This window comes from Eubalaena glacialis, chromosome X (genome assembly GCF_028564815.1).
Source record: "Eubalaena glacialis isolate mEubGla1 chromosome X, mEubGla1.1.hap2.+ XY, whole genome shotgun sequence".
NCBI lineage: Eukaryota > Metazoa > Chordata > Mammalia > Artiodactyla > Balaenidae > Eubalaena > Eubalaena glacialis.
The window spans coordinates 92233049-92305137 of record NC_083736.1 but is presented as its reverse complement, the minus strand read 5'-3'; positions in this window follow the sequence as shown (position 1 = coordinate 92305137).

Here is a 72089-nt window from a genome sequence, read left to right as displayed (position 1 = left end):
GTGTATGTTGGTATACTTTTTGGTATCCCAGATGTCTCTTAGGTTCTGGTCACTTTTCTTCATTTTTTTTACCTCTCACTCCTTAGACAAGATAATATCAATTGTTCTCTCTTCATTCTTCTGCCTGATAAATCTGCTGTTGAATCCCTCTATTTTTTTTTTTACTTCAGCTATTGTATTTTTCTGTCCCAGAATTTCTACTTTATTCTTTCTTATAATTTCTATTTCCATATTGAGATTTTCTATTTTTTCATAAAACAATCTCTTTGTTTCTTTTAGTATTTCTCCATAGTTTCCTTTAACTATTTTAGCATATTTAAGACAGTTTATTTAGAGTCTTTATTTAGTAAATCCAACCTCTGGGACTCCTGAAGGACGGTTTATGTCATTTTGAAACTTTCCTGTAAATGAGTCAAATTTCTTTCTACTCCTTGTAATTTTGTGTTGTGAGCTGGATAAAATAAATATTAGAAATCAGATTCTGTTCCCTCCCCAGGGTTTGCTATCATTTTTCAGGACTGTAGTCATCCATTTTTTAGTAACTTTTACCAACCACTTTTGCAAAAATTGTATTCTTTGTCATGTGTGGTCACACACATGTCTCTTTTTTGTTATCTTAGTGGTCAGCCAGGGATATGGCAGAGATTTTCTTAAACTCCTGTAGCAAAAATAAGAATAAATACTCTCTCAGTCTTTTCAAATTGACTCTTAACCAGGCACTCCTTCAACACTAAGTCAAGCCACATACAACTTTGCCTTAACCTTCACCTCTTTATAGTATGGGCCCCAATGATCAGCCCAATGTGCAAGTTTAAGGTCCTCTAATATAATTTCTGAACATGTGTCTGTCCCTAGGCATAAGCTTTGCACACCAGATTCCTTAGGATAGGCGGTGGCCTTCAAAGCCTTATTACTCCAAGAATCTTCTCTGTCAGCCTCCAACTTTTCAGACTTATCAGTCTGACTGATGCTTATCTTTGCTTAGGTCTTTTGCCCCAGGCATCTAGGGGCAGTGTATGTCTTTAAAAGTTTTCATAAGACACTGACCAGAAGGCACTTCAGTCTGAGAGGGATGAAACAAAAATCAGCTTCTGCACCCATCCTTGAGAGAATTACCAGACAAGTCAAAATGCACAACCACAATATTTTGAGAAAAAAATTTCCATATTACCCCACTGGCACCAGAAAATCATACCAGGAATGTGGTCTGCTGTCTACACAGCCACTGCTGAGCTGGGGAATGGGGATTGGTAGGTGGATAGACAAAAATACTACAAAAATGTTGTATTGAAATATAGCTGTATCTTTCTTCCTTAAGCAAACCCCTGGTTAATTCAAATATTTGTTTAGATTGGACAATTCTGAAAAAGTTGATTCTGTGTTTTGTGAGGTTAATGGTTTCTTCTGTGGAATGAGCAATTCTTTTTATTTCCTACTCTGCCATTTCCATGATGTCACTTTTCTGTATCTTTTTTTAATGTACATTAATTATTAATAAGTTGTATTTGAATCAATTCTCATTAGTAAATATTAGAGGATTACAAATAAAACTAAAATACCTTGGCTGCCAACACTAATCTTTGTCTCTTTCACTACCATATTACCCTGCTCTCAAAGAAAGCCATCTTTCTTATTTTGAGTTATAAGACCTTTGAAAACTATATAAATATGTGTGTTTATGTTTGTGTGTTTGTATGTATTTTACATAACTTGTATCACATTATGTGTAATATTCTGCATGTTGTTTTCTTTATTCAATTTTATGATTTGGAAAGTTACCTACAGTGTTTCATATAGATTATGCCTATCTTTAATTTTAACTACTCATTGTTAAACAAGTTCACTCTCATACTCTGCACTACAAGTTTTTGAAATCCTAAAGGGAGGAAAGATCATGAGAGCTGGGAATAGCAACTAGTATTCAAGAAACTGACTCTAGTGAGAGAAAGCTGAAAAGATTCAGCATGACATGTTCTCAAGGTGATCCACTTTCCCATTTGGAAAAGGAGTTGCACCCACTAATCCTCTTGATCAACTCTTCTTTGGTTCTAATTTATTGTTCTAAATGCTCTCTTAGCTTGAAGCAATCTCTTTCTTTTTCTGAATCACTAGAGCACTATGTTCCTTCCTCACTTATAATAATGCATATATCTGATGGAATGTATAGAAGAACATTTACAGAATATATAAAAATTTTCTACACACAAAAATGCAAAAAGACAAATCACAAAAGTAAAAAATGACACAAGAGATTAACAGGCACTTTATAAAATAAAATATCCAAATTGCCAATGAGCACAGGAAAAGATGAACCACATCACTAGTTGCCAGGTAAAAAACAATTAAAATTAGTACAATGTGATAGTATAACCCACTGAATAAAATAAGAATTCAAGGCTCTATAGCGACAATAAATAGATATATAGAAAAATAAGGAAATAAATCCTAAATAAAGGTGTAGGGAGACTTATTCTTTATAGTAAAATACTAAGTAATAAATATATATTTAGTTTTACTGCAGTCATTTTATGTAGGTATACCACCTCTACTTAAAACTATAAGCTTTGAATTGAAGCTTATAAAGATGATTTTCTCACACAGTATTTTGAATTCTCTATTTAAAGCAGTGTTTGGCAGATGTTTTAACTTGTTGGGGGGAAGCCTTTCACAAAATATTTGTATATCAAATAATTGTGTTGTACATTTTAAGTATCTTATAATTTTGTCAATTATACCTCAATAAAGCTGAAAACATAAAGCAGTGGTCAGCTACTCTGTTATGAATGTATAAAGGAGATCAACAGACAATGTTAGTAAGAATGAATGAAAACAAAAAATATGTACATTTTTTATGCTGTTCTCTTAGATGTAATGATTTATCATCTTCAGGATCCAATTAGGCTTGACCATTCTTTCTGTTAAAGATTTTTTTGTTTATAGGAAAATAATTATTATTCTCTTGATTGTAAATATAATAATATGAGAATCACTATTTAGCTAAAACATTTTTTAAATTGCACATTTATATTTATGCATCCCATTCCTATATAACTGTGAGCTTGTTGATACTTTCTTTCTTACTGTCTTTGTTACTGGATTTTGATTTTTTTTTTGCCTCACTTGTCTATCTTATTCCTATACCTCACTAAATAGACTTTTCACATTCTACTTTTCCCCCTAAATCTTAATAATTGGACTAAAATATTTATAAATTACAATTATTGCCTACCTTTCTTTTAAAATTTCTAAAAGTTTTATCGAGGTATAATTGACATACAATAAACAACACATATTTAAATTATACACTTAGATAAGTTTTGACACGTGTGAAAGAACAACCAGAGTCAAAATAATGAACATATGCATCATCCCCCAAATTTTTTTTGTGTCGTTTTCAAGTCCCTTCTCCAACACCTACCCTTCCCACCACCTCTGTCCCCAAGCAATCATTGGTCTGCTTTTTGTCACTATTAATTAGCTTTGATTTTCTAGAATTTTACATAAGTGGAATCATATAGTATGTGCTCTATTTTGTCTGGCTTCTTTCACTCAGCATAATCATTTTGAGATTCATTCATGTTGTGGCAAGTGGTATTCATTATTTTTCATTGCTGGTTCGTGTTCCATTGTGCAAAAATTTGTTTAACCATTCACTTGTTGATGTACATTTGAGTTGGTTACAGGTTTGGACTATTATCAATAAAGCTGCTAAAACATTTGTGTCCAAGTCTTCGTATAAACATATGCTTTCAAATTGCTTGGCTAAATACCTGGGTGTGTAATGGATGGATCATATGGTAGGTTCATGTTTAACATTTTAAGAAATAGCTGAAATATTTTCCAAAATTTCTGTGTCATTTTAATTCCCACAAACAATGAATGAGTGTTCCAGATTTTTTACATCATCACTAATACTTAGTATGGTCAAGCTTTTTTATTTTAGCCATTCTGATATGTGAAAAGTAGTCTCTCATTGTGATTTTGATTGTGTTTCTCTAATGGCAGAAAATGTTGAGTATCTTTTCATGTATTTATAAGATATTTGTCTACCGTCTTTTTTTTTTTAAACATCTTTATTGGAGTATAATTGCTTTACAATAGTGTGTTAGTTTCTGCTTTATAACAAAGTGAATCAGCTATGTCTACCTTCTTTGTCCTGGAAGCCTGGTAACTTTTATTGGATTCCAGATATTGTGAGTTTTTACTTTGTTGGTTGCTGACTATGTTTATATGTCTATAAATATCTTTCAGAATAGTTCTAAGATGCAGTTAAGTTACTTGGAAATAGATTTTTTTCTGTTCCTGCTTTTTAAAGTTGGGAAGCTAGATTGGAGCAGTACAATGTCTAGGGCTAGTCTCCACATCTGATGCAAGACACTTCTGATACTCTATCCAATGTTATATGAATCATGAGATTTTCCAGACGGTGATGGGAGTAGACACTATTCTTGTCCCTGTGTGAACACCAGACAGTATAACTTCTCATTTCCCAACCTCAGCCTTGAATTATTTCCGTACATGCATGTCCTGGTGAATATTCAGATGAAGACTTGAGTGAACTTTCTGCAATTCTTTGGGGTTCTCTCTCTTTACCTATCTCTTCTCTGGTACTCTGCCTCAAGAACTCATAGATGCCTTGGTCTCTCTAGAACACCAGTTCTGTCTCCTTAACTTAGGGAATCCATTGGGCTCTGCCTGAATTTCCCCTTCTTGAGACAAGGCCTAGAATCTAGCTCTAAGCAAGGGCTATTATAGGGCTCATTTCATTTCTCATTTCTCAGAGATCACTGTCTTTTCATGCCTGATATCTACTGTCTTGAAAAACATTGTTTTATATATTTTGTCCATTTTATAGTTGTTTCAGGCTGGTAGGCAAATCTAGTCCCTGTTGTTTCATCTTGGTACAAAGTGAAGTTACTCTTATCTTCCTCTGTATGCTGTTTATCAAACAACTTTTGTTTTGTCTGTGTCATACAGTCTAGTAATTACCCTATTTAATCTCTCACATCTCATCTCACAAAATGCAGCTGGTTTATCATATTTAATTTAATATCTAGGTATTTTATTTGCATATTTGGAGAACAAAGAAAAATAGCAATAATTAGTATCTAGTCTTGTTTAAAATATTCATTCTCTCAATAATATTTATTTAAAGTTAATATCACTGCTCATTCTAAGGATTGTCACCATAACTGATCATTACGGTGATCTGAATAACTGAATATCTGGCTAGTAGCTGAAATTTCCGAAGGTACCACTCACTACCCAGTGTGGTAACCAGATACTTCTGAAAAGGAATTTTTCACTTGGGAACTCTCTGGAGAGATATCTATTGGATCTGGAGAATTCTGTGATTAGATTTTATTTTGGGCTTAGACATAAATGCAGCCTACTAGATCATTACATTTTTCTTACATATTTTCTTTAAGAAGTATTATTGTGGCTCTGGTCTTTAATTATTATAAGGTTTTGTTTTTTGTTTTTTTTAAATCAGACTAGCATCTATTCTATTGGTAGACCTGTTCCTGGTTTCCTAAGCCTCCTTCCTCTTCACCACTCTTTACTCTGTCTGTTTTTTCCTCCTCAGTCTAGGTTTTTATAAGAAACTGCTTACAAATTGTTTGAATCTATTTTAAAATTGCCAAATAGAAATTGAATTTGAAAGGTTTTCTATACATGGCATTTCAGATACGTTATTAATACCTTTAATAAGTCTTTCTTTTATGTTTCCTGACAGCAATTTTACAACTAATTATTGTGGACTCATGGAATTATAAGGAAGGCACAGTCTTCTGCTCCTGTCAGACATCGCCAATCTGTTTCATTTGAGCCACTATCAAAGACTGTAGGCTGCTGTACCAGAATATTTGTGTTACTTGCTAAATATGCATATTTTATGGCCTCAAACCAGAAATAATGACGAGAATCTCTGAGATTAAGGCCCTATGACCTCAGGTGACTCGTATAGACACTAATATTTGAAACATTAATATTTGAAACGTTACTATAAACTGCTATAAGTAATTATCTTTAGAAAACAATAGCAATAGTCATCTTGAATGTCAAAAAGAAATAATTTGGGAGGAGCTTCAAGATGGCGGAAGAGCAAGACATGGAGATCACCTTCCTCCTCACAAATAGATCAGAAATACATCTACATGTAGAACAACTCCTACAGAACACCTACTGAACGCTGGCAGGAGACCTCAGACCTCCCAAAAGGCAAGAAACTCCCCACGTACCTAGGTAGGGCAAAAGAAAAAAGAAAAAAAAAACAGAGACAAAAGAATAAGGATGAGACCTGCACCACTGAGAGGGAGCTGTGAAGGAGGAAAGGGTTTCCGCACACTAGGAAACCCCTTCACGGGTGGAGACTGCGGGTGGCAGAGGGGGGAAGCTTCGGAGCCACGGTGGAGAGTGCAGCAACAGCGGTGCAGAGGGCAAAGCAGAGAGATTGCCGCACAGAGGATCGGTGCTGAACAGCACTCACCAGCCCGAGAGGCTTGTCTGCTCACCCTCCGGGACGGGTGGGGGCTGGGAGCTGAGGCTCCAGCTTCAGTCAGATCACAGGGAGAGAACTGGGGTTGGCTGCATGAACACAGCCTGAACAGGGCTAGTGCACCACGGCTAGCCGGGAGGGAGTCCGGGGAAAGGTCTGGACCTGCCGAAGAGACAAGAGACTTTTCTTGCCTCTTTGTTTCCTGGTGTAAGAGGAGAGGGGATTAAGAGCGCTCCTTAAAGGAGCTCCAGAGCCGGGCGTGAGCCGCTGCTATCAGTGTGGACTCCAGAGACAGGCATGGGACGCTAAGGCTGCTGCTGCAGGCACCAAGAAGCTTGTGCGCAAACACATGTCACTATCCACACCTGCCCTCTGGGAGCCTGTGCAGCCCGCCACTGCCAGGGTCAAGTGATCCAGGGACAGCTTCCCCAGGAGAACGCACAACGTGCCTCAGGTTGGTGCAATGTCACACCAGCCTCTGCCGCCGGAGGCTCTCCCCGCACTCCGTACCCCTACCTCTCCCCTGCCTGAGTGAGCAATAGCCCGCTAATTAGCTGCTCCTTTAACCCCAACATGTCTGAGCGAAGAACAGATGCCCTCAGGTGACCTACACAGAGAGGCAGGGTCAAATCCAAAGCTGAATCCCAAGAGCTGTGCGAACAAAGAAAAAGGGAAATCACTCTCAGCAGCCTCAGGAGCAGTGGATTAAACCTTCATAGTCAACTTGATGTACCCTGCATCTGTGGAATACCTGAATAGACAAAGAATCATCCCGAATTGAGGAGCTGGACTTTGGGAGAAACGACATATACATTTTTTTCCCTTTTTCTCTTTTTGTGAGTGTGTATGCATATGCTTCTGTGTGTGATTTGTCTGTATAACTTTGCTTTTACCATTTGTCCTAGGGTTCTGTCTGTGCTTTTTTTTTTTTTTTTTTTTTTTTAACTATAGCTTTCCGAGCTTGTTATCATTGGTGGATTTGTTTTTTGGTTTGGTTGTTTTTTCTTTCTTTTTAATTACTTTAAAAAATTTTCAATAATAATTTTTTGTTTTTTACTTTAATAACTTTATTTTATTTTTCTTTATTTCTTCCTTTTTTTCTCCCTTTAATTCTGAGCCGTGTGGATGAAAGGCTCTTGGTGCTCCAGCCAGACGTCAGGGCTGTGCCACTGAGGTGGGAGAGCCAAGTTCAGGATATTGGTATACCAGAGACCTCCCAGCTCCATGTAATATTAAATGGTGATAATCTCCGAGATATCTCCATCTCAACACCAAGGGCCAGCTCCACTCAACGACCAGAAAGCTACAGTGCTGGACACCCTATGCAAAACAACAAGCAAGACAGGAAAACAAACCCACCCACTCGCAGAGAGGCTACCTAATCATAATAAGGACACAGTCACCCCAAAACACACCACCAGATGTGGACCTGCCCACCAGAAAGACAAGATCCAGCCTCATCCACCAGAGAACAGTAACTAGTCCCCTCCACCAGAAAGCCTACACAACCCACTGAACCAAACTTAGCCACTTGGGGCAGACACAAAAACAACGGGAACTATGAACCTGCAGCCTGTGGAAAGGAGACCCCAAACACAATTAGTTAAGCAAAATGAGAAGACAAAGAAACACACAGCAGATGAAGGAGCAAGGTAAAAATCCACAAGAGCTAACAAATGAAGAGGAAATAGGCAGTCTACCTGAAAAAGAATTCAGAATAATGACAGGAAAGATGATCCAAAATCTTGGAAATAGAATGGAGAAAATAAAAGAAACGTTTAACAAGGACCTAGAAGAACAAAAGAGCAAGCAAAAAATCATGAAAAACACAAAAAATGAAATTAAAAATACTCTAGAAGGGATCAATAGCAGAATAACTGAGGCAGAAGAACAGATAAGTGACCTGGAAGATAAAATAGTAGAAAAAATTATTGCAGAGCAGAAAAAAGGAAAAAGAATGAATAGAATTGAGGACAGTCTCAGAGACCTCTCGGACAAAATTAAATGCTTCAGCATTCGAATTATAGGGGTCCCAGAAGAAGAAGAGAAAAAGAAAGGGACTGAGAAAATATTTGAAGAGATTATAGTTGTAAACTTCCCTAATATGAGAAAGGAAATAGTTAATCAAGTCCAGGAAGCACAGAGTCCCATACAAGATAAATCCAAGGAGAAACGCGCCAAGACACATATGAATCAAACTATCAAAAATTAAATACAAAGAAAAAATATTAAAAGCAGCAAGGGAAAAACAACAAATAACAAACAAGGGAATCCCCATGAGGTTAATAACTGAACTTTCAGCAGAAACTCTGCAAGCTAGAAGGGAGTGGCAGGACATATTTAAAGTGATGAAAGGGAAATAGCTACAACCAAGATTACTCTACCCACCAAGGATCTCATTCAGATTTGACAGAGAAATTAAAACCTTTACAGACAAGCAAATGTTAAGAGAATCCAGCACCACCAAACCAGCTTTACAACAAATGCTGAAGGAACTTGTCTAGGTAGGAAACACAAGGGAAGGAAAAGACCTACAATGACAAACCCAAAACAATTAACAATGGTAATAGGAACATGCATATCGATAATTACCTTAAATGTAAATGGATTAAGTGCTCCAACCAAAAGACACAGAATGGCTGACTGGATACAAAAACAAGACTCATAGATATGCTGTCTAAAAGAGACCCAATTCAGACCTAGGGAAACATACAGACTGATAGTGAGGGGATGGAAAAAGATATTCCATGCAAATGGAAATCAACAGAAAACTAGAATAGTATTTCTCATATCAGACAAAATAGACTTTAAAACAAAGACTATTACAAGAGACAAAGAAGGACGCTACATAATGATCAAGGGATCAATTAAAGTAGAAGATATAACAATTGTAACTATTTATGCACCCAACATAGGAGCACCTCAATACATAAGGTAAATATTAAGAGCTATAAACGGGGAAATCCACAATAACACAAACATAGTAGGGGACTTTATCACCCCACTTTCACCAATGGACACATCACCCAAAATGAAAATAAGTAAGGAAACACAAGCTTTAAATGATACATTAAATAAGATGGACTTAATTGATATTTATAGGACATTCCATCCAAAAACAACAGAATACACTTTCTTCTCAAGTGCTCATGGAACATTCTCCAGAATAGGTCATATCTTGGGTCACAAATCAAGCCTTGGTAAATTTAAGAAAATTGAAATCGTATCAAGTATCTTTTCTGATGACAACAATATGAGACTAGATACCAATTACAGGAAAAATCTGTAAAAAATACAAACACATGGAGGCTAAACAATACACTACTCAATAACCAAGTGATCAGTGAAGAAATCAAAGAGGAAATCAAAAAATACCTAGAAACAAATGACAATGGAGACACAATGACCCAATACCTATGGGATGCAGCAAAAGCAGTTCTAAGAGGGAAGTTTATAGCAATACAATCCTACCTTAAGAAACAGGAAACATCTCAAATAAGCAACATAATCTTGCACCTAAAGCAATTAGAGAAAGATGAACAAAAACCCCCAAAGTTAGCAGAAGGAAAGAAATCATAAAGATCAGATCAGAAATAAATGAAAAAGAAATGAAGGAAACGATAGCAAAGATCAATAAAACTAAAATCTGGTTCTTTGAGAAGATAAACAAAATTGATAAACCATTAGCCAGACTCATCAAGAGAAAAAGGGAGAAGACTCAAATCAATAGAATTAGAAATGAAAAACGAGAAGTAACAACTGACACTGCAGAAATACAAAGGATCATGAGAGATTACAACAAGCAACTATATGCCAATAAAATGGACAACCTGGAAGAAAAGGACAAATTCTTAGAAATGCACAACCTTCCAAGACTGAACCAGGAAGAAGTAGAAAATAAGAACAGACCAATCACAAGCACTGAAATTGAAACTGTGATTAAAAATCTTCAAACAAACAGAAGTCCAGGGTCAGGTGGCTTCACAGGTGAATTCTATCAAATATTTAGAGAAGAGCTAACACCTATCCTTCTCAAACTCTTCCAAAATATAGCAGAGGGAGGAACATTCCAAAACTCATTCTACGAGACCACCATCACCTTGATACCAAACCAGACAAACATGCCACAAAAAAGGAAAACTACAGACCAATATCATTGGTGAACATAGATGCGAAAATCCTCAACAAAATACTAGCAAACAGAATCCAACAGCACATTAAAAGGGTCATACACCATGATCCAGTGGGGTTTATCCCAGGAATGCAAGGATTCTTCAATATATGCAAATCAATCAATGTGATATGCCATATTAAAAAACTGAAGGAGAAAAAGCATATGTTCATCTCAATAGATTCAGAGAAAGCTTTCAACAAAATTCAACACTGATTTATGTGTTTATGTTGTTAAATGCTCAACATCTTTAATCATTAGAGAAATGCAAATCTAAACTACAATTCAATATCACCTCACACTGGTCAGAATGACCATCATCAAAAAATCTAGAAACAATAAATGCTGGAGAAGGTGTGGAGAAAAGGAAACCCTCATACATTGTTGGTGGGAATGTAAATTGATACAGCCAGTATGGAGAACAGTATGGAGGTTCCTTAAAAAACTAAAAATATAACTTCCATACGACCCAGCAATCCCACTACTGGGCATATACCCTGAGAAAAACATAATTCAAAAACAGTCATGTACCACAATGTTCATTGCAGCTCTATTTACAATAGCCCGATCATGGAAGCAACCTACGTGCCCATTGACAGATGTATGGATAAAGAAGATGTGGCACATATATACCATGGAACATTACTCAGCCATAAAGAGAAACGAAATTGAGTTACTTGTCGTTAGATGGATGGACCTAGAGTCTGTCATACAGAGTGAAGTAAGTCAGAAAGAGAAAAACAAATACTGTATGCTAACACATATATATGGAATCTAAAAAAAAAAAAAGAAAAAAAAATGGTCATGAAGAACCTTGGGGCAAGTCAGGAATAAGGACGCAGACCTACTAGAGAATAGACTTGAGGTCACGGGGAGTGGGAAGGGTAAGCTGGGACAAAATGAGAGAGTGGTAGTGTATATATGGACATATATAGACTACCAAATGTAAAATAGATAGCCAGTGAGAAGCAGCCATATAGCACAGGGAGATCAGCTCGGTGTTTTTTGACCAGCTAGAAGGGTGGGAAGGAGGGAGACGCAAGAGGGAAGAGATATGGGGATATATGTATATGTATAACTGATTCACTTTGTTATAAAGCATAAACTAACACACCATTGTAAAGCAATTATACTCCAATAAAATGTTAAAAAAATTAAAATAAAATGGAATGCCACATTAAAAAAATAACAAAATAAAAACCCAGGCAATCTGGCTCCAGAACCTGCACTCTTAATCAAGGGGACTCAATAAGAGTTAGCTACAGTTAGTCCTTAAAGGTACACTACACAAAAACTAGACATCGTCTAACCAGATGATCCAGCATTCATGCTCCTTGGTATTTATCCAAAGGAGTCGAAAACTTATGCCCACACAGAAATCTGCACACAGCTGTTTATAGCAGCTTTACTCATAATTGACAAAACCTGCAAGCAACCAAGATGTCCTTCAGTAGGTGAATGGATAAACTGTGGTATATCCAGACAATGGAATATTATTCAGTTTTAGAAGGAAATAAGCTTTCAAGCCATGAAAATACATTAAGGAAACTTCAATGCATATTCCTAAGTGAAAAAAGCCAATCTGAAGAGGGTACATGCTGTGTGATTCCAAATATATGAGATTCTGGAAAAGGCAAAACTATGGAGACAGCAAAAAGATCAGTGGTCGCCGGGAGTTAGGAGGGGAGGGATGAATAGGTGGAGCACAGATGATTTTTAGGGTCGGAAGACTGTTCTATATGATACTACAATGGTAGATACATATTATATATTTGTCAAAATCTATAGAATGTACAACACCAAGAATGAACCCTAATGTAAACTATCAACTTTGTGTGATAATGATGTGTCAATGTAGGTTCATCAATTGTAACAAATGTCCTTCTCTGCTGGGTGATGTTGATAGTGGGGGAGGCTGTCTGTGGTGGGGGGCAGCAGTATGTATGGGAAATTTCTGTACCTTCTGATCAATTTTGCTGTGAACGTAAAACTGCTCTAAAAAGTAAAGTCAGTTTTTAAAAAGAAAATTAAAAAAGAAAGAAAGAATTTGAACAGTGCCCCAACTTCAATGCTTCTCTTAACTATTTTGGATAACTCACCTTTAGTGACGCCAAAAAGATAGTGATGTTTTACTCTTTACTTATACATACAATTTATAAATTCCCTGTATATTCTCTAGTGTATAAATTCAATTATTTGTATTATTTTCTGACTGTTTTTCAAGTGTTACAAGAAGTATCAAGGAAAGAGCACTGGATTGAGAGTCAGAAGACTGGGGATAAGAAGATAGTCAAATTTGGACTTGTGCATAAGTTTCTGACTTGAGGTCCAGGACATTCACCACATTTTAATTCTATATATTCATATATTCTTTATCTTATTCATACCCTTGGTAATAACTCCAAATATTAGAGACTTTGTGATATAAATATATATACATACTCACAAATCCTAAAATTTAAATAAAAGTTGATGTAGTTTTTATGTCTTTCATACCACTTATAATCTTATGTCCCAAGATCTTAACTTTGATTTTTTTTTAAGTTCTAAACTTTCTAAAGTTAGGATCCTACCTAGTACTAAACAAATTTGCTATATTTACAAACTTTAAAATTTTTTTATGTGTGCCCATTGGGATAGAATCAGACATTCTAAAAATCAAGAAACACAACATATATGGCTTCCTTCCATTAAGTCATCATTCTTTGCCTAACTGCTTGCATAAGAATGGTGTGAGGTGTGTATTCTGGCTGTTTTGCTACTTCAGGGTAGTGGTTCTCTACTTTGGACAACTTTTCCCCTCAAGAACATTTGGAAATTTGTCGTTATTTGATTGTAATGCCTCGTGGAAGTGCTACTGGCGTTTAGTGAGTAGAGGCCAAGGATACTGCTAAACATCCTAAAATGCACAGGGCAGCTTCCACTTCCCCAAACATAGAATTTCCTACTCCAAAATGGCAATTGTATAAAGGTTGTAAAACCCTACTTCAAAGTAATGGGGTAAGATTTTAGATGGATATACCCTTGTAGATATGTCCTGCATCATTCTAGAACTCTTCTGAGCATACAAAAAATTATGATCTTGCATGATAAAAGTTTTTTTTTTTCTTTCACACCATACTTTTGGGTTTTTCTCTAGCAAAGGACTAGTATGGGAGAGAAAAAGAGTATAGCTGCAGAAAAGATAAATTGAGAAATGGTAATTGTTAAAACTGATTCATAAGAAGAGGTTTAGACTTATCCCCCCAAACATTTATAGTTAGCTTAATAAATTCATTCATTTATAGGGGAAAATGGCAATGTAGGAAAACCCAGCTTCCCCATTCCACCACAAAGATCAATGATTGCACAGCTACCTATGAACAAAAAAACAGCTCTGGGAGACCTCTAGAGTGCACTTAGGAAGTTTTAGCAATACTCTGGAACATCGACAGTAACAACAAGAACAGAATAATCACACAAGAAGAGGAGGAAGATGACTTCATTTTGCCTGCATCATCTTATCCTGCAAGCTGGCATTGTTCAGTGCCAAGAAGGAACTTCCTTTCTAGAAATTGTTCCTCTCTGCAAGAAAGGAAGAACAGGGTGAGCAATCAGCTTCTCCAGCCTGGTGGGGTAGTGCCCAGGGGTCCCACTTTGGTTTCACCCCACCCAGACTGGCAAAGCTGAGATGTTTTGAGCTCGTTACGAACGAGGAAGAAAAGCAGAGGCTATTATTAGCAGACATACAGCAGAAGCAGTCAGGTTTACAGACACCTGATCTGCAGACAAACTCAGAAAATTTTGCTACTGAGGAAGCCAATGACCAGCACAGCCACCATGTACCCTTTGCAGATATCACCAGCTTTTGTTCCACAGGTATTTCGTTGGCTGACTCCATCTACCTGAGTCCTTACCCCTGCCCCTGCCAGAGGCTGGAACCCACACCAGCAGCCATTTAAGGTTTCTGTGGATGTACAAGTATAAGAGGGGAAAGCACTGAGTCTCTCCCCACCCCGACTGTAGCTCATGGACCACCCTTGCAGCCAACATGGGCTTCTGCAGCTATGCAATTGGAAGACACCAGCCTAACCCCCTCCTGCCTCTGACTGACCCCCACCACTGTGCCCGTGCTTGGGGATAGCATCTTCAGCAGTGTACCTGCATGCCACCATCCTGACACCCATCATCAGCCTCTACTGCAGTGTGCAGAAATGGGGGTAAAGTGTGTGGCCACAGGTAATGTACTTATAGCCAGGCCCCCCTGCAGCTGCTTGCTGGCCTGATCAGGTCCTACCTTCTATCACTGGCTGGCACCACTGTGCTCACTTGTAACCAACCCCTCCTGCTGTGTGCCTGCATGCCCCCTGCTTGATCCCCGTCACTAGCCTCCATTGCAGTGTGAACACTGAGGGGGTAGAAAATACAGCCACAGGAAGCACAGCAACTTCTAGGGTCCTGACAGGTACTTATAGGCTTAGATCAAACCCTGACATTTGTCACTGGTTGGCGCCACTGAGCTCACTTGTATCTAGTTTCTCCAGCTGTCTACATGCATAACCCTAGCCTGACGTCCATCACCAGCCTCCATTACAGTGTGCATGCCTGGGAGAGTGTGAAGCCACAGAAAAGTACACCAATAGCCAGGGTTTTGCAGCTGCTTATGAGCCCAGGTCAGGACCTTCCTTCTGTTACTGGCCAGCACCACCATACCCACGTGTAGATAGTACCTCTGGCTGTGTACCTGCATACTCCCAGCTCTACCCCTGTCACTAGTGTCCACTGTAGTGTGCACACCTGAGGGGAGAATGTGCAGCTATAGGACAGCACACTGACAGCCAGGGCTGGCCTCCACAGATGCCAGTAAGCCCATAGTTTTACCACCTGCCCTAGCTTTCAATCATTATGAGTGTGTCATCAACTGACCCCTGTCACTACACAGGCACCTTCAGCTGGCTCGCACAGACAACTTCATGCACATCACTGGCTTTAGCCACCACTGCTGCATTCCCTGGTTTCTAACAGCTATACCTGGAGGTGTCATAGGATCTCTACAGCCCTTAAAGACCCTGTGGACTCCGCACAGTGTTTGCCAAGGACCACACAGTTGTTGATGGACTGAGCCAGAGACACCAAGCTTCTCCCACATCCAGTGCCACCATACTCCCCTGCAGATGTTGCCCTGGACCACTAGACCCTGGGTTGAAGCATGCTTTATGTAAGCTTCATGGGAACCACAAAACAAAAATCTACAATACGTACACAAAGATAAAGAGAAGGGAATCAAAGCATGCAACTATGGAAAATCATAAATTTACAAAGGAGGAAAACAAGAAAGGAAAAAAAAAAGAAAAATGAAGCTACAAGACAGACAGAAAAAAAGTAATAGGATGACATTAGTAAGTCTTTACCTGTCAATAATTATTCTAAATGTTAATGGATTGAATTCTCCAATCAAAAGGCATAGAGTGCCTGGATGGATGAAAAAACAAGACCCAATTATATGCTGCCTACAAGAGACTCACATCAGTTTTAAGGACACACATAGGATCAATGTGAAGGGATGGAAAAAGATATTCCATGTAAGTGGAAACCGAAAAAAAGATCAGTAGTAGCTATACTTAGACCAAATGACTGTAAGCTAAAAATGGTAAAAAGAGACAAAGACGGTCATTATATGATGATAAGGGGTCAATTCATCAAGAAGATATAACAACCATAAATGTATATGCACCCAACATTGGAGCACTTAAGTATATTAAGCAAATACTATCAGACTGAAGGCAGAAATAGACAACAATACAATAATAATAGGGGACATCAATACTCCACTTTCAACAATGCTTAAGTCATTCAGGCAGAAAATCAACAAGGAAATGTTGGACTTGAACCATACTTTAGACCAAATGGAGTCAACAGATATATACAAAACATTTCATCCAATATATATTCTTCTAAGTGCAGATAGAACCTTATACAGGATAGATCACATGATAGGTCACAAAAAAAGTCTTAGCAATTTTAAGAAGATTGAGATCATACCAAGTATTTTTTCTGACCACAAAAATATGAAACTAGAAATCAATAACAGGAGAAAAGCTGGAAAATTCACAAATATGTGGAGATTAAAGAACATGATCCTGAACAATTAATGGGTCAAGGAAGAAATCAAAATATATATCAAAGAAATATCTTGAAACAAATGAAAATGGAAGCACAACATATCAAAACTTATGGAATGCTGCAAAAACGGTTTTAAGTGGAAAATTTGTAGTGATAAACACTTACATTAGGAAATTTAAAAATCTCAAATAAACAACCTCACTTTACATCTCAAGGAAGTAGAAAAAAGAATAAAGCGAGCCCAAAGTTAGCAGAAGGAAGGAAATAACAAAGGTCAGAGCAGAAACAAATAAAATAGAGACTGGAAAAACAATAAAAATGATCAATGAAGCTAAGAGCTGGTTCTTTGGAAAGATAAACAAAATTGACAAACATTAACTATCTCAGAATAAAAGAGAGATGACTCAAATGTATAAAATCGGAAATGAAAGATGAGACATTACAACAGACCACAGAAACAGAGAGGATCATGAGAGACTACTATGAACAATTATGTGCCAGCAAACTGGATAACCTTAAAGAAATGGATAAATTCCTATCAACATGCAACTTACCAAGACTGATCTGAAGAAAATCAGATCAATAATGAGTAAGAAGATTGAATCAGTAATCAAAAAACTCCCAGCACAGAAAAGTCTATGACCAGATGGTTTCATTGCTTAATTCTACCAGATATTTTAAAAAGAAGTCATGCTAATCCTTCTCAAACTCTGAAAAAATTAAAGAGGAGGGAACACTTCTAAACTTATTTTACTCAGCCAGCATTACTCTGTGCCCAAAACCAGATAAGGAAACTAAAAAAAAATTAAAGATCAATATCCCTGATGAATATAGATGCCAACATTGTCAACAAAATGGTAGTAGAACAAATTTAGCATACAATAAAAGGATCATTCACCATGATAATGTGAGATTTATCCCTTGGATGCAAGGATGTTTCAACAGATGCAAATGTGAGTCACTACATTAATAGGATGAAAGATAAAAATCATATGATTATCTCAATAGATTCAGAAAAAGCATTTGACAATATACAATGTATTTTCATGATAAAAATGCTCAACAAGTTGGGTATAGAAGAAATATACCTCAGCCCAATGAAGGCCATATATGGCAAACACACAGCTAACATCATAGTCAGTAGTTAAAGGTTGAAAACTTTCCTCTAAAATCAGGAACAACAGAAGAATGCTCACTCTCACCATTTCTATTCAGAATAGTACTGAAAGTCCTAACCAGAGCAACCAGGCAAGATAAGGAAGCAAAAAGCACTCAATGATGAAAAAAGAAGTAAAATTGTATTTGTTTGCAGATGACATGATCTTATATATAGAAAATCTTAAAGACTCCATCAAAACCTGCTATAATTAATCAACAAATTAAGTAATGGTGCAGGATACATAATCAACATAGAGAAAGTAGCTGCCTTTTTATATGATAACAACAAAACATTTGAAAAATAAATAAATAATGATAATCTTATTCACAACAACATCAGAAAGAATAAAATATTTAGGAATAAATTTAACCAAGGAGGTGAAATATTTGTGAACTGTAAACTACATGCCTTAGATAAAAGACATTGAAGAAAACACAGGACCCACGTTCATGAATCAGAAGAATTAATAATGTTAAAATGCCCACACTACCTAAATCCATCTATAGATTCAACACAATCCCCATCAAAATTCCAAAGACATTTTTCATAGAAAGAGAAAATAATCCTAAAATTTGCATGGAGCCACAAGAAAACCTAGAATAAAAAAAGTGATCCTGAGAAAGAATAAAGCCAGAGACATCACACTTTCTGATTTCAAAATATAATACAAAGATAAAGTCATCAAAACAGTATGGTACTGGCTGAAATGGAGACACATCGACCAATGGAACAGAGTTGACAGCCCAGAAATAAACTCCCACACATTCGGTCAACCAATATTTGACAAGGGAGCCAAGAATTCTCAATTGGGGAAAAGATAGTCTCTTCAATAAATTTTGTTGAGAAAACTGGATAACCACATGCAAAAAATGAAATTGGACCCCTATCTTACACCAATCATGGAGATTAACTCAAAATGGATTAAAGACTTAAACATAAAATCTGAAACCATCAAACTTTTAGAAGGAAACAGGGAACAAACATCTTGAGATTGATTGTTTTTGCCAGCAATTTCCTGGATATGACACCAAAAGCACAAGTAAAATAATGCAAAAATAAACAAGTGGGACTACATCAAATTAAAAATTTATGCACAGCAAAAGAAACCATCAACAAAAATTAAAAGCCAACCTATGGAATGGGAGAAAATATTTGTAACCTACTTATCTGATAATGGGTTAATATAAATGATATAAAGGGAACTGATACAACTCAGTAACAACAACAAAACAACAATTCAATTAAAAATGTGCAGATGTACTCAGTAGACAGTTTTTCAAAGATATCCAAACGGCCAACAGGTACATGAAAAGTTGCTCCACATCACTAATCATCAGGGAAATTCCAATAAAAATGATAGTGAGATATCACATCACACCTGTTCGAATGACTATCATCAAAAAGACAACAATAAGAAGAATTGGCAAAACTGCGGAGAAAAGGGGACACTTTGGCACTGTTGGTGGGAATTCAAATTGGCAACAGAATCTATGGAAGACAGAATTGAGTTTCCTCAAAAAATTAAAAATAGAATTACCCTATGATCCAGCAATCCCACTTCTGGGTGTATATCCAAAGGAATTGAAATCAGGATCTCATAGAGATATCTGCACTCCATGTTCATTGCAGCATTACCCACAATAGTCAACATAAGTGACCATTGACAGATGAATAAATAAAGAAGAGGTGGTATATATATATATATATATATATATATATATATATATATATATATATACACACACACACACACACAATGGGATGCTATTCAGCCATGAGAAAGAAAGAAGTCCTTCCATTTGTGACAACTTTGATGAACCTTTATGGCATTATGCAAAGTGAAATAAATCAGACAGAGAAAGACAAATACTATATGACATCACTTATATGTGGAATCTAAAAACTCCCTAATTCAGAGAAACAGTAGATTATAGTTAATACTACTGTATTATATACTTGAATCTTGCTAAGAGTAGATCTTAAATCTTCTCACCACAAGAAAAGAAATGGTAATTATGTGATGGGATGGAGGTGTTAACTAATGCTATAGTGGTAATTATTTTTGCATTATATAAATGTATCAAATAAACATGCTGTACACCTTAAACTTACATAATGTTAAATGTCAATTATATTTTAATAAAGATGAGGGAAAAGAAATTCATTCATTTATAAAATGAATACCTATTGCATGCACACTATGTGTGAGTCACTACTTAAGCTGCTAGGACACATGGATGAAATAAGTCAAGTAAAGGCAGTGTCATATGTTGTGCTACTCATATTACCTTTTCTTTATTTTACTTCCCTCTTTTGATTTGGTAGCTATGAACTATTGAAATATTGCTAGTTGATTGAACTACTGCAAGTGGTTCCCTTGAATTTAAAAAAAATAAAATATACTTGGTGTGATGTTTGTCTAAGTGCATATGTCAAAGTCACTGTATACAGTGTTAATTGGAAACCTAATATTGGCTAGCCCTTAAGTACCGGGGAAACAGTGTCAAACAAGGCAACTCTCATGAAACTTACAGGTAATATAAATACTAAGTAATAATTAAAACTGAAATACTCAATGAAAGAGAATCACAGAATGATCTGGTATCAAATAAAATTAACAGACATCAGAGGACCAAGGTTTCATGCCTTTGAAGACAAACTAATAATATGGAGAAAGCTCATGATAAGTTCAATGGGATTTTAAACCTGTATATATAGTGTGATACAAATTTTGTTATATATTTCTCTTATGATATGATCCAAAATCAGAATCAATATATGCACAAAAACATATGTGCCTATGTTTATATATACATATATATGCAAATTATGAGGGGAGAGAGAGAGAGAAAGAGAGAAAGAAAGGGAAAGGGAGAAGGAGAAGGAGGGGAGAGAGAGAATAAAATGAATGGAAATTCACCAAAATGCTAATAGTCATCTCTGGATGTGGATAATTACAAAATAATAATTATTTTGTAATTATTATTACAAAATAATTTTCTTTTATTCTTTTCTTCATAATGTATATTCTACTATTCTCAAAATTTCCAAGAAAGAAGATATATTGCAGTCATTTTGAGAAACAATTTGGCAGCTTCCTATAAAGTAACATAAATTTGCCATATGATTCAATAATTCCACTTCCAGGTATTTACCTAAGAGAAATAAAAACATGCTGTCCACACAGAGACATATACATGAGTGTTAATAGCAACATTATTGGTAATCACCACAAACTGGAAATAATCCAAATGTACATTAGCAGTGAATGTATAAACATATTATAGTAAATCCATACAATCAAATTCTTGTATGCTTTATTCTCAGCAGTTGAAAATGCAGAACTGTTACATACAACATGGACGAATCTTACAGACATTGTTAAGACAAGAAATCTTACACAAAAAGTACATATTGTCTGATTCCATTTGTATTGAGTCAAAGAACTTGTAAAACATGTACAGTATTAGAAATCAGTACCATGGATGCCTGTGTCCAGAGATATAAGAAAAAGTGACTGGGAAGGCACATGATGGAACATTTTTACTGTAAGGGAAATGTTACTTATCATGATTGTGGTGGTGGTTAGATGAGTGTAAAATAGGAGGAAAGCTGGAAAATTCACAAATATGTGGAAATTAAACAACATATTCCTGATCAACCAATGGGTCAAAGAAGAAATCAAGATGGAAATCAGTTATAAAAACTCATCTATCTACACATTTAAAATCTGTGCATTTTGTTGTTGGTATATTCTACCTGAATTATATTGATTAAAAAAAATTCTACCAGCCCCTAGAATAATGATTGGCTCATAATATGTGTTTAATGCAAAATTCATAAATAAATACACTAATACAGTTTCTATGAGCGTCATTTTTGCCACATTCCACAGCTTTTGGTATGACTATCCTAGTTGTTGATGTACAAAGAAAATGTGAGTTCAGGTTTGTTTTCCCTTTTACTGAAATAATTATCTAGAAGAATTATTTTTGTCCTTAACTTTCTATTGGATTATGTTGGGATATTCTCATTTTGTTTTTATTTATAGTTTTATTGCACTGCTATAAATGGGTGTGTGCTCTATATTTTGTACCTTAGAAATTATTGAGGTTTTTTGGTATCATGATAGAGAATTATTAAAATTTATTTCAATAATGTTTGAAAATAAGCATTTTCTGTTTCTTGTATTTTGAACAGTTTACACTTTATATACTTCAAAGCTGTGCTTCTGGGTACATAAAGATTCATTTTCATCATATATTCCTGGTGGAATCTGTTTTTCATCTATATAAAATATTCATATTTGTACTCTTTAAAAATTTTCACCTTGAATCTTATTGTTTCTGATATTAATTTATCCATACTTTCATTTTGGTTTGCCTATCCTTGCTATTCAATTTATTCTTATTATTCTAAATATGAAATGTTTCTTAAATTTGCTTGCAGCCTTTGGTATGAGACAGGATAATTATTCTCTGTATAGTTCCAGTTTTAGAATATTTTATTCCAATGTGATGTGAGCACTTCCTAATTGTGTTTTTAGCCTTCGTATGTATTTTTTTTTTTAAACATCTTTATTGAAGTATAATTGCTTTACAATGGTGTGCTAGCTTCTGCTTTACAACAAAGTGAATCAGTTACACATATACATATGTTGCCATATCTCTTCCCTCTTGCATCTCCCTCCCTCCCACCCTCCCTATCCCACCCCTCTAGGTGGTCACAAAGCACCGAGCTGATCTCCCTGTTCTATGCGGTTGCTTCCCACTAGTTATCTATTTTACATTTGGTAGTGTATATATGTCCATGACACTCTCTCACCCTGTCACATCTCACCCTTCCCCCTCCCCATATCCTTAAGTCCATTCTCTAGTAGGTCTGTGTCTTTATTCCCATCTTGCCACTAGGTTCTTCATGACCTCTTTTTTTTGCTTTTAATTTGTCATATATATATATATGAAATATAGCATATATTATATATATATGATTTGTAGACTGTTTTAAATTATATTTATAATTTGTAGATGCTTTCTAACCGAAATTTAGCTGCCTTTTTCTTCATTAAGCAGCTCCCTAGTTGCTGTAAATTTTGGATTAGATTTCAGAGTTCTGAAAAAAATTGATTCTTTTAATATTTGCCATCTTAAAGTTGTTTCAGTGAAGGGGCCAATTATTCCAATGCTTAATACCAACATTTTCTGTGACATCACTTCTTCTCTGTGACTCTTAAAATATGCTCTATTTATCCTTTGAATTCTGAATTCCACCATAACTAAATAGAGATGCATACCATTTTTATTGAATTGTATTGAACCCTTATTGTACCCTTCCAAATGAATTCATTTGTTCACTGATTTAACAAATATATTGAGTACTTATCTTGTGCTAGGCTACTTACCGTGCTAAATGCTGGTTATAAAATGGAGAACCAGACAGAGAAAGCCCCTATTCTCCTGGAAATTGTATTTCACTCTGTTGGACAGCAATTATGTAAAAATTTTAACCTACAGATCCTGGTAGCATTATAAAGGAAATACACAGCAAGTTATGATAAAGAATAGTAAAAGACAAATAGTCATTTTGTTGAGGGTAAGCTTTCCTAAGGAGAATGGTACAAAATACTAGTGTGAAGAAGAAATAGGAAGCATATTAGTGAAATGCTTGGGTATGAATTGGGGAGCTTAGTCCAGGCAAGAGGAACAGAAAGCCCAAAGGCCAAGAGACAGGAAATATCTTGATGTTTTCTGGGAACTAATAGAAGGTCACTATAATGGTGTATAATGAGGAAAGGAAAGTAGAATGATGGGAGTTTTGAGAGGTAGTCATGGGGCTAAATCAAATAAAGGAATTAGATTTTGTTTTTCTATAAACAATGGAAGGCAGTGGATGACTTAATCAAAGACCAAAGGTTCCATTTTATATTTAAAAAATTCATTCTGGTAGCTAGGTGGAAACTGGATAAGGGACTCATTAAGAACTGGGTTGAGAAATGAAAAAAAGTGAAAGATTTATACATGTCTATTGTAATGGCAAAATTTTTGCTGTTATTTTTAAAGTTGTCTCCCTTTTATTCTTTCTTTACAGAAGTCCTAATTATATGGGTGTTGGAATAAAAGTTTTCTTCTCTCACTATTTCTTTGTCCTTTTGTAGTGTATTTTGGGAGAACTCTTCTATTTTATCCTCTAGATAACTTTATACATCTTTGACTAAATCTATTTTGTTAGTCATCTATACTATTGTAATTAATTTTTTTTCAATTATCACATTTATAATTTATAAAATTAATTTTTATAAATTACTTCATAGCAGCCTTTTTGAATGGGTATATTACACTTTTGGATTTTTCAATGGATATAAATTGTACTTATGTTTTCTGACATTTCCTCTATTAACTCTATTGCCTGGAGGTTAATTCTTTAGTTGTCTATTAAAATTAGTACCTCTCTTTTATGTTGTTGATTTTCATCAACTGTTGGCTGATTTCTTGTATTTTGTTCATATTTGTTAACTCCTGTAAACCTCTCAGTGAATGTTTATACTGAAAACTGGAGACTTCCTCTGATGGCTGGAAAGAAATGGGATAAAGGTCAAGTGAGCTGTGGGCAGGAGTAAGTTACCTGGTGCACTGATTTTATTTTCTGGTATTAGCACACATTCTGGGACTCTTATATGTCAGAAGTTCCAGTTGACAGAGTACTACTTTAGGCACAGTAACAAACTACTAAAAAAGGAGAGTTAGGGATCTAACTGGCCTATATACTACAAATGTGTTTAATTATATTATTAGTAAAATGATAATTTTCACTGGCATACTACTGCTTACTATTGTACATTGCATTTGTTTATTTGAACTAGGAATATTAAGGAGCTTTCTTGGAAAGAATAGATATTAATTTCTCATTTATTTATGTCTGAAGTTTTATATAGTACACATTTATTATAGATCTTTATTAGAGTATAACTGCTGCACAGTACTGTGTTAGTTTCTGTTGTACAACACAGGGAATCAGCTATATGCATACATATATCTCCATATCCCCTCCTTCTTGAGCCTCCCTCCCACCCTCCCTATCCCACCCCTCTAGGTGGTCACAAAGCACCTAGCTGATTTCCCTGTGCTATGATGCTGCTTCCACTAGCTATCCGTTTTACATTTGGTAGTGTATATATGTCAATGATACTCTCTCACTTCGTCTCAGCTTACCCTTCCCCCTCCCCTTGTCCTCAAGTCCATTCTCTACGACTGCGTCTTTATTCCTGTTCTGCCCCTAGGTTCAACAGAACCATTTTTTTTCTAGATTCCATATATATGCGTTAGCTTATGGTATTTGTTTTTCTCTTTCTGACATACTTCACTCTGTATGACAGACTCAAGGTCCATCCACTTCACTACAAAGAACTCAATTTCATTTCTTTTTATGGCTGAGTAATATTCCATTGTATATATGTGCCATATCTTCTTTATCCATTCACCTGTCGATGGACATTTAGGTTGCTTCCATGTCCTGGCTATTTTAAATAGTGCTGCAATAAATATTGGGGTGCATGTGTCTTTTTGAATTACTGTTTTCTCTGGGTATATGCTCAGTAGTGGGATTGCTGTGTCATATGATGGTTCTATTTTTATTTCTTAAGGAACCTCCATACTGTTCTCCATAGTGACTGTATCAATTTATGTTCCCACCAACAGTGCAACAGGGTTCCCTTTTCACCACACCCTTTCCAGCATATATTGTTTCTAGATTTTTTGATAATGGCTATTCTGACTGGTGTGAGGTAATAACTCATTGTAGTTTTGACTTGCATTTCTCTAATAATTAGTGTTGTTGAGCATCTTTTCATGTGCCTCTTGGCCATCTGTATGTCTTCTTTTGTGAAATGTCTATTTAGGTGTTGTGTCCATTTGTTAATTGGATGGTTTGTTTTTTGATATTGAGCTCTATGAACTGTTTGTATAGTTTGGAGATTAATCCTTTGTCCGTTGTTTCATTTGCAAATATTTTCTCCCATTCAGAGGGTTGTCTTTCCACCTTGCTTATGCTTTCCTTTGTTGTGCAAAAGATTTTAAGTTTAATTAGGTCCCATTTGATTTTTTTTGTTTTTATTTTCATTCCTCTAGGAGGTAGGTCAAAAAAAACATCTTGCTGCATTTTATGTCAAAGAGTGTTTTTACTATGTTTTCCTCTAAGACTTTTATAGTGTCTGGTCTTACAATTAGGTCTTTAATCCATTTGGAGTACCAAACATTTAGAGAAGAGCTAACACCAATCCTTCTCCAACTCTTCCAAAAATTTGCAGAGGGAGGAATACTCCAAAATTCATTCTACGAAGCCACCATCACCCTGATACCAAAACCAGAAAAAGATATCACAAAGAAGGTTATAGACCAATATCACTGATGAACATAGATGCAAAAATCCTGAACAAAATACTAGCAAACCAAATCCAACAACATATTAAAAGGATTATACAACATGATCAAGTGGGATTTATCCCAGGGATGCAAAGATTCTTCAATATATGCAAATCAATCAATGTGATGCACCATATTAACAAATTGAAGAATAAAAACCATATGATCATCTCAATAGACATAAGAAAAGTTTTTGACAAAATTCAACACCCATTTATGATAAAAACTCTCCAGAAAATGGGCATAGAGGGAACCGACCTCAACATAATAAAGTCCATATATGACAAACCAACAGCAAACATCATACTCAATGGTGAAAGACTGAAAGCATTTCCACTAAGGTCAGGAACAAGACAAGGATGTCCACTCTCACCATTCTTGTTCAACATAGTTTTGGAAGTCCAAGCCACCACAATCAGAGAAGAAAAAGAAATAAAAAGAATACAAATTGGAAAAGAAGAATTAAAACTGTCACTGCTTGCAGATGACATGATACTATACATAGAAAATTCTAAAGATGCCACCAGAAAACTACTAGAATTAATCAATGAATTTGGTAAGGTTTCAGGATACAAAATTAATGCACAGAAATCTCTGGCATTCCTATACACTAACAATGAAAAATTCGAAAGAGAAATTAAGGAAACAATCCCATTTACCATCACAACAAAAAGAATAAAATACCTAGGAATAAACCTACCTAAAGAGACAAAAGACCTGTATGCAGAAAACAATAAGACACTGATTAAAGAAATTAAAGATGATACAAACAGATGGAGAGATATACCATGTTGTTGGATTGGAAGAATCAACATCGTGAAAATGACTATACTACCCAAAGCAATCTACAGATTCAATGCAATCCCTATCAAACTACCAGTGGCATTCTTCACAGAATTACAACAAAAAATTTTTTCCATTTATATGGAAACACAAAAGACCCCGAATAGCCAAAGCAATCTTGAAAAAGAAAAGCACAGTTGGAAGAATCAGGCTCCCCGACTTCAAACTATACTACAAAGCTACATTAATCAAGACAGTATGGTACTGGCAGAAAAATAGAAATATAGATCAATGGTACAGGATAGAAAACCCAGAGATAGACCCACGTGCCTATGGTTACCTAATTTATGACAAAAGAGGCAAGAACATACAATGGAGAAAAGACACCCTCTTAAATAAGTGGTGCTGGGAAAACTGGACAGCTACATACAAAAGAATGAAATTAGAACCCTACCTAGCACCATACACAAAAATAAACTCCAAATGGATTAAAGACCTAAATATATAGTACACATTTTAAATCTCAGTCATATCCCAACTTCTCCTTTAGTTCTGGTAACCTCTAAACTTCATATTTACTACTGGACCCCTCTCTGGATTTCCAGTATTTTTATCATTTGGCTAATTGAAAAAAATCTGCTTTTTCCTTCATGCTCTTTCCTTACTTATGATTTCTACATCTTCTTCTTTTGTCTTTAATCATTTTAAACATACTCATTTTATACTCTATTTAAGAATGTTTTACATTATACCAAGTTCTTATCTAGCATCAAACATCTTATTTTATGGTCCTACTTATGTGAGATATTATTCTACTGAGTTTTGTAACTTTCACTGTGATCTCATCATTGGCAGGGTTGTCATTTCAATGACTTCTTGGTGGAGGTAGAAAGAACAGTTGTATTCATGTGCTTTATTGGCCAGGTTGATTCAATCTGTATTTTGATTTTGTGGAAGAAAGTGTTGAGTTTTAACTTTTCTATTACAATTCTCAAAATTTAGATCTTAAAAATGTTCAGGATTCCATTTATATAATATATGGATATAGATACAGTTATGACATAAATTATTAAAAATAGCTATGATTTGAAAATTGTATTATAACTCAGTTATTAAATTACCTCTCACCTGTTTTAAATGAAGAATTATATAATTCAATTTATGTGAAATTGTTACATGTGGAAAAATTCTGCTTATATTCATTGTTTTTTTGTTTTTGTTTTTGTTTTGTGCCTTTCAAGGAAAATGATCATGAAAAGGAAAAGTTCCTTTTTTGGAACTTTACATTTCTTCTGGGGAGTGACAAAAACAAAATTTCCTCATCATCCTTGACTGTCATTGAGAATTTCCCTGTCTTTGAGGATTTTCAATAAAAAACCTGACTTTCCTGATCTTTAGATTCAGTCAAGTTGGGCTATTAGCCTGAGTCTGGGCTGATTGTCTTTAATAAGATAGGAGAGAAAACAATTTGACATTTATATATAAGTGTTTCTTTTTCTTCTTTTAAGATGGCCCAGTTGTAGGCAGCTGGAGTGATAGTTACGTGCTACACCTACCAATTACCTAGCTCTTTCTTGGGAACCAAAGACAAGTTCTCAGTAATGCTGGGAAGATACACATGGGAATATGTGTATCAGTTCAGTGGCCTAAGAATTTGAGAGCACTTTTTCCTCTTCTGAATTCATCTTCTAGACATTTAAAAAGAATCATTAAGGGCAATAGCAGATTGTAGACATTAAAATCTTTTCAAATTGCACTGTAACATTGCACAGAATTGCATGGTAACATTGCACAGAATAAGAGATGGAACAGTTTTCCACCATTAAGTCTGCAGCTCAATGTGACTTCGGAGTGATTTCCCTGTTTTAAAAAAAATGGTGGACTTTTTTTAATTTTATGATGACAGTCCCAGTGTTCTGTTCCTTCATGTTGTTAATTCTCTTCGGAGAGACTACAAAGAGTTTTTGGAGATTAAAATGTACCCTTAAAGAAAATGGTTTCACAATTAGATAAATTAAAATATATTACACATTTTGTTTTATGGAAACATTCAGTTGGAATTGAGCATGAATGTTTTTGCCTAATATCTATGTACAATTATCCAGAAAAGTGGGATGCCTGCAACATTAATATCCAGTTGTCTGGGTGTCCAATTTTAGAGATTTGTCAAATTTGTTGTTCTGAATTTTTAGGTAGTTTAACACATCACTTTTTAGAATTCAAGTTAACCTCTCAATATCCCCTTTACTTTTAGATATGGATTTCACAAAATGAAAATCCCACATACAACTAATTCTATCACAGTTATTAATTCAAGAAGGTAGTGCTCTCTATTCTCTTAATTCCCAGAAGAAGACTCTTAGATTAGTTTTTAAAATGTTAATTTGTTTTAAAATATATATTTGATAACATGCTGTGTGTAATATGGTGATTCTGCAAACTTCCTCTCTACCATTCCTAATTTCTAAATAACTTAGGAATATTGGTCTTTCTAGTTCTTTAACATAGCTCACATTTTATTTTATTTTACTTGGGTTCAACAAGATGAAATATTGTTGCCAAATCACCAATTTCATATGGTTTATTTATTCTAACTCGCATATACAAGATTAACTCTTTGTAATTTATAAGAAAATGTTTTAAATTTGTTTTCTTCAATGACTGATATTTCAGAATAAACACATTTAATCAAATTCTTCTAATTGTGACAACTTGGACTGAACTATTTTGTAACTTAATCTTTTCTTATATCTAGAAATAAATGTTTTCAAATTCATAGTAAAAAACATTTTCAGACCATGTATAAAATGGATATAATATTTACCCACTAAAAATGAACTATAGTTTTTTTATTATTTATTACATATATCATTATATATTATTAGTATATATTATTTATTTTAATCATCCTTGAAGAAACAGTTGACAATTTATGAACTTATTGATGATCTAGTCATTAAAACAGTTGTCCAAGGACTTCTAATTTTTAACATTTCATGACCTTAAATTCTATTTCCACTGTGCTTCAAATGACTAAAAGTGTTTTTACAACAATGGATAGTAGTCCTTGAAAGATGCACTTTAAATTTTCAATAAAACAAATAATAAGATATAGATAAATAAAACATCATACCAATATCATGTAACTCAAATATATAGCCTATTGGCAGAATATGGATTGAATTTCTACTACCCATATTCTAATGATATTGAATGGAGACAAATATCAAAGATTTACCTCATGATAATATAACCCACCTGAAAGAATATAAGATCATTATTCTCATGCTTGCCTTGTGATACAGAGGCTTGGGTTCTATGTCATACAGAAGACTAGGTAGCTGTAGGGATATTATTTTATTTTTTATTTTTTTAAGATAATAATTTTGTATAGTATTTCATCTCATTACTTTCCTGTTTCTCTTCCTCATGTGAAGATAGTTTCCTTAAACCTATAAGAGACATGGTTCCTAATAGCTTTTTCAACTTTGCACAGATCCTTCTTATGCTGTTTTTGTGAAGTGTTAAAAATATGCCTGGAGAGAGAGAAGATGGCAGAAGAGTAAGACACGGAGATCACCTTCCTCCCCACAGATACATCAGAAATACATCTACACGTGGAACTGCTCCTATAGAACACCCACTGAAGGCTGGCAGAAGATGTCAGACCTCACAAAAGGCAAGAAACTCCCCACATACCTGGGTAGGGCAAAAGAAAAAAGAAACAACAGAGACAAAAGAATAGGGACAGGACCTGCACCAGTGGGAGGGAGCTGTGAAGGAGGAAAGGTTTCCACACACTAGAAGCCCCTTCGCGGGTGGAGACTGTGGGTGGCGGAGGGGAGAGCTTCGAAGCCACGGAGGAGACCTCAGCAACAGGGGTGTGGAGGGCAAAGCGGAGAGATTCCTGCACGGAGGAGCGGTGCCGACCAGCACTCACCAGCCCGAGAGGCTTGTCTGCTCACCCGCCGGGGCGGGCGGGGGCTGGTAGCTGAGGCTCGGACTTCAGTCGGATCCCAGGGAGAGGACTGGGGTTGGCGGTGTGAACACAGCCTGAAGGGGTTAGCGCACCACAGCTAGCCGGGAGGGAGTCCGGGAAAAGGTCTGGAGCTGCCGAACAGGCAAGAGACTTTTTCTTGCCTCTTTGTTTCCTGGTGCACAAAGAGAGGGGATTCAGAGCGCCGCCTAAACAAGCTCCAGAGACGGGCGCGAGCCGCAGCTATCAGCGCGGACCCCAGAGACGGGCATGAAATCCTAAGCCTGCTGCTGCCGCCACCAAGAAACCTGTGTGCAAGCACAGGTCACTATCCACACCGCCCCTCCCGGGAGCCTGTGCAGCCCGCCACTGCCAGGGTCCCGTGATCCAGGGACAACTTCCCCGGGAGAACGCACGGCGCTCCTACGGCTGCTGCAACGTCACGCTGGCCTCTGCCATCGAAGGCTCGCCCCGCATCTGTACTCCTCCCTCCCCCTGGCCTGAGTGAGCCAGAGCCCCCGAAGCAGCTGCTCCTTTAACCCCGTCCTGTCTGAGTGAAGAACAGATGCCCTCAGGCGACCTACATGCAGAGGCGGGTCCAAATCCAAAGCTGAAACCCGGGAGCTGTGCGAACAAAAAAGAGAAAGGGAAATTTCTCCCAGCAGGCTCAGAAGCAGCGGATTAAAGCTCCACAAACAACTTGATGTACCTGCATCTGTGGAATACCTGAATAGACAAGGAATCATCCCAAATTAAGGAGGTGGACTTTGGGAGCAAGATTTATTATTTTTTCCCCTTTTCCTCTTTTTGTGAGTGTGTATGTGTATGCTTCTGTGTGAGATTTTGTCTGTATAGCTTTGCTTTCACCATTTGTCCTAGGGTTCTGTCTGTCCATTTTTTGTTTTTTTTTTACTTTAAAATTATTTTTTCTTTTTTTTCCTAATAATTATTTTTTATTTTTTTATTTTAATAACTTTATTTTATTTTATCTTACTTTATTTTATTTTATCCTCTTTCTTGTTTTTTGTTTCTATTTTTTCTCCCTTTTATTCTGAGCCGTGTGGATGAAAGGCTCTTGGTGCTCCAGCCAGGCATCAGGGCTGTGCCTCTGAGGTGGGAGAGCCAACTTCAGGACACTGGTCCACAAGAGACCTCCCAGCTCCATGTAATACCAAATGGCAAAAATCTCCCAGAGATCTCCATCTCAACACCAAGACCCAGCTGCACTCAACGACCAGCAAGCTACAGTGCTGGACACCCTATGCCAAACAACTAGCAAGACAGGAACGCAGCCCCATCCATTAGCAGAGAGGCTGCCTAAAAACATAATAAGGCCACAGACACCCAAAAACACACCACCAGACGTGCACCTGCCCACCAGAAAGACAAGATCCAGCCTCATCCACCAGAACACAGGCACTAGTCCACTCCACCAGGAAGCCTACAAAATCCACTGAACCAACCTTAGCCACTGGGGCAGACACCAAAAACAACGGGAACTATGAACCTGCGGCCTGCGAAAAGGAGACCCCAAACACAGTAAGATAAGCAAAATGAGAAGACAGAAAAATACACAGCAGATGAAGGAGCAAGTTAAAAACCCACCAGACCTAACAAATGAAGAGGAAATAGGCAGTCTACCTGAAAAAGAATTCAGAATAATGATAGTAAAGGTGATCCAAAATCTTGGAGATAGAATAGAGAAAATGCAAGAAACATTAAACAAGGACCTAGAAGAACTAAAGAGGAAACAGGTAATGATGAACAACACAATAAATGAAACTAAAAGTGCTCTAGAAGGGATCAATAGCAGAAAAACTGAGGAAGAAGAACGGATAAGTGACCTGGAAGATAAAAGAGTGGAAATAACTACTGTAGAGCAGAATAAAGAAAAAAGAATGAAAAGAAGTGAGGACAGTCTCAGAGACCTCTGGGACAACATTAAATGCCCCAACATTCGAATTATAGGGGTCCCAGAAGAAGAAGAGAAAAGGAAAGGGACTGAGAAAATATTTGAAGAGATTATAGTTGAAAACTTCCCTAATATGGGAAAGGAAATAGTTAATCGAGTCCAGGAAGCACAGAGAGTCCCATACAGGATAAGTCCAAGGAGAAACATGCCAAGACACATATTAATCAAACTGTCAAAAATTAAATATAAAGAAAACATATTAAAAGCAGCAAGGGAAAAACAACAAATAACACACAAGGGAATCCCCATAAGGTTAACAGCTGATCTTTCAGCAGAAACTGCAAGCCAGAAGGGAGTGGCAGGACATATTTAAAGTGATGAAGGAGAAAAACCTACAACTAAGATTACTCTACCCAGCAAGGATCTCATTCAGATTTGATGGAGAAATTAAAAACTTTACAGACAAGCAAAAGCTAAGAGAATTCAGCACCACCAAACTAGCTTTACAACAAATGCTAAAGGAACTTCTCTAGGCAGGAATCACAAGAGAAGGAAAAGACCTAAAATAACAAACCCAAAACAATTAAGAAAATGGGAATAGAAACATACATGTCGATAATTACCTTAAATGTAAATGGATTAAATGCTCCCACCAAAAGACAAAAACTGGCCGAATGGATACAAAAACAAGACCCATATATATGCTGTCTACAAGAGACCCACTTCAGACCTAGGGACACATACAGATTGAAAGTGAGGGGATGGAAAAAGATATTGCATGTAAATGGACATCAAAAGAAAGCTGGAGTAGCAATTCTCATATAAGACAAAATAGACTTTAAAATAAAGACTATTACAAGAGACAAAGAAGGACACTACATAATGATCAAGGGATCGATCCAAGAAGAGGATATAACAATTGTAAATATTTATGCACCCAACATAGGAGCACCTCAATATAGAAGGCAAATACTAACAGCCATACAAGGGGAAATCGACAGTAACACAATCATAGTAGGGGACTTTAACACCCCACTTCCACCAATGGACAGATCATCAAAAATGAAAATAAATAAGCAAACACATGCTTTAAATGATACATTAAACAAGATGGACTTAATTGATATTTATAGGACATTCCATCCAAAAACAACAGAATTCACATTTTTCTCAAGTGCTCATGGAACATTCTCCAGGATAGATTATATCTTGGGTCACAAATCAAGCCTTGGTATATTTATGAAAATTGAAATTGTATCAAGTAACTTTTCCGACCACAACGCTATGAGACTAGATATCAATCACAGGAAAAGATCTGTAAAAAATAAAAACACATGGAGGATAAACAATACACTACTCAATAACCAAGTGACCAGTGAAGAAATCAAAGAGGAAATCAAAAAATACCTAGAAACAAATGACAATGGAGACACAATGACCCAATACCTATGGGATGCAGCAAAAGCAGTTCTAAGAGGGAAGTTTATAGCAATACAATCCTACCTTAAGAAACAGGAATCATCTCAAATAAACAACGTAATCTTGCACCTAAAGCAATTAGAGAAAGAAGAACAAAAACCCCCAAAGTTAGCAGAAGGAAAGAAATTATAAAGATCATATCAGAAATAAATGAAAAAGAAATGAAGGAAACGATAGCAAAGATCAATAAAACTAAAAACTGGTTATTTGAGAAGATAAACAAAATTGATAAACCATTAGCCAGACTCATCAAGAGAAAAAGGGAGAAGACTCAAATCAATAGAATTAGAAATGAAAAAGGAGAAGTAACAATTGACACTGCAGAAATACAAGCGATTATGAGAGATTACTGCAAGCAACTCTATGCCAATAAAATGGACAACCTGGAAGAAATGGACAAATTCTTAGAAATGCACAACCTGCCGAGATTGAATCCGGAAGAAATTGAAAATATGAATAGACCAATCACAAGCACTGAAATTGAAACTGTGATTAAAAATCTTTCAACAAGCAAAAGCCCAGGACCAGATGGATTCATAGGTGAATTCTATCAAACATTTAGAGAAGAGCTAACACCTATCCTTCTCAAACTCTTCCAAAATATTGCAGAGGGAGGAACACTCCCAAACTCATTCTACGAGGCCACCATCACCCTGAAACCAAAACCAGACAAAGATGTCACAAAGAAAGAAAACTACAGGCCAATTTCACTGATGAACATAGATGCAAAAATCCTCAACAAAATACTAGCAAACAGAATCCAACAGCACATTAAAAGGATCATACACCATGATCAAGTGGGGCTTATTCCAGGAATGCAAGGATTCTTCAATATACACAAATCAATCAACGTGATACACCATATTAACAAACTGAAGGAGAAAAACCATATGATCATCTCAATAGATGCAGAGAAAGCTTTTGACAAAATTCAACACCCAGTTATGATAAAAGCCCTCCAGAAAGTAGGCATAGAGGGAACTTTCCTCAACATAATAAAGGCCATATATGACAAACCCACAGCCAACATCGTCCTCAATGGTGAAAAACTGAAACCATTTCCACTAAGATCAGGAACAAGACAAGGTTGCCCACTCTCACCACTATTATTCAACATAGTTTTGGAAGTGTTAGCCACAGCAATCAGAGAAGAAAAAGAAATAAGAGGAATCCAAATCGGAAAAGAAGAAGTAAAGCTGTCACTGTTTGCAGATGACATGATACTATACATAGAGAATCCTAAAGATGCTACCAGAAAACTACTAGAGCTACTCAATGAATTTGGTAAAGTAACAGAAATCTCTTGCATTCCTATACACTAATGATGAAAAATCTGACAGTGAAATTAAGAAAACCCTCCCATTTAGTATTGCAACAAAAAGAATAAAATATTTAGGAATAAACCTACCTAAGGAGACAAAAGACCTATATGCAGAAAATTATAAGACACTGATGAAAGAAATTAAAGGTGATATAAATAGATGGAGAGGTATACCATGTTCTTGGATTTGAAGAATCAACATTGTGAAAATGACTCTACTACCCAAAACAATGTACAGATTCAATGCAATCCCTATCAAACTACCACTGGCATTTTTCACAGAACTAGAGCAAAACATTTCACAATTTGTATGGAAACACAAAAGACCCTGAATAGCCAAAGCAATCTTGAGAACGAAAAATGGAGCTGGAGGAATCAGGCTCCCTGACTTCAAACTATACTACAAAGCTGCAGTAATCAAGACAGTATGGTACTGTCACAAAAACAGAAACATAGATCAATGGAACAGGATAGAAAGCCCAGAGATAAACCCATGCACATATGGTCACCTTGTCTTTGATAAAGGAGGCAAGAATATACAATGGAGAAAAGACAGCCTCTTCAATAAGTGGTGCTGGGAAAACTGGACAGCTACATGTAAAAGTATGAAATTAGAACACTCCCTAACACCATACACAAAAATAAACTCAAAATGGATTGAACACCTAAATGTAAGGCCAGACACTATCAAATTCTTAGAGGAAAACATTGGCAGAACACTGTATGACATAAATCACAGCAATATCCTTTTTGACCCAGCTCCTAGAGAAATGGAAATAAAAACAAAAATAAACAAATGGGACCTAATGAAACTTAAAACCTTTTGAACAGCAAAGGGAACCATAAACAAGACCAAAAGACAACCCTCAGAATGGGAGAAAATATTTGCAAATGAAGCAAATGACAAAGGATTAATCTCCAAAATTTACAAGCAGCTCATGCAGCTCAATAATAAAAAAACAAGCAACCCCATCCAAAAATGTGCAGAAGACCTAAAAAGACATTTCTCCAAAGAAGATATACAGATTGCCAACAAACACATGAAAGAATGCTCAACATCATTAATCATTAGAGAAATGCAAATCAAAACTACAATGAGGTATCATCTCACACCGGTCAGAATGGCCATCATCAAAAAATCTAGAAACAATAAATGCTGGAGAGGGTGTGGAGAAAAGGGAACACTCTTGCACTGTTGGTGGGAATGTAAATTGATACAGCCACTATGGAGAACAGTATAGAGGTTCCTTGAAAAACTAAAAATAGAACTACCGTACGACCCAGCAATGCCACTACTGGGCATATACCCTGAGAAAACCATAATTCAAAAAGAGTCATGTACCAAAATGTTCATTGTATCTCTGTTTACAATAACCAGGACATGGAAGCAACCTAAATGTCCATCATCGGATGAATGGATAAAGATGTGGCACATATATACAATGGAATATTACTCAGCCATAAAAAGAAATGAAATGGAGTTATTTGTAGTGAGATTGATAGACCTAGAGTCTGTCATAGAGAGTGAAGTAAGTCAGAAAGAGAAAAACAAATACAGTATGCTAACACATATATACGGAATCTAAGGAAAAATAAATAAATAAATAAAAGGTCATGAAGAACCTAGTAGTAAGACGGGAATAAAGACACAGACCTACTAGAGAATGGACTTGAGGATATGGGGAGAGGGATGGGTAAGGTGACAAAGTGAGAGAGTGGCGTGGACATATATACACTACCAAATGTAAAATAGATAGCTAGTGGGAAGCAGCCGCATAGCACAGGGAGATCAGCTCTGTGCTTTGTGACCACCTAGAGGGGTGGGATAGGGAGGGCGGGAGGGAGGGAGACGCAAGAGGGAAACGATATGGGAACATATGTATGTGTATAACTGATTCACTTTGTTATAAAGCAGAAACTAACACACCATTGTAAAGCAATTATACTCCAATAAAGGTGTTAAAAAAAATATGCCTGGTTGTGTTCAAACGTTTCCTGGCTTTGTTCCTCTCTTTCACTTTATCTGGCCCTTCTCTATTCTATGTCTTTGTTATCCTTTTCTGGCTGAATTTTCATTTCTTTTCCAGCAGTTTTCTCATTTGTAGAGAGTCCTGCTCTGTGGCAGAGCAGTTTTGAGAGTACATGGGTTTAGAGTGCTGTAGCCTCTCCGAATTTACATTGGGATAATTGCACTTAACCTTTATTGAAGTGAGCAAAACCCCTGGCAATTTAAACTTCTATTTTCAAAATGGCTCACTGCCTTTTCAGTGAATACCTGTAGGCTATGTTTGAACTCTCCTATTCCCAAGTTCATTGGAAGCCCTTTTATTTCCTTCCGCTTCTTCCTACACAGATGCTGATAATATTCAGATCTCATGGTTGTTGGTGGGTTTCTCCCCACTCACCTGTACTTCAGGGCTGGAGAGGAACAATTTTCCCATAGTTTAGTTATAAAATTGTCTATAGATATTTCGTATCAGTATTTGTTTTTGTTTGTTTTTATTTTGGAATTCAGGAAGTTCTAAAATCTGTTTCTATTCCAATCACCATCTCTCAATAGTTACTTTTTTAAAGTTTTTATGAAACATTTACTACAAAAGTTGATTATGTTTTCAGTTGCATATAAAGAAGACATAAATTTTGGAAGCAGGTATTTTGAGGCAACATTCTTTGACCACAGTATAATAAAACCAGAATTTAATATTGAAACTTTAAGTAAACAAACAAATGAAGAAACCCAGAAACTATAAGTTGAAATAGAACTCTTCCAAAGACCTATGAGGAAAACAGAAAAACAACAAAACATTGATTATTTAGAATACAATTTAAAAACTCAGAGAATCAAATGAAAAACTTGAAAACTAACGAGAGCACAATAAAATGGTGATTTGCACAATGGATACACAAAAATAATGTTCCTATATTTCAGAGAACAGCTGAAACTACCCTCTAAATTCTACAACTGCAACAAAAATTACAAAATAACTAAGAATTCATATAATTGAAAATGTTCAGTACTAAATGAAGAAAATATTAACAGAACAACAAAAAGCTTGAATAAATAAAATACCTATGTATTATAAGATAGAATTATTATTAAAAATGCCAGTTCTTTCCAAATTATTACAATTAATGTTATTTTAATTAAGAATTCAATAGGATTTCTTTCCATACTGGAAAAATGATTCTAAATTTCTTCTAGAAGAGGAAATAGATAAGAGTAGTTATGAACATATTATAAAAATATGTTTATGATGGAGAATGTTCACTGTTCCCTATTAAAATGTAGTAATAAGACATAGTATTTAAACCAGTGTGATACTGCTGTGTGCTGAGCACTACACACTCACACCACATACACACATACAGTGTTTGAAAGAGCAGGATTCAATGGATATAAAAGAAATCAACGTTATTATTTCATTACCATGGCTCCTTTATATACATTCTTATGGAGCTGATTCTTCCCCTGCCCTCTGCTTGAAATTTCAGACTGGACCAAACTTTTCACTATCACTCTCCAGGGGTAAGTCCTCTGATCACCTTAGTTAACTTATACGTACAAACCAGTGTAATTATCTAAACTCCAAACTTCATTTGAAGCTAAAGCTTCTACTCTCTCACAGCTAGTAGCTGCAATAGGAAAAGGGGTTCTTGTAGTAATGGTGCCATATGTTCACATATTTCAATTTACTCCTCTGCACTCAGTAAACTGCATTTCTCAACCACACCCCCCCTTCATCTAGGTGGAATTATCTGGCTGAGTGCTGGCCAATGGAATGTGGGTAAAAGTGATATATGCCGTTTTCTAAGTCTGAAAACAAAGGACTTTGCAATGGCAGAGTGACAAAGAAGAAGAGGCCCAGATGCCTAAAATCCTTGCCTGGAGGAGAGCTGACCAGAACACCCAAACCAAAAATATCCGCATCAGACTGTGTGAGTGGGAAACAAACTGACTGTGTTCATCCACTGAGATTTGGGGATTGTTTAATAAAATTTGGCTTAATCTGACTAATGTAGAGACATGATTGATTCTTTCCTTTTCCCACATTTTGAGCTCCTAATGTTTCTCTCACAGATTACTAACTGTGGTTTCTGACATATCTAGTGTTCAAGTCTTCAAGCAGTAGAGAGATGAGGGTGCAAGATATGTCTTATATGAATGGTGCTATGTTGAATTGGCATCAAGGCACCTGGTGTTTGTGGGGTCTTTTCATACATGTTTCATATCTTGTCCACTAACGTATAGACTTCTGATTTGTTATTTGTGAGAGTATCATTACTTCTGAATTTACAAACCTCTATTTTTCTGCCACAGGCTCTTCAGCCAACTTTTCACTCTTAAATTTCTCAGGTATGAATCAGGCATCAATCTGTGTTTCCCCAAGTGACATAGGATGCTTATAAAGCATTCTGAATGGTGTAGTTGAAGACTGTCTCACTGACCTTAAAGTGAGAAAAAAATCATCCCCTACCCTGGGCCAACTCTTAAAAAAACTACAAGAAGCACCATTCATATATAGTAGGACACTCTGCAACAGAGTCATTCTTCCTACCAGCCCTTTTGCACATTGACAAAAATCTGAAGTCCTCTGATTACCAACTTCTCTAACTTTACTGACTTAACCCTTTATACAATTAAGTGAAAGGCTAAGGGCAACACAATTGGGTTTCAGACACCTCCATTGCAAGCTCTTCATAAATGATTTAAAATCTCACTTTGGAAAAAAGAGTATGGTTGTCCTCCCTTATCTGAGGTTTTGCTGTCTGAAGTTGCAGTTACCCACAGCCAATCATGATCCAAAAATATTAAATGGGAATTCCAGAAATAAAAAATTCATAAATTTTAAATTGCATGGACATTCTGCATAGCATGATGAAGTCTCCCTCTGTGACACTTTGGCCGACCCAAAACATGAATCATCCCTTTGTCCAGCGTATCCACACTGTATATGCTAACTGCCCCTTCTTCACTTAGTAGTCCTCTACGTTATCAGATTGACTGTTGTGGTATCATACTGCTTGTGTCCAAGTAACACTTATTTTACTTAATAATGACCCCAAAGCACAAGAGTGCTGATGTTGGTAATTCAGATATTCTCTTACTGTGTCTAATTTATAAATTAAACTATATCATAGGTATGTATGTATAGGAAAAAAACAGTATATATAGGGTTCAGAACGATCTGCAGTTTCAGGCATCCACTAGGAGTCTTGGAATATATCCCCCTTGGATAAGGGTGGGGGACTATTGTAGTTTTCTTCCAGGTTGTCCATTTTATTGGCATATAGTTGCTTGTAGTAAGCTCTCATGATCCTTTGTATTTCTGCAATGCCAGTTGTTACTTTTCCTTTTTTGTTTCTAATTCTATTGCTTTGAGACTTCTGCCTTTTTTTCTTGATGAGTCTGGCTAACGGTTTTTCAATTCTGTTTATCTTCTCAAAGAACCAGCTTTTAGCTTTGTTGCTCTTTGATATTGTTTCCTTCATTTCTTTGTCATTTATTTCTGATCTGATCTTTATGATTTCTTTCCTTCTGCTAACTTTGGAGTTTTTTTGTTTGTTTGTTTCTCTAATTCCTTTAGGTGTAAGGTTAGGTTTTTTACTGAGATGTTTCTTGTTTCTTGAGGTAGGATTGTATTATGATAAACTTCCCTCTTAGAACTGTTTTTGTTGCATCCCATAGGTTTTGGGTCGTTGTGTTTTCATTGTCATTTGTTTGTAGGTATTTCTTGATTTCCTCTTTGATTTCTGAAGTGATCTCTTGGTTATTTAGTAGTGTATTGTTTAGCTTCCTAGTGTTTCTAATTTTTACAGATTTTTTCCCTGTAATTGATATCTAGTCTCATAACGTTGTAGATGGAAATGATACTTGATATGATTTCAATTTTCTTAACTTTACCAAGGCTTGATTTGTGACCCAAGATATGATCTATCCTGGACAATGTTCAATGAGCACTTCAGAAGAAAGTGTATTCTGTTGTTTTTGGATGGAATGTCCTACAAATATCATTTACGTCCATTTTGTTTAATGTATCATAGAAAGCTTGAGCTTTCTTTTTTATTTTTATTTTGGATGATCTGTCTTTCATAAAAGTGGGGTGTTTAAGTCCCCTACTGTGATTGTGTTACTGTCGATTTCCCTTTTTATGGCTGTTAGCATTTGCCTTATGTATTGAGGTGCTCTTATGTTGGGTGCATAAACATTTCCAATTTTTATATCTTCTTCTTGGATTGATCCCTTGATCATTATGTAGTGTCCTTTTTGGTCTCGTCATAGTCTTTATTTTAAAGACTATTTGGTCTGATATGGGTATTGCTACTCCAGCTTTCTTTTGATTTCCATTTGCAAGGACTATCTTTTTCCATCCCCTCACTTTCAGTCTGTATGTGTGCCTAGTTCTGAAGTGGGTCTCTTGTAGACTGCATATATATGGGTCCTGTTTTTGTATCCATTTAGCCAGTCTATGTGTTTTGGTTGGAGCATTTAATCCATTTACATTTAAGGTAATTATTGATATGTATGTTCCTATTACCATTTTCTTAATTGTTTTGGCTTTGTTATTGTAGGTTTTTTCCTTCTCTTGTGTTTCCTGCCTAGACAAGTTCCTTTAGCTTTCGTTGTAAAGCTGGTTTGGTGGTGCTGAATTCTCTTAGCTTTTGCTTGTCTGTAAAGGTTTTAATATTTCTGTTGAATCTGAATGAGATCCTTGCTGGGTAGAGTAATCTTGGTTGTAGGTTTTTCCCTTTCATTGCTTTAAATATGCCCTGCCACTCCCTTCTGGCTTGCAGAGTTTCTGCTGAAAGGTCAGCTGCTAACCTTATAGGGATTCCCTTGTATATTATTTGTTGCTTTTCCCTTGCTGCTTTTAATAGTTTTTCCTTGTATTTAATTTTTGATAGTTTGATTATTATATTTCTTGTCGTGTTTCTCCTTGGATTCATCCTGTATGGGACTATCTGTGCTTCCTGGACTTGATTGACTATTTCCTTTCCCAAATTAGGTAAGTTTTCAACTATAACCTCTACAAATATTTTCTCAGCCCCTTTCTTTTTCTCTTCTTCTGGAACCCCTATAATTTGAATATTGGTGTGTTTGATATTATCCCAGAAGTCTCTGAGACTGTCCTCTTTTCTTTTAATTCTTTTTTCTTTATTCTGCTCTGCAATAGTTATTTCCACTATTTTATCTTCCAGGTCACTGATCCATTCTTCTGCCTCAGTTATTCTGCTATTGATTCCTTCTAGAGAATTTTTAATTTCATTTATTGTGTTTTTCATGATTGTTTGTTTGCTCTTTAGTTCTTCTATGTCCTTGTTAAACTTTTCTTGTATTTTCTCCATTCTATTTCCAAGATTTTGGATCATCTTTCCTGTCATTACTCTGAATTCTTTTTCAGGTAGACTGCCTATTTCCTCTTCATTTGTTTGATCTGGTGGGTTTTTACCTTACTCCTTCATCTACTGAGTATTTCTCTGTTTCTCATTTTGCTTAACTTATACTGTGTTTGGGGTCTCCTTTTAGCAGGCTGCATGTTCGTAGTTCTTGTTGTTTTTGGTCTCTGCCCCTAGTGGGTAATGTTGGTTCAGTGGGTTGCGTAGGCTTCCTGGTGGAGTGGACTGGTGCCTGTGTTCTGGTGGATGAGTCTTGATCCTGTCTTTCTGGTACAGGACTGTGTCTGGTGGTATGTTTTGTGGTGTCTGTGACCTTATTGTGATTTTAGGCAGCCTCTCTGCTAATGGGTGGTGTTGTGTTCCTGTCATGCTAGTTGTTTGACATAGGGTGTCCAACACTGTAGTTTGCTGGTTGTTGAGTGGAGCTGGGTCTTAGCATTGAGATGGAGATCTGTTGAAGAGCTTTTGCTGTTTGATATTATGTGGAGCCAGGAGGTCTCTAGTGAACAAACGTCCTGAACTCAGCTCTCCCACTTCAGAGGCACAGGCCTGCCACCCAGCTGGAGCACTAAGACCTGTCAGCCACACGGCTTAGAAGTAAATGGAGAAAGAAAGAATAAAATAAAATAAAATAAAGTTATTAAAATATTAAATTAAAAAATTATTATAAATAAAAAATTAAAAAGTAACAAGAAAAAAAAGAAAGAACGAAAGAAGAGAGCAAACAAACCAAAAAACAAATCCACCAATGATAACAAGTGCTAAAAACTATATTACTAAAAAAAAAAAAAAAAAAAAAAAAAAACGGACAGACAGAACCCTGGGACAAATAGTAAATGCAAAGCTATACAGACAAAATCACACAAAGAAGCATGCACATGCAAAGTCACAAAAAGACAAAAAGGAAAAATATATATATATATATTTAAAAAAAGGAAGAGAGCAACCAAATCAATAAACAAATCTACCAATGATAATAAACTCTAAATACTAAACTAAGATAAACATAAAACCAGAAACAAATTAGGTACAGAAAGCAAACCCCAAGTCTACAGTTGCTCCCAAAGTTCACTGCCTCAGTTTTGGGATGATTTGTTGTCTATTCAAGTATTCCAGAGATGCAGTGTACATCAAGTTTATTGAGGAGATTTCATTTACTGCTACTGAGGCTGCTAGGAGAAATTTCCCTTTCTCTTCTTTGTTCCCACAGCTCCTGGGCTTCAGTTTTGGATTTGGCCCTGCCTCTGCATGTAGGTCACCTGAGGGTGTCTGTTCTTCGCTCAGACAGGACAGGGTTAAAGGAGCAGCTGATTAGGGGGCTATGGCTCACTCAGGCCAGGGAGAGGTAGGGGTACAGAGTGCGGGGCGAGCCTGCGGCGGCAGAGGCTGGTGTGACATTGCAACAGCCTGACGTGTGCAGTGTGTTCTCATGGGGAAGTTGTCCCTGGATCATGGGACCCTGGCAGTGGCTGGCTGCACAGGCTCCCGAGAGGGGAGGTGTGGATAGTGACATGTGCTTGCACACAAGATTCGTGGTGGCTGCAGCAGCAGTCTTAGCATATCATGCCTATCTCTGGTGTCCATGCTGATACCCGCGGCTTGCGCCCGTCCCTGGAGCTCGTTTAGGTGGTGTTCTGAATCCCCTCGCCTCACGCACCCTGAAACAATCGTGTCTTGCCTCTTAGGCAATTCCAGACTTTTTCCCAGACTCCCTCCCAGCCAGCTGTGGCACACTAGTCCCCTTCAGGCTGTGTTCATGCAGCCAACCCCAGTCCTCTCCCTGAGATCTGAACTCCGAAGCTGAAGCCTCAGCTCCCAGCCTCTACCCGCCCCAGTGGGTTAGCAGACAATCCTCTCAGGCTGGTGAGTGCTTGTTGGCACTGATCCTCAGTGTGGGAATCTCTCCATTTTGCCCTCTGCACCGCTATTGCTGCACTCTCCTCCGTGGCTCCTAATCTTCCCCTCACCACCTCCTGTCTCTGCCAGTGAAGGGGCTTCCTAATGTGTGGAAACTTTTCCTCCTTCACAGCTCCCTCCCAGAGGTGAAGGTCCCATCCCTATTCTTTTGTCTCTGTTTTTTCTTTTTTCTTTTGCCCTACCCAGGTACATTGGGAGTTTCTTGTCTTTTGGGAACTCTGAGGTCTTCTGCCAGCGTTCAGTAGGTGTTCTGTAGGTTTTGTTCCACATGTAGATGTATTTCTGACATATTTGTGGAGAGGAAGGTGATCTCCATGTCTTACTCCTCCACCATCTTGAAGATCTCCTAATTACCTGCTTTAAATTAATATTATGGAAACTAGTAAAATATGAGCATGAAGTATAACTATGAAAATAATTTGCATATTTTAAAAAGATCAGATAAAGATGAAGATCCCCAAAACTTGCTTTAAAAAACTTTCAAAAACAAAAATAAAAATATTCTGCACTCATATTGATTCAAAATCATATTTAATCTTTCTTTCCATTTTTTTAAAGAAGGCTTCCAGTCTTGTTCCTAAATAAAAGATTGGCAAAGAATGTACATTAGTATGTGTATGCTATAAATGTATTTGTTTCTGTGTGTGCATTTTCACATTTTAATAAACTTTTAATATCAATCACCAATTCCTATATCCAATTTAATTGAATAATATATTCTCTCTCTCTCTTGCTCTTGTTCTCACTCTCCCTCTCTCTTAATTTATACCTCTATCTTTGTATCTATTTATATCTTTTCTAATTTAAATATGTAGGTTTTAATATTGAACATTTCTTTTAGAATACTATAAACAAATTTTAATTGAAATCTCCTTTTGAATAAAGAGTAAATTAACAATGATTAATAAAGTATAGGATTTCAAGTCAGGCTTCTGGGAAACAGCCTCTGGGAAACAATGTGATGGCAATAGACATAGCCTTATCAAAAGAAAATGTCTTTTCTAATCCAATCATATTCTAGCTACCTTGAAGAGACTGCCTAGGTTATGGGTCCATGTGTGAACTTCCCACTGGTCTACAAATTGATATATAAAGATGAATCAGCCCTACCCATGCATTTGAATAGCCCAAGAAATGACATTTCTTTCTCCTTTATATACTGTGATCCCTAGAAGCAACTGTGTAAAGGAGGGTCATATTAATAATCCTGTATATTACAGCAATAATTTCAGATCTAACAGCTTGGCTAAGAATTTATCAAGTATATTTTTTTACTCAGACATTAAATTTCTTTGAATTATTTGCACAAGAAATTCCTAGGCAAGAACTGTTTCTTTAATATGTTCTATAACACCATTAGAGATTTATAAATATTTGCTTATAATCAGTCAACTTATTTTGAAGTTTATCCTATACTTGCTTGATCTCTGTGTTTAATTTGAATGCAACTACAATTCTTCCCCATCAAACCCTGTGTGCCATTCACACACCAGTGTAGGTTCACCTGGATTTGGTTTAAAAGTAAAAGACTGAATGTATCCAACCAGGGTTTGGGTTTGTCTTCCTGCTTTTGTTTTTTGTTTTGGTTTATTTTATTTGATTTTTTTTCTGTTTTACTATGTGATGTCTACTATCAATTCACTCTTTTCCATTACTTAAGCCTTGGTTTTGATATCTAATGAGCTATATTACATGATGAACATCTGTAAGTGGTAAAAGGTCTGTTCAATATTTTGGTCTTTAAACAGCTATACTGGATAAACAACCAAATTTTGAAAACAAACCACATATGTTAAAACACGTTTTGAAGGGCTGGCAAGATGGTGAATTAGAAGGATGTGAGCTCAATCCTTCTTAAAAAAACACTAAAGTCACAACTAACTGCTGAACAACCATGGACAAAAAAATGGTGGAACCTACCAAAAATGATAACCTCCATCCAAAGACAAAAAAGAAGCCACAAGACAGTAGGAGGGGTTCAATGATGATAAAGTTAAATGTCATACCCACCAGGTGGGCAACCAACTAACTGGAAAATAATTATACCACAGAAGTTCTCCAACAAGGGTGAAAGTCCTGAGGCCCACATCAGGCTTCCCAGCCTGGGGGTCTGGCAATGGGAGGAGGAGCCCCAGAGTTTCTGGCTTTGAAGGTCACTGAGGTTTGATTACAGGAATTCCTCAGGACTGGAGGAAACAGAAACTCCACTCTTGCAGGGCGTACCCAAGGTCTTGTGCACACCAGGACCCAGGAAAAAAGCAGTGACCTCCTAAGAGACTGAGCCAGACTACCTGCTAGTATTGGAGGGTTTCCTGCAGAGGCAGGGGGTGGCTGTGGCTCACTGTGGGGACAAAGACACTGGCAGCAGCAGTTCTGGTGAGTCCTCATTGGCACGAGCCTTCCTGGAAGCCACCATTTGCCCACCCAACTCCCTGTAGGCTCCAATGCTTGGCCAAACAACCAACAGGGCAGGAACACAGCCCCACCTATCAGCAGATAGGCTGCTTAAAACCTTCCTGAGCATGGCCCTGCCCACAGGAGGGACAAGGCCCAGCTCCACCCACCAGTGGTCAGGAACCAGATCCTCCCACCAGGATACCTGCACAATCCTCTTAGACAGCCTCATCCGCCATAGGGCAGACAGCAGAAGCAAGAAGAACTACAATCCTGCAGTCTGTGGAAGGGAAACTGCAATCACAGAAAGTTGGACAAAATGAGATGGCATAGGAATATGTCCCAATCGAAGGAACAAGGCAAAGCCCCAGAACACCTAACTGAAGTGGAGATAGGCAAGCTACATGAAAAAGAATTCAGAGTAATGGTAGTGAAGATGATCCAAGATCTTGTAAAAAGAATGGAGGCACAGGTTGAGAAGATGCAAGAAATGTTTAACGAAGACCTAGAAGCACTAAAGAACAAACAAACAGAGACGAACAATACAATAACTGAAATGAAAAATACACTAGGAGGAATCAATAGCAGAATAACTGAGGCAGAAGAATGGATAAGTGACCTGGAAGATAAAATGGTGAAAATAACTGCCACAGAACAGAATAAAGAAAAAAGAATGAAATGAAGACAGTCTATGAGACCTCTGGGACAACATTAAATGTACCAACATTCACATTATAGGGGTCCCAAAAAGAGAAGAGAAAGAGAAAGGACCTGAGAAAATATCTGAAGAGATAATAGCTGAAAACTTCCCTAACATGGTAAAAGAAACAGTCACCCAAGTCCAGAAAGCAGAGTTCCAGGCAGGATAAACCCAAGGAGAAACATGTTGAGACAACATAGTAATCACCTGACAAAAATTAAAGACAAAGAAAAAATATAAAAGCAACAAGGGAAAAACAACAAATAACATACAAGGGAACTCCCATAAGGTTATCAGCAGATTTCTCAGCAGAAACTCTGTAGGCCAGAAGGGAGTGGCACGATATATTTAAAGTGATGAAAGGGCAAGACTTACAACCAAGAATACTCTACACAGCAAGGCTTTCATTCAAATTTGACAGAGAAATCAATAGCTTTACAGATAAGCAAAAGCTAAGAGAATTGAGCACCACCAGACCAGCTTTGCAACAAATGCTAAAGGAACTTCTTTAAGTGGAAAAGAAAAGAACACTACTAGAAACAAGAAAATTATGAATGGAAAAACTCACTGGTAAAGGCAAACATAAAGTAAAGGTAGAAAATCATGGGCATTCAAATATGATAACAAAATCAGCAGTTGTGAGAAGAGGAGACCACAAATGCAGGATATTGGAAATACATTTGAAATTAAAAGACCAGCAACTTAAAACAATCTGGTTTATATATATAGACTGCTATATCAAAACCTCATGGTAACCACAAAGCAAAAATCTGCAATAGGTACACACGCAAAAAAGAAAAAGGAATCCAAACACAACACTAAAGTTAGTCATCAAATTGCAAGAGAACAAAAGAGGAAAGGAAGAAAAAAGATCTACAGAAACAAATCTTAAACATTTAACAAAGTGGAAGTAAGAACAGAGAAATGCAATTCACTACTACGAGATATCACCTCACATCAGTCAGAATGCCCTTCATCAAAAAATCTACAAACAATAAATGTTGGAGAGAGTGTGGAGAAAAGGGGACCCTCCTACACTGTTGGTGGGAATGTAAGTTGGTACAGCCACTATTGAGAACAGTATGGAGTTTCCTTAAGAAACTAAAAATAGAGGTACCATATGATCCAGCAATCCCACTCCCGGGCATATATCTGGAGAAAAACATACTTCAAAAGGATTCATACACCCCAATGTTCATTGCAGTGCTCTTTACAATAGCCTAGACATGGAAAAACACTAAATGTCCAAATCGACAGATGAATAGATAAAGAAGGTATGGTACATATATACAATGGAATATTACTCAGCCATTAAAAAGAATGAAGTAATGCCATTTGCAGCAACATGGAAGGACCTTGAGATTATCATACTAAGTGAAGTAAGTCAGACAGAAAAAGACAAATATATGATATCACCTATATGTGGAATGTAAAAAAAAATGATACAAATAAACTTATTTACAAAACAGAAACAGACTCACAGACTTAGAGAAAACACTTATGGTTATCAGGGGGAGGGTTGGGGGGTGGATGGATTGGGAGTTTGGGATTGACATGTACACACTGCTATATTTAAAATAGATAATCAACAAGGACCTACTGTATAACACAGAGACTGCTGCTCAATATTCTGTAATGACCTAAATGGGAAAAGAATTTTAAAAATAATATTTTTATTATTTTATGTACATCAACTATACTCCAATAAAAATTAAAAATAAAGTAATAGAGACTACAAAAACAGTAGAAGGATAAATAATATTGGATAGATACATGTATTTGTATAACTGAATCACTTTGCTACACAAGTGAAACTAACACAGCATTGTTAATCAACTATGCTCCAATAGAAAAGAAAACTTTAAAAAAACAAAACAAAGTAAAAAAACAAGTTTCAAAGGGGAAAAGTATGGCTATATGTGTCATTGTTAATGAGTCCCTAAAATATTTAGCAACCATCTTAAAATGAGACAGATTAATCAAATGCTTTGAACCATTGAGAAAGGCATTGATTTTAATGGAAATTAAAATAAAACTTCCTATCCATGCACAAGCTTATTGGGTAACCAATTGGTATGATATTTAGAGTGGAATATACATAGATCCAGAAATTTATTTGTTAAGGCATAAGCAATATCACAGGATAAATACTCTGCACACTCTTAAAGTATCAAATATTTTTGGAACATTAATTTGAGGAGATAAAATACAATATTTACACTAATTTTTATGCTAAACCACAGAACTTCAAGTAAATTGTGTATTTGTAGTTTACTCTTTCAAATTATGACCTGATACAACCCTCCCACATTGTTTAGTATGTTTTAACAATCCTTTGCTTTTAGAAGTATGTGAATTGAAATATTTTAGACATATTGAACTAAGGGAATAAGAATTAGATGCAAGGAAAAGACACCAGAATATCCACAATTAAAAATATATATATATATAGGTAATGACATGTAGACAATAGTTTTTTTCATACACTGCTAATGGAGTTGTTTGTCAGTACCTACTAAATTGAAACATGAATACACTATGACACAGCAATTTCACTCCTAGTAATATACCTAACATAAATACATATGTTTACCAAGACATGTCCTAGAAAGTAAAAGTTTCAACATATGAATTTTGGGGGGACACAAACATTCAGACCATAGTAGGATGTGAATCCAGAATATGTAGATACCACTCACGATTCAATTATAAATAGAAAAATATCCCTATTACTAAATGGGTAAAGGGTCTGAATAGCCATTTCTCCAAAGAAGTTATATAAATGGCCAATAAGTATATGAAAAGATGTTCAACATCTTTTTTCATTAGGAACATGCAAACAAAACCACAATGAGATACAACTGTACAAATACTAGGATGGATAAATTTAAAAAGACAGTAATAAAGATTGGTGAGGAGGTAAAGAAAGGTGAGCCCTCATACTTTACTGATAGAAATGTAAAGTGGCAGAGAATCTTTAGAAAACAGTTTGGCTGGTCCTTAAAGGGTAAAATAGATTAATGATCTAATTGAGCAATTTCACTCCAGTGTGTTTATCCAAGAGACATAAAAAATATATATTCACACAAAATTGTGTGCAAAAATGTTCATAGCAGCACAATTCATGGTAGGCAAAAAGTGTTAAAGAAAAACCTAAATATCCATCAACTGAAGAATGTATGAACAAAATGTAGTTTATCCATACAATGGGATAATATTCAGCAATACAGAGAAATGAAGCACTGATACATGTTACAAAATGGATGAACCTTGAATACCCTATGCTAAGTGAACTATGCCAGTTAAAAAAGACCATATATTGTATGAGTCTGTTGATATGAAATGTCCAGAAAAGCAAATCTATTGAGATAGAAAGTAAATTAGTAGTTGTCCAGGGTTAGGGGGTTGAGTGGGTGGGGAATGACTGCTACTAACTAAAGGTCTTCTTTAAGGAATAATGAAAATTTTCTAAGTTAGATACTTGTGATGATTGGACAACTCTTTCAGTATACTAAAAACCACTGAGTCGTACACTTTAAAAGGCTGAATTTTATGATATGTAAAGTTTATCTTCATAAGGATGTTATTTTAAAAAGCTCTGTGTTAGCAATTACATCTTCCTAACAGTGTAAGGGCTTCAGCAACGTATTCCCTCAAATTCTGGTCTCTCTGGTCTGTAAAAGGCAAATCAGATCATTTAATTTAGAAAACAATAAAGATTAGTGAGAAGCCTGAAATTAAAAAAACAATTAAACTCATAGAATTGAAAAATGCAGAGACTGAAATAAATCTCAATGAAGGGGCTCAATAGTGGAGTGGAAATTGTAAAGGATAGTATCAGTGAATTTGAGGAAAGATCAGTAGAATTTACTTAATCTTACCAACAGAAACAAAGTATACAAAAATAGTAAACCAAGTCTCAGCAGCCTGAAGGAAAATAACCAAAAAGCTAATATTCACATATTTGGGGTCCCAGAAGGAGAGGGCAGAGAGTGAGTTGGACTGAGAAAAGTATTCAAAGAAATAATGGTTTTAAATTTCTCAAATTTGGCAAAGACATGAACCCACAAATTCAAGATGTTTATGAATCCCAAACTGGATAGACCTAAGTAAATTAACACCAAGATATAGCACAAGTAAACTCTGAAATTTAAATATAAAAGGAAAAAATATTGAACACATTCAGAGAGAAATGACATTAAATTTGGAAGAATAACAGTTTGAATGACAGTGGATTTCTTGTCTGATACCAGGAAGTTCATAATTAAGTAGCACATGATTTTTGTTATTTATTGAAACCAAGAAATGTTAACTCAGAATTCTATACCCAGTGAAAACACATTTAAGGAATAAAGGAGAAATGAAGGCATTCTCACATGAAGGTAAGCTAAGAAACTGTGTTGCTAGTAAACCCATCTTTACAGAATAGCTGAAGATAGTCTCTAAACAGAAAAGAAATAACAGAAGAAGGTTTGAAACCACTAAAGAATGAAGACTGTTAGAATTAGTAAAAGTAAGGGTTAATATAAATAGATTATCCTTCTTTTCTTGAGCCTCTTAAATCATATTTCAATTTTTGAAGCAAAAATCATAACACCATCAGATGTGCTGCTCATGGTATATAGAATAAATATTTAAGGCAATTATATTTTTTAAATGGGTAGGTCAAAAGGACTTAAGTGATTCCTTTCACATGAAGTGACAAAATATTGATACCAGTAGACTACAGTAAGTTACTTATGTATTTTCTAATACACAGAGCAACCACTAAGGAAACTAAACAAAAGGATATATTCAAACATGCTATAAATAACTAAAAATGAAATTTAAAAATAGTCATGCAACCTACAGGAAAACAAGAAAAGAGAAAGACAGGAATAGGAAACAAATGGAAAAGAAGTAGTAAAATAGTGTACTTAAGCCCTAGTATATTTATAATTACTCAACTTGTAAGTAGTCTACACCAAATAACAGACAAAAATTGGCAGAATGGATGAAAACAACATGGCCCAACTATATGTTGTCTACGAGAAACTCACTTCAAATAGAAAGACATTGTCAAAAAGTTGAAAGTAAAATTATTTTAAAAGTATATAGCCTGGAAAAAATTAATCAAAATAAGCAGAAGTGGCTATATTAATGTACATAATGGTGACTTTTTAGCAAAAAAAATTACTAGAGTCAAAAATAGACACAAAATTATGGTAAAAGAGTCAATCCACCAAGAAGCTGTATCAATCTTAAACATGTATGCACCAAATAATGTAGCCTTAGAATACATGAAACAAAAACTTATTGAGCTAAAAGGATAGTCAAATTCACAAATATGATTAGGGACTATAACACACCACTCTCAGTAATGGATCAGAAAGCATGCAGAAGATACAAACAACAAAATGAACCAATAGGCTTACATTGACATGTATAGAAAACTCCATCCAACAATAGCAGAATATACATTTTTTTTCAAATGCTTATGATGGAACATTGACCTGGAGAGAAAATATTCTAAGTAATACACAAACAAGTTTAAATTTAAAATAATTGAAATCGTACAGAAGGCTACTCTCTGACCTTAATGGAATCAAACTAAAAACCAATAACAGAAAAGAAAGAGGAAAATACCCAAACATTTGGAAATTAAACAACACATTCCTAAATAATTCATCTATCAAAGAATTTTCAAAGGGGATATAAATACATTGAAGTGAATGAAAATGAAGATATAATATATAAAAATATTTGAGACCTACCTAAAATAGTGCTGAGAGGGAAATTTATCGCACTAAATCTTTATATTAGAAATGAAGAAAGGTTTTAAATCAATAATTTAATCAAAACCTAAGTTCCTTCCTCCAGGAAACAGAAAAGGAAGAGCAAAATAAACAAAACAAACAAAAGGAAAGAAATAATAAAGATGAGATCAGAAAGCAATAAAATTTAAAACAAAAACAATAGAGAAGTTAATGAAACAAAAAGCTATGTTTTTTGAAAAGAGCAGTACAATTGACAAAATTTTCTCAAGACTGAAAGACAAAGACATAAATTGCCTGTATTAGGAATAAAACATAAATATTACTACATCCTTCAATAAATATGTTGAATGAATAAAGAGTATTCATTAAACAGTCTAGTTTTAATTAAACTAAAGATCACAAAGGATCACATTTTTAGTGTTTGTATTCAAGAAACAGAACCAAACACTATCTCTTTTCAGAGCTTGGTTTCTTGTTTCCTTCAGGATAGAACAAAAGACTAAATGTACGAATCAAAGAAGCACATTGACGAAAGTTATACATAATAATTTGAATCAATCTTTTCAAAAAAGTAAAGAGAAACAAATAATTTCATTTCCAGGATGGAAACCATGTTTAATTTGTGGACATTATATTACTACTATTATTATCAACTTAAACAACTAGATTTTAATATTTTTCTTCTTTTCTAAAATTTTTATTGGGGTATAGTTGATTTACAATGTTGTGTTAGTTTCAGGTGTACAGCAAAGTGAATCTGTTATACATATACATATATCTATTCTTTTTTAGATTCTTTCCCCATATAGGCCATTACAGAGTACTGAATAGAGTTCCCTGTGCTATACAGTAGGTCCTTATTAGTTACCTATTTTATATATAGTATTGTGTATGTTTGAATCCTAATCTTCCAATTTTATCCCTCTGCTCTCCCTTACCTCCCAGTAACCATATGTTTATTTTCTATATCTGTAACTCTATTTCTGTTTTGTAGATGAGTTCATTTGTAACCCCTTTTTAGATTCCACATATAAGAGGTATCATATGTTATCTTTCTCTGTCTGACTTACTTCACTCAGTATGACAATCTCTAGGTCCATCCATGTTGCTGCAAATGGCATTATTTTGTTCTTTTTTTTATGGCTGAGTAATAGTCCATTGTATATATGTACCACATCTTCTTTATACATTCCTCTGTTGATGGAATGCTGGAGAGGGAGTGGAGAAAAGGGAATCCTCATGCACTGTTGGTGGGAATGTAAATTGATACAACCTCTATGGAGAACAGTATGGAGGTTCCTTATAAAACTAAAAATAGAACTAACATATGATCCAGCAATCCATTCCTGGGCATATATCCAGAGAAAAACATAATTCAAAAAGATACATGCACCCCAATGTTCATTGCAGCACTATTTACATTAGCCAGGACATGGAAGCAACTAGATTTTAATTTAAGTAATGTTAAACATTTGTAATATAAATCCAAATTATTTACTGATTTTTGTTAATACATGTGCATTTAACATCATTAAAGTCAGTGTACATTTTTTGTAATCTGCTTTTTTCCCATTGGGCACTATTTCATACATATATATTTATATGTTGGATATTCTACACCCTTGTCATTTTTATTTGACACAAACTATTATATCATGATGATATTTCTTAGTTTGTTTATCCACTACACATTAGTTAATCATTTTATATTGTTACTATAATAAAATACCTTGCTCCCTATCTGATATTTCTTAAAAACCCATACCATGTCCCTAAACTCACATTGACTGAGTTATACTTGTCTTTAATTTGGAGACCAATTCTGGAATCAGAGTTTAGCATCAAATCAACTTTATTTCTGAGCATTGCCCTGGTTCCATGGTTTGAGTTTTTGGGTCACCTACAGTGCCTGAGTCCCCAAATTAAAAATTTACTTACAGCCTAGTTCTCTGGAATCATAACTCTGTTTTAATCTTACCAGCTCTCTTGGCAACTGGTGTCCTTTCAATGAATGCCAGCTTGCCACAGATTTACCAAGATCTTCCACTAGGCTCCTCTATTACTTTGTACTGTCTGCATTTATAACCAAATATTTGTTACATCCTACTCTACAACCTTGAAAAAATGTGTATAATTACCTATACTGTCATTAATTTCTACAACATTTTCTTGAAGTCAAGTTCTGCCTGCTTGCCTGAACTTAATTTCATCAGCTACTACTGTGTGCAACAACAAACAACCTAGCCCATTTTAGTATCTAATTCCTGGCTCTTCTTGCTGGGTTGCTGGGTTTATTTTGCTACTGACAGATAAATTGAGGTTTAATTCATTCATTTAACAAATATTTATTGCACACATACTAAAATCTAGGCATTAGTACAGATGCAGAGTATTGCAGTAAACCAAACCTACAAAAACCCTGCCCTCATGGAATTTATATTATAGTGAGGGAAGAGGAAATTCTGGCACTTTCTACTATTAAATAACACTGCCATGTATACCTTTACTCTTTGTACATTTCTGGATTACTTTCTTGGTACAGATTGTGGTGGAAAAATATGAAAAAAAAATCACTGTGTGGCAGAGACTGGTTTGTTCTTCACCAAACCCACTTTTTTTTTTTTTCCTAAACACACAGCTAGAGTATATTCCACAGCCTCCTTCCCAGTTAGGTGTGGTCATGTGATTGAATTGCAGACAACAGAATTAAGAATTGCAGATAACAGAATTCTACTTCCAGATAATTTTAAACCTCCTACATAAGATACCCAGTGCTTTCCCCTTCTGTTGCCTGGATGCAAATGATCGTGGTGACTTTGGAGGCCATTGGTTGAAGATGGTGGAGCATCAAGATGGAAAGAATCTGGGTCCAGAATGACACATTTCAGGAGGTTTGCTAACCATTTTACTTTTATCATGTTTGAGCCATTATACCATTTTGGCAGTGCTCATTTTCTTTTTCTTTTTTTTTTTTTTTTTTTTTTTGTAGTGTATTTCCTTCTGATTATTATTTTTTTTTAAATTTTTTAATTTAATTTAATTTTATTTTTTACACAGCAGATTCTTATTAGTCATCAATTTTATACACATCAGTGTATACATGTCAATCCCAATCACCCAATTCATCACACGACCACCCCCACCCCCCCGCCGCTTTCCCCCCTTGGTGGCCATACATTTGTTCTCTACATCTGTGTCTCAATTTCTTCCCTGCAAACAGGTTCATCTGTACCATTTCTCTAGGTTCCACATATATGCGTTAATATACGATATTTGTTTTTCTCTTTCTGACTTACTTCACTCTGTATGACAGTCTCTAGACCCATTCACATCTCAACAAATGACCCAATTTCGTTCATTTTTATGGCTGAGTAATATTCCATTGTATATATGTACCACATCTTCTTTATCCATTCATCTGTTGATGGGCATTTAGGTTGCTTCCATAACCTAGCTATTGTAAATAGTGCTGCAATGAACATTGGGGTGCATGTGTCTTTTTGAATTATGGTTTTCTCTGGGTATATGCCCAGTAGTGGGATTGCTGGACCATATGGCAATTATATTTTTAGTTTTTTAAGGAACCTCAATACTGTTCTACATAGTGGCTGTATCAATTTACATTCCCACAAACAGTGCAAGAGGATTCCATTTTCTCCACACCCTCAACAGCATTTGTTGTTTGTAGGTTTTCTGATGATGCCCATTCTAACTGGTGTGAGGTGATACCTCATTGTAGTTTTGATTTGCATTTCTCTAATAATTAGTGATGTTGAGCAGCTTTTCATGTGCTTCTTGGTCATCTGTATGTCTTCTTTGGAGACATGTCAATTTAAGTCTTCTGCCCATTTTTGGATTGGGTTGTTTGCTTTTTTAATATTGAGCTGCATGAGCTGTTTATATATTTTGGAAATTAATCCTTTATCCATTGATTTGTTTGTAAATATTTTCTCCCATTCTGAGGGTTGTCTTTTCGGCTTGTTTATGGTTTCCTTTGCTGTGCAAAAGCTTTTAAGTTTCATTAGGTCCAATTTGTTTATTTTTGTTTTTATTTCCATTACTCTAGGAGGTGGATCAAAAAAGATCTTGCTGTGCTGTATGTTGAGTGTCCTTCCTATGTTTTCCTGTAAGAGTTTTATAGTGTCCGGTGATACATTTAGGACTCTAATACATTTTGAGTTTATTTTTGTGTATGGTGTTAAGGAGTGTTCTAATTTCATTCTTTTACATGTAGCTGTCCAGTTTTCCCAGCACCACTTATTGAAGAGACTGTCTTTTCTCCATTGTATATCCTTTTCTCCTTTGTCATAGATTAGTTGACCATAGGTGCGTGGGTTTATCTCTGGGCTTTCTATCTTGTTCCATTGATCTATATTTCTGTTTTTGTGCCAGTACCATAATGTCTTGATTACGGTAGCTTTGTAGTATAGTCTGACGTCAGGGAGTCTGATTCCTCCAGCTCCATTTTTTTCCCTCAAGACTGCTTTGGCTATTCGGGGTCTTTTGTGTCTCCATACAAATTTTAAGATTTTCTGTTCTAGTTCCGTAAAAAATACCATTGGTAATTTGATAGGGATTTCAATGAATGTGTAGATTGCTTTGGGTAGTATAGTCATTTTCACAACATTGATTCTTCCAATCCAAGAACATGGTATATCTCTCCATCTGTTTGTATCATCTTTAATTTCTTTCATCAGTGTCTTATAGTTTTATGCATGCAGGTCTTTTGTCCCCGTAGGTAGGTTTATTCCTAGGTATTATATTCTTTTTGTTGCAGTGGTAAATGGGAGTGTTTCCTTAATTTCTCTTTCTGATCTTTCATTGTTAGTGTATAGGAATGCAAGAGATTTCTGTGCATTAATTTTGTGTCCTGCAACTTTACCAAATTCATTGATTAGCTCTAGTAGTTTTATGGTGGCAACTTTAGGATTCTCTATATATCGTAGCATGTCATCTGCAAACAGTGACAGTTTTACTTCTTCTTTTCCAATTTGTATTCCTTTTATTTCTTTTTCTCTGATTGCTGTGCCCAGGACTTTTAAAACTATGTTGAATAATAGTGTTGAGAGTGGACATCCTTGTCTTGTTCCTGATCTTAGAGGAAATGCTTTCAGTTTTTCACCATTGAGAATGATGTTTGCTGTGGGTGTTTCATATATGGGCTTTATTATGTTAAGGTAGGTTCCCTCTATGCCCACTTTCTGGAGAGTTTTTATCACAAATATGTGTTGAATTGTGTTGAAAGCTCTTTCTGCATCTATTGAGATGATCATACGGTTTTTATTCTTCAATTTGTTAATATGGTGTATCAAATTGATTGATTTGCATATATTAAAGAATCCTTGCATCCCTGGGATAAATCCCACTTGATCATGGTGTATGATGCTTTTAGTGTGTTGTTCGATTCTGTTTGCTACTATTTTGTTGAGGATATTTTCATTTATGTTCATCAGTGATATTGGTCTGTAATTTTCTTTTTTTGTAGTATCTTTGTCTGGTTTTGGTATCAGGGTGATGGTGGCCTCATAGAACAAGTTTGGGAGTGTTCCTTCCTCTGCAATTTTTTGGAAGAGTTTGAGAAGGATGGGTGTTAGCTCTTCTCTAAATGTTTACTAGAATTCACCTCTGAAGCCATCGGGTCCTGGGCTTTTGTTTGTTGGAAGACTTTTAAACACAGTTTCAATTTCATTGCTTGTGATTGGTCTCTCATATTTTCTATTTCTTAATGGTTCAGTCTTGGAAGGTTATACCTTTCTAAGAATTTGTCGATTTCTTCCAGGTTGTCCATTTTATTGGCATAGAGTTGCTTGTAGTAGTCTCTTAGGATGCTTTGTATTTCTATGGTGTCTGTTGTAACTTCTCCTTTTTCATTTCTAATTTTATTGATTTGAGTCCTCTCCCTCTTTTTCTTGATGAGTCTGGCTAATGGTTTATCAATTTTTTTTATCTTCTCAAAGAACCAGCTTTTAGTTTTATTGATCTTTGCTATTGTTTTCTTTGTTTCTATTTCATTTATTTCTGCTCTGATCTTCATGATTTCTTTCCTTCTGCTAACTTTGGGTTTTGTTTGTTCTTCTTTCTCTACTTCCTTTAAGTGTAATGTTAGATTGTTTATTTGAGGTTTCTCTTGTTTCTTGAGTTAGGCTTGTATAGCTATAAACTTCCCTCTTAAAACTGCTTTTGCTGCATCCCAGAGGTTTTGGATCGTCATGTTTTCATTGTCATTTGTCTCTAGGTATTTTTGATTTCTGCTTTGATTTCTTCAGTGATCTCTCGGTTACTTAGTAACATATTGTTTAGGCTACAAGTGTTTGTGTTTTTTGCGGGTTTTTCCCTGTAATTGATTTCTAATCTCATAGAGTTGTGGTCAGAAAAGATGCTTGATATATTTCAATTTTCTTAAATTTACTGAGGCTTGATTTGTGACCCAAGATGTGATCTATCCTGGAGAATGTTCTGTGCGCACTTGGAAAGGAAGTGTAAACTGCTGTTTTTGGATGGAATATCCTATAAGTATCAATTAAATCCATCTGGTCTATGGTGTCATTTAAAGCTTCTGTTTTCTTATTTATTTTCATTTTGCATGATCTGTCCATTGGTGTAAGTGAGGTGTTAAAGTCCCCCACTATAATTGTGTTACTGTCGGTTTCCTCTTTTATAGCTGTTAGCAGTTGCCTCATGTATTGAGGTGCTCCTATGTTGGATGCATATATATTTATAATTGTTATATCTTCTTCTTGGATTGATCCCTTGATCATTATGTAGTGTCCTTCCTTGTCTCCTGTAACATTCTTTATTTTAAAGTCTATTTTATCTGATATGAGTATTGCTACTCCAGCTTTCTTTTGATTTCCATTTGCATGGAATATCTTTTTCCATCCCCTCACTTTCAGTCTGTATGTGTCCCTAGGTCTGATGTTGGTCTCTTGTAGACAGCATATATATGGGTCTTGTTTTTGTATCCAGTCAGCAAGCCTGTGTCTTTTGGTTGGAGCATTGAATCCATTCACTTTTATGGTAATTATCAATATGTATGTTCCTATTACCATTTTCTTAATTGTTTTGTGTTTGTTTTTTAGGTTCTTTTCTTCTATTGTGTTTCCCACTTAGAGAAGTTCTTTTAGCATTTGTTGTAGAGCTGGTTTGGTGGTGCTGAATTCTCTTAGCTTTTGCTTGTCTGTAAAGCTTTTGATTTCTCAATTGAATCTGAATGAGTTCCTTGCTGGGTAGAGTTATCTTGGTTGTAGGTTCTTCCCTTTCATCATTTTAAGTATATCATGACACTCCCTGCTGGCTTGTAGAGTTTCTGCTGAGAAATCAGTTGTTAACCTTATGGGAGTTCCCTTGTATGTTATTTGTCATTTTTCCCTTGTTGCTTTCAATAATTTTTCTTTGTCTTTAATTTTTGCCAATTTGATTACTATGTGTCTCACTGTGTTTCTCCTTGGGTTTATCCTGTATGGGACTCTCTGCACTTCCTGGACTTGGGTGGCTATTTCCTTTCCCATGTTAGGGAAGTTTTTGACTATAATCTCTTCAAATATTTTCTCAGGTCCTTTCTCTGTCACTTCTCCTTCTGGGACCCCTATAATGTGAATGTTGTTGCATTTAATGTTGTCCCCGAGGTCTCTTAGGCTGTCTTCATTTCTTTTCATTCTTTTTTCTTTATTCTGTTCTGCAGCAGTGAATTCCACCATTCTGTCTTCCAGGTCACTTATCCGTTCTTCTGCCTCAGTTATTCGGCTATTTATTCCTTCTAGTCCAGTTTTCATTTCAGGTTTTGTATTGTTCATCTCTGTTTGTTTGTTCTTTAATTCTTCTAGGTCTATGTTAAACATTTCTTGCTTCTTCTCAATCTTTGCCTCCATTCTTTTTCCGAGGTACTGGATCATCTTCACTATCATTATTCTGAATTATTTTTCTGGAAGGTTGCCTATCTCCACTTCATTTAGTTGTTTTTCTGGGGTTTTATCTTGTTCCTTCATCTGGTACATAGCCCTCTGCCTTTTCATCTTGTCTATCTTGCTGTGAATGTGTTTTTCTTTCCACAGGCTGCAGGATTGTAGTTCTTCTTGCTTCTGCTCTCTGCCCTCTGGTGGATGAGGCTATCTAAGAGGCTTGTGCAAGTTTCCTGATGGGAGGGACTGGTGGTGGGTAGAGCTGACTGTTGCTCTGTTGGGCAGAGCTCAGTAAAACTTTAATCTGCTTGACTGCTGATGGGTGGGGCTCGGTTCCCTCCCTGTTTGTTGTTTGGCCTGAGGCAACCCAACACTGGAGGCTACCTGGGCTCTTTGGTGGGGCTAATGTTGGACTCTGGGAGGGCTCACGTCAAGGAGTACTTCCCAGAACTTCTGCTGCCAGTGTCCCTGTCCCCACGGTGAGCCACAGCCAAGCTTTGCCTCTGCAGGAGACACTCCAACACTAGCAGGTAGGTCTGGTTCAGTCACCCCTGGGGTCACTGCTCCTTCCCCTGAGTCCTGATGTGCACACTAATTTGTGTGTGCCCTCCAAGAGTGGGGTCTCTCTTTCCCCCAGTCCTTTCAAAGTCCTGCAATCAAATCCCACTAGCCTTCAAAGTCTGATTCTTTAGGAATTCCTCCTCCCATTGCCGGACCCCCAGGTTGGGAAGCCTGACATGGGGTTTAGAACCTTCACCCCAGTGGGTGGACTTCTGTAGTATAAGTGTTCTCCAGTCTGTGAGTCACCCACCCAGCAGTTATGGGATTTGATTTTACTGTGATTGCATCCCTCCTACCATCTCGTTGTGGCTTCTCTTTTATCTTTGGATGTGGGGTATCTTTTTTGGTGAGTTCCAGTGTCTTCCTGTCAATGATTATCCAGCAGCTAGTTGTGATTCTGGTGTTCTCGCAAGAGGGAGTGAGAGCACGTCCTTCTACTCTGCCACCTTCATTCAGGGCCCCTTAGCTGTGCTCGTTTTGATGGCTCCATAAAACTATATAAACGGTTTGATGGCTCTTGGTACAATTTAATATATATCTATCCAGAAAGTTTATCTAATTTATAGTATAAACCTCAATATAAGAATGTTTTCCTATAGCTTTACCACTCTTTTTATTTATATATATTGATTAACCTTTAAAAAAATTTTTTATTGAAGTATAATTGATTTACAATGTTGTGCCAATCTCTGCTGTACAGAAACGTGACTCAGTTATACACACATATATATATACAGTATTTTTTTAATATTCTTTTCCATTATGGTTTATCCCAGGAGATTGGATATATTTTCCTGTGCCATACAGCAGGACCTTGGTTTTTATCCATTCTGTATGTAATAGTTTGCATCTACCATCCCCAAATTCCCAATCCATCCCTCTCCCTCCCCCTTTCACCCTTAGCAACCAGAATTCTGATCTCTATGTCTGTGAGTCTGTTTCTCGTTTGTAGATAGGTTCATTTGTTCCATATTTTAGATTCCACATATGTGATATCATATGATATTTGTCTTTCTCTTTCTGACTTACTTCACTTAGTATGATCATCTCTAGGTCCATCCATGTTGCTGCAAATAACATTATTTCATTCTTTTTGTGGCTGAGTAGTATTCCATTGTATATATGTACCACATCTTCATTATCCATTTATCTGTTGATGGACATTTAGGTTGCTGACATGTCTTGGCTATTATAAATAGTGTTGCTATGAACATAGGGGTGCATGTATCTTTTTGAATTATAGTTTTTCCAGGTATATGCCCAGAGGTGGGATTGCTGGATCATATGGTAGTTTTATTTTTAGTCTTCTGAGGGCCTTCCATAGTGTTTTCCATAGTGGTTCTATCAATTTACATTCCCACCAACAGTGTAGAAGGGTTCCCTTTTCTCCACCCCCTCTCCAGAATTTCTTATTTGTATACTTTTTAATGATGGCCATTCTGACTGGTGTGATGTGGTACCTCATTGTAGTTTTGATTTACATTTCTCTAATAATTAGTGATATTGAGCATATTTTCATGTGTTTGTTGTCCATCTGCAAGTCTTCTTTGGAGAAATGTCTATTATGGCCTTCTGCCCATTTTTCAATTGGGTTATTTTTGTTGTTGTTGTTGTTGAGTTGTATGAGCTGTTTGTATATTTTGGAGATTAAGCCCTTGTCGGTCACATCATTTGTGAATACTTTCTCCCCTTCTGTAGGTTGTCTTTTCTTTTTTTTTTATATAGTTTCCTTTGCTGTGCCAAAGCTTGTACAGTTGATTAGGTCCCATTTATTTATTTTTGTTTTTATTTCTATTGCCTTGGGAGACTGACCTCAGAAAACATTTGTAGAGTTTATGTCAGAGAATGTTTTGCCTATGGTCTCTTCTAGGAGTTTTATAGTGTCATGTCTTATGTTTAAGTCTTTAAGCCATTTTGAGTTTATTTTTGTGCATGGCATGAGGGTGTGTTCTAACTTCATTGATTTACATGTAGCTGTCAAACTTTCCCAGCACCACTTGCTGAAGAGACTGTCTTTTTTCCCATTTCATATTCTTGCCTCCTGTGTTGAAGATTAATTTACCGTAGGTGTGTGGGTTTATATCTGGGCTCTCTATTCTGTTCCATTTATCCTTATGTCCATTTTTCTACTAATCCCACACTGTTTTGATTACTGTAGCTTTGTAGTACTGTCTGAAGTCTGGGAGAGTTATGCCTCCTGCTTTGTTTTTGTTCCTCAGGATTTCTTTGGAAATTCTGGGTCTTTTTATGGTTCCATATAAATTTGGGGGTTATTTGTTGTAGTTCTGTGAAAAATGTCATGGGTAATTTGAAAGGGATCACATTAAATCTGTAGATTGCTTTGGGTAGTATTGCCATTTTAACAATTTTAATTCTTCCAATCCAAGAGCATGGGATATCTTTCCATTTCTTTGAATCCGCTTTAATTTCCTTTATTAATGTTTTATAGTTCTCAATGTATAAATCTTTCACCTCCTTGGTCAGGTTTATTACTAGGTTTTTTGTTTTTTTTGTTTTCTGTCCACTTTTAAAAGGTATTGCTTTTTTACATTCCCTTTCTGATATTTCATTGTTAGTGTAAAGAAATGCACCAGATTTCTGAATGTTAATCTTGTATCCTGCTACTTTGCTGAATTCATTTATTAGATCTAGTAGTTTTTGTGTGGAGTCTTTAAGGTTTTCTATATATAGTATCATTTCATCTGCATATAGTGACGATTTTCTTTCTTCCCTTCTAGTTTGGATACCTCTTATTTCTTTTTCTTGTCTGATTGCTGTGTCTAGGACTTCCAATACTATGTTGAATAGAAGAGGTGACAATTGGCATCCTTGTGTTGTTCCAGATTTTTGTGGGGAGGCTTTCAGCTTTTCACCATTGAGTATTATAATGGCTGTGGGTTTGTCATAAATGGCTTTTATTATGATACGTTTCCTGTATACCCACTTTGGTAAGAGTTTTCATTATGAATGGATGTTGAATTTTGTCAAATTCTTTTCCTGCATCTATTGAGATGATTATGTGGTTTTGACTTTTCTTTTGTTAATGTGGTGTATTACATTGATCCATTTGTGTATGTTGAACCATCCTGTGAACTTGGGATGAATGCCACTTGGTCATGGTGTATGATCTTTTTAATGTGTTTTTGGATTCGGTTTGCTAATAATTTGTTGAGAATTTCTGCATCTATATTCATCAAAGATATTGGCCTGTAATTTTCTTTTTTGGTAGTATCTTTGTTTGGTTTTGGTATCAGGGTGATGGTGGCTTTATAGAAGGTCTTTTCAAGTGTTCCCTCCTCTTCAATCTTTTGGAAGAGATTGAGAAGAATTGGTATAAGTTATTCTATGTATGTTTGGTAGAATTTCCCTGTGAAGCCATCTGGTCCTGGACTTTTGTTTGTAGGAAGTTTTTTTTACTGCATATTCTATTTCATTTCTAGTGATTGGTCTGATGAAATTATCTATTTCTTCTTGATTCAATTTTGTTGGGCTGTATGTTTCTAGACAGTTACCATTTCTTCCTGGTTGTCAGATTTGTTGGCATATAATTGTTCATAGTATTATCTTATGTTTCTTTGTATTTCTGTGGTATCAGTTGAGATTCCTCGATTTTCATTTCTTGTTTTGTTTATTTGGGTTCTCTCTCTTTCTTCTTGGTGAGCCTGGCCAGAGGCTTGTCAATTCTGTTTACCCTTTCAAAGAACAAGCTCTGGGTTTTACTGATTTTTTTCTATTTTTTTAAATATTTATTTTATTTATTTCCTCCTTGATCTTTATTTTATCCTTCCGTCTGCTGACTTTAGGTTTTGTTTGTTATTCTTTTTCTAATTCTTTTAGGTGGTAGCTTAGGTTGTGTATTTGAGATTTTTCTTGTTCTTTGAGGAAGGCCTGTATCGCTATGAACTTCCCTCTGAGAACTGTTATTGCTGCATCCCATAGACTTTGTATGGTTGTGTTTTCATTGTCATTTTTCTCTAGGTATTTTTTAATTTCCTTTTTGATTTCCTTATTGTTCCATTGGTTTTTTAGTAATATGTTGTTTAGTCTCCATACAATCATTTATTTCTCATTTCTTTTCCTGTGGTTAATTTCTAGTTTCATGCTGTTGTGGTCAGAGGAGATGCTTGAAAAAATTTCTATACTCTTAAATTTGTTGAGGTTAGTTTTGTGCCCTAGTATGTGTTCAATCTTAGGGAATGTTCCATGTGCACTTAAAAAGAATGTGTATTCTGGTTTTCTTTGCATATAAGGTCTTGAAAATATCAATTAAGCCTAACTGTTCTATTGCATCATTTAGGATCTCTGTTGCCTTATTATCTTCTGTCTGGAGGATCTGTCCTTTGATGTCAGTGTGGTGTTAAAGTCACTTACTATATTGTATTTCCATCAATTTTTCCCTTTATGTCTGTTAGTACTTGTTTCATGTATTTGGGTGCTCCTATATTAGGTGCATATATGTTGATGTGTGTAAAACTCTCTTCTTGTGTTGATCCTTTTATCATTATATAATGTCCTTCTTTATCTTTCTTTATGGGCTTTTTTTAAAGTCTAATTTGTCTGATATGAGTATTGTAACTCCTGCTTTCTTGTCATTTCTGTTTACATGAAATATCTTTTTCCATGCCCTCACTTTCAATCTATGTGTTTCTTTTGCCCTAAGGTGGGTCTCTTGTAAGCAACATATTGTAAGCTCTTGTTTTTTTATCCAGTCTGCCACTCTCTCTATACCTTTTGACTGGAGCATTCAGTCCATTGACATTTAAGGTAATTATTGATACATATGTATTTATTGTCATATTAAACTTTGTTTTTCAGTTGATTTTTTGTTTCCTCTTTGTTCCTTTCTTTGTCTGTGTGTGTGTGTATGTGGTTTGATGAGTTCCTTTTATTTTATGCTTGTTTCTTCTTTTTTGTTTTTGTGAATCTACTGTATGTTTTTGATTTATTGTTGCCCTGTTCTTCAAGTTATCCTATATCTGCTTGCTTTAGACTGATAGTCATATAGGCTCAAACACATTCATAAAACAAAAACAAAAACAAAAAACACAAAATAATCTGCATTTTCTTACTCTCCTTCCCCACATTTTATGATTTTGATGTCCTTTTTTACATCTTCATGGTTATTCTTTTGCTGTTCCTTGTGTTTATCATCACTTGTACAAATAGGTTAGTTTTTTTTTCTCTTTTTGATCTGTGTACTGGCTAATTTAAATGATTTATTTTCAAATTATGATTTCTGCCTTCGTATATCTTCTTGCTTCTTTTCTATTTAGAGATCTTTCAATATTTCTTTTAGGATAGGTTTAGTGTTGTTGTATTCTTTTTGTTTGTTTGTTTGTCTGAGAAATTCTTTATCTCTCCTCCTATTCTAAATGATAATCTTGCTGGGTAGAATATCCTAGGTTGCTGATTTTTCCCTTTCAAGACTTTGAATATATTTTGCCACTCCCTTCTGGCCTGCAGTGTTTCTGTAGAGAAATCAGCTGCTGGCCTTATGGGATTCCCTTGTAATTAACTCTTTGTTTTTCTCTTGCTGCCTTTAGAACCCTCTCTTTATCTTCAAATTTGCCATTTTTATTATAATATGTCTTGGTGTAGGTCTGTTTGGTTTCATCTTGTTTGGGATCCTCTGTGCTTCCTGTATCTGGATATCTATTTCCTCCTTTAGGTTTGGGAAGTTTTCAGCCATAATTTCTTCAAATACATTTTCAATCCCCTTTCCTCTGTCTTCTCTTTCTGGAATCCCTATTATGCATATATTGGGATGTTTTATATCATCCCATAGGTCTCTTATATTGCCTTCTCCTTTTTTCATTTGGCTTTCTGTCTGCTGTTTTGATTGGGTATGTTCCATTATTCTATCTTCCAGATGACTTATTCTTTCTTCTGCATTATTCATTCTGCTATTCATTGCCTTTAGCTTAGGTTTTATCTCAGCAAATGAATTTTCTAGTTTTTTTTTCTTTTTTTTGGCTCCTCATTATAGTTTCTAGTTCTGTTTTACAATAATCTGCATTTCTGTCAATAACCTTTCTTAATTCCTTCAGTATTTGCATTACCTCCTTTTTGAACTCGGTGTCTATTAGACTGAAGAGGTCTGTTTCATTGTTTGGTCTTTCAGGGGAATTCTCTTGGTGTTTAACTGGGAGTGGTTCCTCTGCTTCTTCATTTTGCTTATATTTATCTTACTGTGTGAGTTTAGGAGAAATAATTATCTACTGTATTCCTGGAGAGCTATTTATATGTAGGAGCATCACTGTGTAGCTTGTGTGTTTTTCATATTTTTTGGTGTGAGGGTTGTTTTTGGTTTGAATGTTTGCCGTCTCTTTCCTCCAGATGTGCTGGCCTTTATCTCCTTGATAGGGATTGTGCAGGTGTGTGATCTTCACATGCTCCCAGGAAGATAGGGCCAGCAGTTCCTCTTGGTCGCAGGACCCTGGTGGCTGTGGCTGATCATGCACCCTCCCAGGGAGTCTGGGGCAGCAGTTGGTGCCTGGTAACAGGACCCTCTGCAGTGGCGGTGGGCCATGTGTGCTCCAGGGAAGGCAGCTACAGTGGTTGGCTCCTGGTCATGGGACCCTTGGTGGTGGCCATGGTCTGTGCCTGCCTCTGCAGTCTGAGATGGCAGTGGTTGCTCGAGACTGTCTCTGGAGCTCGTGTAGGTGGTGCACTGCTTCCTGAGAGTGCATGTGGAGAAAAAAGCTCCTTTGGCGGGCCCAGCCCTCTCCTCGCACTCCCCCAGCAATGGCGCCCTGCCTCTCTGGTGGGCCCAGGCCTCCTCCCACACCACACCCTAACCCCATCAGGCTGTTTCCATGAAGCCAACCCCAGTCCTCTCCCCCGAGTCTGACGGCCAAAGCCTGAGCCTCAGCACCCAGCCCCTGCTTGCCCCAGCAGATAAGCATCTCAGGCTGGGGAAGTGCTGGGTGGTATTGATGATCTGTGCTGGTCTTTCTCTGCTTTTCCCTCTGTGAACCATTTGCTGTACACTACACCAAGACTCTGAAGCTCCCCCTCTGTCCTGGCTGACCTCCCCACAAGTAAGGGGACTTCCCACTGTGTGGAAACTTTCCTCTTTCACAGCTCCCTCCCAGGGGTGCAGGTCTCTTTCTGATTCCTTTCTCCCTTTTCTTTTCCTTTTTTCTTTTGCTCTACCTAGTTATGTGGAGATTTTCTTGTCTTTTTGGAAGTCTGAGGTCTTCTGTCAGTTTTCAGTAGATGTTCTGTGAGAATTGTTCTACAAGTTGATGTATTTTTGATGTATTTGTGGGAGAAGGTGAGTTCCACATCCTACTCCTTTGCCATCTTGATCTGATCTCTCTGATTAACCTTTTTGAAAACAATTTTTTCATATCACCTTTATTTTAATTTGTATCAGTAGGATTGGCAAGAAAGCTGTGCATTTTCCCTACTATGGTTTATTTGTATTTCCTCATGTATAAATCCCATCAGAAATCATGTGCTTTGCATATTTGTCAAATTGCATCTGAAAATTGCATTCTTGTATGAAATTATGGGGTTTTTTAGATAGGGAGATTTGAATAGTTATAAACAATAGTGTTTATGGTGTGTAGTGCCTGTTTGCCTAAAAAATTCCATTCCTCCCCAAGAAATATATTAGTCTTGGATCACAGAAAAATTAAGAACAGAGGCATACCATGTATTACAACAAAATTATTTGTTTTTAATGTTGTGGCTCTGTTGAAGTCTTTTTTACAATCTCTCATCTCAGGAATTTCAATAAGTTGTGCAATAGTTTACATATTTTTAACTTATTTTCTCAGGATTTTCCCTCTGACTTCTTACATACAAATTTTTGTTTGCTTATTTGTTGACTGTGTTGGATTACTTCAAGTTGAATGAAATTCACTGCTTTCATTTTATTAATCCTACCTTAGATTCTCAAGATAAACCTTAATTAGATATAGCATTGGCTACATTTTTTGTGCTTCCATACCTCTGTACCATAATCTCCTGGGGCCTCAGCCATTTGATGCAGTGATACAGTGGCCAGTCTATTTTGCTTGGGCCCACATGATTCTGCAACCTGGGGCTGTTAAGTCATTTTCCAGAAGGACCTTCTTTCAATTGCTGTTATATGGCCAGTCCGATCACCACAAATCCTGATTTTACTGAGATTTGGCCTCCTGAGTAAGCACTGGTTGTGTTGTATTATGTCATTTGGAACTACAGGTGAATTAACTCCCTGTGGGATGAATTTTGGCCAATGGGAAACAGGAAAAGGAAAGGAGATGGGCAAAATTTTCCTCTCCTTCTTCCCTTCCATGATGAGCTCCAGAGCCCTTGTGGGTGACTAAGAGAAAGCATCAGCCAAATGACCAGCAGTGTCTCTTGGGGCTGTTCACGAATATCACCTTGCATAGTTTCCCCTACTTTTCTGTTTCCTTTTGTTTGTTTATTTTGTTTTACTCTTACTGTCTTGGGTTCCTGCTTCTTTAATAAAACATATCACCTTACTAATTGTCTCAGGCTCTGTTTTCTAGGGAATCTAAGCCAGTATAATTGGTAGTGGAGGTGTTTCCTAAAGACAAACCCTTAGGACTAGATTTTGGATTTCTTCTGTCCACCCTTCTGAATAAAATACTCCATTGCTGGTGGTAAATGAGATAGTAACCCCTAACATGCAGTGACATCACGTCTAGTTAAGCCTTCACCTATGGTTATTTGGAATAAGATCACATGGAGGGTGAAGCATTGGGAAATTAAGTAATACAGTGGTAATCATTATGGGGTAAATGGCAATTATAATATTTGTAGAGAAGGATGACTATTTTGATGGTACTTGAAACCTTGCAAGATGAAAATTATAGGCTCAGGACAGTTACTTACCCAAGTAAGACATATCAGTGGATGTTGTACCTTACTGGTAAGGTCTTCCCTTCAGGAATGAGTCACTCATTACCCCAGGTGCTAGGAGTTTTGCCTGCTGAATGGTTCTCTGGGAATTGTCCTTTGCCCAAGAGAGCTGCATTGGTCAAGATGAAAGACCCTCCCTGGGGGAACCCTTTATCTAAAAACCGTTTAATGGTAGAATACAGAAGTCTGACCCTCTTGCCTCAATTTGGAACATTTCTAAAAGGTTGACCCAGCATCACAGTTTAACACCTCTATCTGTCCAATCCTTCTTTCCTTCACTACTAACAGCTGTTTTTCCTCAAAATTCTCCAATAAGTCACCTCAGATTCTAAGGGAACAGAATCAATGACAGCTGGTACCAGAAGTATTCCTAGGAAGCAGATTCTAAAATGGGATTTTGGAGCTTGTTTACCCACCATTCAGGTGTCAACAAAGACCTCATCACTGATGGTAGGTGGAGAACTGATAGTCCCTTGTTAAGTGCAGTAGTGGAGCAATTATTAAAACTTTCAACAATGGTAAACTATGAAAAGGTACTTATAGAAGGAAACACACTAGTTTATGCAATCTCTCTGCTGTTTTAGAAATTCATGGAAGTGGGAAAGGTGGGGAGATAGATTAAGGTGGGGTGGGATATGGAATAAGTAGCTGTCAGGGGTTTTCGATGTGTTGGAGAAGGATAGTGACAGACTGAGGGTGATTAATTGCCAACTGAATGTGAGGTGAGATAATCAGAAGACCTCCTTGGCAACATATAAAGAGATTCTAATTT